A 72,089-nucleotide genomic window follows, 5' to 3' on the forward strand; every position below is an offset into this window, starting at 1 on the left:
AAAAGTGATCTGGAGACAATGGCTTACCATTGCAACATCTACTAACAACACGACACCAAGTGTGAGTTTAGAGTAACTAATACAGTTTGACCTATGTGACACAATGTCAGTTGTCAATAAAAAATTTCCATCAGCATTTTTTGTATTCCGGAAGCTACCGCACAATCTATACAACAGGGTTTACCATGTACCATATTAGTATTTGTTTATCTTGTAAGTAGGCTGTTTAGGTTTTTATATTGGTAACGCCTCATAGCGCTTTGTATGAAAATCACTGGCTGTGCTGTGTGCAGTCTGTGGCTGGTTGGCATTGTTGTAATATTCGCTATTGTAGTGTTGGGCAGTTGGATGTGAACAGCGCGTGGCATTGCGCAGAGTTGGAGGTGAGCCGCCAGCAGTGGTGGACGTGGGGAGAGAGATGGCGTAGTTTTGAGAGCGGATGATCCGGACGTGTGTCCATCAGAGACAGTAAATTTGTAAACTGGATGTCATGAACTGATGTATATATTATGACTTTTTAACACTATTAAGGTAAATACATTGTTTGTTCTCTATTAAAATCTTTCATTTGCTAAGTATGCCTATCAGTAGTTAGTGACTTCAGTAGTTAGAATCTTTTATTTAGCTGGCAGTATTGGCGCTCGCTGTATTGCAGTAGTTCGAGTAACGAAGACTTTTGTGAGGTAAGTGATTCATGAAAGGTATAGGTTATTGTTAGTCAGGGCCATTCTTTTGTAGGGATTATTGAAAGTCAGATTTCGTTGTGCTAAAAATAGTGTGTGTCAGCTTATTGATGATCTGAATAAGTAAAGAGAGAAATGTCCGTGCACGTTCAGTTTTTCTCAGCTGTTTGAAAATCAAATAATATAAGGGGTTTATCAGCACAATCATTAATTTTTCTAAGGGGATGTTTCAATCTCCATCCCTTTCATAAATACTCTTTTTTTGTCTTGTGACCAGGCGATTTTAACCCGCCCCCCCCTGCCCCCCCACGAATTCACCTGTCGCGCCAACCTCTTCATCTCAAAGTCCTGAATTATTTGCTAGATGTATTTCAATCTCTACATCCCTCTACAATTTTCACCCACTACAGCTGCCTCTAGTACCTTGGAAGTATTTGTCGGATGTAGTCCAAACTCTGTGTCCTCCTACAGTTTTACGCGCTACAGCTCCCTATAGTACAATGGAGATTATTCCCTGATGTCTTAACACACGTCCTATCATCCTGTCCCTTTTTGACAGTATTTTCGATACGTCCCTTTCTTCACCGATTCTGCGCCCTATTTGCCTGTGCTAGCCTGGGTTTTACGTCCTCCTTGCTTCCATCGCCATAAGTTATTTTTCTTCCAAGGAAGCAGGATTCCTTAACTTCGTCTACTTTGTGATCACTAATTTGATTTCTCACCGTTCTCATTGCTCCTAATTCTCGTTACTTTCTTATGCTTACTTGCAATCCATGTTCTGTACTCATTGACTGTTCATTCCATTAAGCATGTCTTGTAATTCCTCTTAACTTTCAATGGGGATACCAATGTCATCAGCGAATCTTATTATTGATATCGTTTCACCCTGAATTTTAATGGTGCTCTTCAATCTTTCATTTGTTTCGACTATTGCTTCTTCGATGTATAGATTGAACTGTAGGAGAAAAAGGCTGCAATCTTGTGCCCTTTTTAATCCGAGGATTCCGTTCTTCGTCTTCAAATCTTATTGTTCCCTGTTGGTACTTGTATCTAGTGTGTATTGCTCATCTTTTTCTATAGCTTACTCCTATTTTTTTCAGAATTTCTGATATCTTGCATCATTTTACATTGCCGATCGCTTTTTCCAGATCGACAAGCCCTAGGAAGCTGTCTTGATTGTTATTCGGCCTTGCATTCATTATCAGACATGGCCCAGCACTGCGTATCTGGTGCCTTTACCTTTCCAAAATACCAAACTAGGCATCATCTAAAAGTTCCTCTGTTTTCTTCTCTGTTTTTCTGTGTACTACACTTGTCAGCAACATGGATGCATGAGCTGTTAAAGGATTGTGCGACAACGTGTGCACTTATCTGCTCTTTCCATCTTCGAAACTTAATTATATTTTTCGGAAATTCTGGTGGTATGTTGCCATTTTCTCAGATTCTACACATCAAGTCGAATAATCGTTACCTTGCCACTTCCTCCAATTATTTTCGAAATTCTGATGGAGTGTTATTTATCCCTTCCACTTATTTAATCTCATGCCTTCCAGAGCTCTTTTAAATGCTGACTCTAATACTGGATCCCCTATCTCTTCGATATAGACCCGAGTTTTTTCTTCTATCACATCATCACACAATTCATCCGCCCCCGGTAGCTGAATGGTCAGCGTCACGGATTGTCAGTCCTCTGGACGCAGGTTCGATTCCCGGCTGGGTCGGGGAATTTTCTCCGCCCAGGGACTGGGTTTTGTGCTGTCCTCATCATCATCCTCATCCACTGCATGTCGCCGAAGTGGCGTCAAATTAAAAGACCGGCACCCGGCGAACGGTCTGCCCGACGGGGGGCCCTAACCATACGATGAAATGAAAAAAAAAAAATATCAGACAATTGCTCTCACTCATAGAAGCCTTCAATGTAGTCTTTACAGGTACGCACTCACCTCAGCATTTAACAGTGAAATTCCCATTCCACTCTTTATGTTGTCACCTTTACCTTTAATTTCATCAAAGGTTGTTTTCACTTTTGTATATGGTAGCTCGCTCCTCCAGACACTCATTCTCCCTCTGACTGTTTCACATTTTTTCTGCATTCATTTCGCATTGCTCCCCATTTATTTCATTCCTAAGAGATTTATATTGGCGCATTCCAGTCTTTAGCAGAACATTTTTTTACTTGCTCTGAAACGCGTCATTCTGTATCCAGCCTCTCGTATCTTTTCTTTCTTCTTTTTTTTCATGCAGCAAACGTAATTCCTTGATATGGTAGAGTAATTTGTTCCGTGGTATCTAATGTGTATGCAACGTAGGGTAGTATCATCCGCAAGAGTGCGTGACGATTGTTGAGGATTTCATTTTTTTCTTTTAACTGTAAAACGCATGGTAAGTTCACTTGTCTGGTAGTTAGTGGAGAGTCGAGTTGTGGGCCAGTGGTTTCCGCTACCCATAACAGGCGATGCGAGTAACCAGAGGCGTGACATGGGTGAACGCAGTTCTTTTGTCAGTCCCTTGGGAGAAGGCCCCTCGACCTATTGTCTGTGCCTGAGTGCGGCACGAGCCTTTGACCGGATTTGCAATGGTCGCAGAGTACGGCGCCTTCGGATTGTGTGACTTCAGTGAGCACGCTCAGATCTCGCCGTAGTGGCGCATCTGAGTGCAGATTTCTCTAAAAGGCACTTGAACGCCCATGTACCGCTGTGTGTCTAGGAAAGAAAACACCTCGTTGTAGCATGAGATACGCAGGACGCCTCCGTAGGCAAGTCTTTGGATAGTGCCACCGGGCCGCCGGCGCCGTGATCGTAAATTTAAGCAAATTTACAGGAAGTTTTCAGTTTTTATGGGACGGCTTTTGGTTGGTGGCGCTCGCAACTTTTGGAATCGGGGATTTACCGTAGGTTGGCATACGCAATTATTGGAGCGGAGATTTGTCATAGGCTGGCAATCACAGTTCTCCAAAACGTGGAGACGAACATTCTAGAATAAAATTCTTGGAAGATATATGACGGGGAGAATAAGGGAGGCAGCCTCACACTGACTTACATTGCAGTTTTGGTGAGCTCACTCCGTGAAGTAGTGGAGGGCCCAAGTTTCTTGGCATTCAGCTTTAGACATTTCGTTAGATCATTCGGAAGGGTCATATAGTTTAGAGCCTTCGGGAGATTGTCTGGTGCAGACCTTCTCATAAAAACTGAGTGACAAGAGCAGATGGGCTGCACCACGCCAGAGTCCATCATCGTGTGCGACGTCATCTCATCTACACCCATACTGCTGGTGTAAGTTTTGCAGCGAAGTGGCATATGGAATTCGTAGAGGGTGATAGACGCGTTTTTTTGTCACTTTAATTGATCATTCACATTTAAGGTGGCCCCTTGGCCATGACTTTGCTCTTTGGGGTTCTCATTCTTTTTACCCACTAACCTTCCAATGCAATGATTACCATCCATTTAATTTCATGATAAAAATTCATTTAGTACAGGGGGACACGATTTTTATCAATTCGGTATATTCTGTTAGAGCATTTCCACTCCCTTGTTTACAGTCAACCACGGTGGCTACTGTGCATTGATATGAGCATCTGCACTCATTATCTCCTAATGCGTTATTTGATCCAATGTTCGTTCTGAGCATTATTATTTCAATTCTCAAGTAATAAACGTATATGATTTGCAACCCTTGTTTCTTTACATTAGTTGACAGCTCCCATCACAACTTCGTAATTTACTAATGTTTATCAAGGCACACAAATACAGGCAGGGCCACCCCTCCTTCCGTTTCCTTCCGTTTAGTTCGCCCACGGTAGCTGGGTGGTCAGCGCGACAGAATGTCAATCCTTAGGGCCCGGGTTCGATTTCCGGCTGGGTCGACGATTTTCTCCGCTCAGGGACTGGGTGTTGTGTTGTCCTAATCATCATCATTTCATCCCCATCGACGAGCAAGTCGCCGAAGTGGCGTCAAATCGAAAGACTTGCACCCGGCGATCGGTCTAGCCGACGGGAGGCCCTAGTCACACGACATCACAATCACTCCTTCCGTTTCCTTCCGCTCAGCTCATTTCCGTACATCCCATATTGGGAGACTTGCACCTTGTGAGAGGATACTCAGTGCCCGTTAGTGGCAAATCTGATTGAATATAGCCTAACCCCATTGGCGTTTTGCATCAGTAATGGCGATCCTTGTACCTGACCTTACCAACAGGCAGTCCTTTAATTAATTGATAGGTAAATTTTATGTACTTTATGGCATTGTAGTTTTCCGCTGATGACTGCCTTGTGAGTCTAATTTAAATTTTGTGTGCTAAATCAGGAGATAATTAACAAGTTCATGGCATGCTGTGAACATTTTCCAGTTTTTGTGTTCTCTGCAGATCTGAGTAGCCACTTTCAAGCTGTTATTCGACATTGCTGGTTTGTCAGAGGAGCTACATATATTCTTTTTGGCAGTTTGTTTGATAGGAAGATAGATTCGTGGGTAATTCTGAGGGAAGATGTAGGTTATAAGAACGCGTCATACGAGAGGTCTCTCGGGTGAAACAGTTTATCCAGAATGGAAGTTAATCCGGGTGATGAAGGCATGACAGTAGTAGGAGATTTAGTTGCATTAGATACAGAACCACTTATTCCAACCATGGACGAGCCGACGCACAATGCAGTAGAGGACAGATCAGGTGACGGAATGGATCGTAAGAATATTGAGGACTTAGGCGCGATCCTACCACACCCAGTGGATGCAGTGGTCTTAGTTATGGAGTGTAATGAGGAGGACTGTGAGGTAACGCCCCCCCCCCCCCCCCCCCAGTACCCCACGAAAAAAATGCATGATTACACCACCTCGATCCTCTTACGATGGAGCTTTTAGGGCTGACCATTTATCATCAATCTCCAAGATGTTTCAAGCCTCAAGTGATTCAGTGAAATTACTGCTGACTGGTAACACCGTGTTCCAAAAGCAAATTGAAGACTGCACAGCAGAAACTCAAAAACAAATTGAAGACAGTAAGGTAGAGACTCAAAAACAAATTGAAGACAGTGGTTCGAAATTAGACACGAGACGGAAACTGACAGTTTTGCCATTCACGCCAAACAACAGGAATAAAAAGAAACCAAGCAGTAATCCGCAAACTTACGTGCACGGGTTAATGAAATAAATAAAATGGTAGAGCGAGTTCCTATCCTTAAGAACTTCGTTGATGAACCACATGGATGTAAAGACAAGATGCAAGTGAAGGTCAGGCAAAATAACTAGGAAAGAGAGTAGTGACACTGGAAGACAAGGTACGTCAAAGGCAAAAACAAAGTAAACGCCAGTTATGCGCAGCCACTAAGCAATTAAAAATGCAAATCATGACAGGGATGAAATCAAGACCATACGTAGTAAGGTTGGGGAAACGAGTTCTATTACTGTAGGTAATGCTCCAGAAACACAGGCATGTCTGGCCTTTAAGGAATGGCAAGAGATCTTTAACGGGCAGCAGAAGAACATGGTTGTGCAATTAGCGTCAAGTCAATGAAGCATTGGGAGGACCCAGTGTATTAGCACATGGTAAACAGGGATCGGTAGAACAGGGTCCTGCCCTGTTGGACGCAAGTAGGGCTGTAGTTGGATAATGGTTGGGCTTTGGTAGAAAAGAAATGTTAGTGGGCGTGGACCATTTTGATTACAAACGCCACTTAACGGTTCGTAAGTTTCAGACGTTCAAAGATAATGGTAATGCTCTCCACCCCAAAGCTTGGCTGGAAAATTTGATCATTATTTCCCACTGTTGTGACCCCTAAGGCACTGGCTCGAATTTATTTGTGGTCTGTCGATAGGAGAAACAACTGTGAGACTACGGCCAATTGCATATGGCGTTCTACATACAAAGAGCTTTACGAAGCCTTCCTGAGAAATTACTGATAAATGGGAGTCCAGGAGAGGGTAAACATTGATATTACTATGGGAAGAGATTACGAGGGATCTACAATGCAAAGTGCGGTGAAATTCCTAGTTTCTGGTCGTGCCGTACAGCTCTTCTGTTGTTAAAAGTCAGTACCACATTTCCAGCCTATTCTTGTGGACGGGACTGGTGGCGATACAGAGGCTGATCCGTGCAGAACATCTTCCTTCAAATTCCTGGGGGTCTGTCTGTCCTTCGTTTGTTCACTTCTGATGTGTTCTGCTGGTAGAGGCGCTGGCATCGCAGCGGTAGCCCGATTTCAGCAGCGGTGATCGCGGAGGGCGCGAGCGGCAACACGGCGGACGGAGTGACGGATACAAGGTAGTCGGGTGGAGCGACTTCGGTCCGACGGAAGAGGCAGCGGGAGTTAGTACGCGAACGCCAGAATGGACTGGAGGCTCACAGGTGTTTTTGTTTGGTTGAAGGGGATCATCGTCCACCGTGGTCGTTTTTCCTCTAGCTAGTGAGATTCTTAACCTTCTGGTGTTCGGTAGAGTCGTTGCAGTGCTGTGATGCTGGACACGAGTTTTGATCCTAGTTATAAAACAATGACTAATGGCTTGGCTGAATTGGCGTCGCCTTATTCACGTAATTTCAGGACCCACCTGCCGCTTTATTCTAGGTATTTCCTGACATACTCAAGGTAATGGATGTGTTTCCTTAAACTCCAACCTTGAACTGTGCAACTTGCTGTCTTCTCCGGAGCTGACCTAGTTGGACGGCTGTTTGGTTTAACCTTTGCGTCCGTCTGCCACCTCTTGACTTTTTCTGGGTCTGCGTTGCATCTCTTGTGTTTTGGTTTGATACGGCCGCGTGGGGCTTGCGGGCCTTGGTTTTTGCCCATGGCCTTCTGAGCCTCTGGTAGCTCGGTGCTTTCATATTGACCGAGGTTTCACAAAGGTACTGCGCTACTTCGCACCGGACTTATATTCCCCTCTCGCGTGCATTTATTAAAACTACTTCGGGACATGTGGTGGGGAACCGAGAGTTAACACACGTTTTGCCGGAGTGAGGGCGATAACTTGCAGAAGATGCTCGGACCAGCGCTAACCGAGGGACGACGGCTCTGCAAACCGCTCACCGGATCGAGTGTTACGCAAATCAGTTTATACGCATTTGCAAAACTCTCTCAAATGTTTTTTTTTAATTCTCCTGTTTAATTTACTGAAAGAAATCATAAGATTTTATTAACTGCAGTGGAATCATTAAGGCTTATTTTAAAGTAATTATACATCACTGGAAGCTAAACACGTTTTTAGGGACCCTCTTAAACTGTTTTTTTTTTCTCTTAAATGGTTAACACTTCTGTTAACAGTTGGGCAACTGTAAACCTTTCCCAAGCGCTTGAGTAGGAGTGTAGTTTAAACTAAGCTTTTTTTCATTTACATTCTTTAAACCCTGTTATCATATATCTTAAAACACCGGAAACGTATTCATCTTAAAAAAATTTGCGTGTTGTTTACATAGCGTGTGAACTAAACACGGTGAAAGATGTTTTCCCTTAACCTTGCCTAGCCGTTCCATGTTCACTTGGTCTTGTTTCTAAAGCTGTTATTACGTTTTGTTTTCTCCATGTCAACTTCTTATATATAGATAGCGTGGTTTTTATTGCTGGGGGTGGGAGAGGGGGGCGGAGTTTAAGCACCTTTCACATTGATAGTTTATTCAGTGACACAATAGTTAAGGAAAAAATTGTTAGTTATACATTCGTGATTTTCAGGCCTCAGTTCACTATGGAGACGCTCGTTGTTCGCAGTCAGCTTGTTAAAGAAAGGGCAGATCGGCTACGTAGCTAAGATTCGCTCTCAATTTGGCGACGGAACCATTTCCGATCTTATTTCGCGAGTGAGAGCGGGTTTGGATAAGCCCCTCGTTACCGTGGAAACTGTTGGTGAGGCAGATGACGCGCCGCCAAATTGTGCTGCTGTGTTGGCCAGTTTAGGACAGATATTTTCTAGATGGCGCTCCTCCCACTCGTAAACAACTTGCTCGCCTTCAGGCACTACTTTTGCATTGGGAAAAGTTAGTGATTTTGGCCATCTTAAGCCTGGTGCCGATCAGGTGCAAATTATTAAGCAACTGCAGGCTCATGTTGCTAAATTGCCAGGTGTTATAAATCAGCTTGCTCTTGGAGGATATAACGAGTTTCAGTGGGGACCAGGATTCTGACAAACCATAAGGAGTTTTTAGTGTATTTATATTTTGTTCTCGAGATGCCGACGACACATGTACGTGAACATATACGCAAAGCGTAATGCCAATCTGAAGATGACAGCACTATTCGGTCGAAACTAGTAATTGGAATAAAGATCTTAAAACCAAACGATCTCGGCTTTCACAAGAAATGTGTATATAAGCAGAGATCGACTCAACAACATGTGCAAATTATATAGCCAAATATATGCTGATTTCTGCGCGAGAAATAGGTGTTGAAGAAGTTACGTCAACGGGTGATCAAACTGTCCCCCCGTTCGAACGAGCTGCAATGTAAGCATTAATGGCGGGTGCAATCAAGCAATGAGCCCTTGAGTAAATATATTGAGCTTTAGAATTGAAAGTTCCCAAGGGTCAGGAAGTCAAATTGTCGATAACGGGACGAGGACTGACAATAGATCTCGCCTCACCTTTTCTAGTAAACGCTCCGCCTTTGATCAGTTAAGTGCTTTGGTTTCATGCACTGAGGAGCTTAGTTGCGCTGATAATCAACGGGTTCAATCATCTTTTGGTAATCTGGGAGCTAGTGGCTCTTCCGTGCAACCTACATTCTATAGTGTCTCGCGACAACGATCTGAAGTCTGTTTTCGTTGCCGGCTGGTAGGACATTTTGTTCGTGAGTGTCCGGTTCAGCGAAAAAGCCGGATAAACAGTTGACGGTGTTGGAAATCGGGAAAGGAGTTTATACCAGCCTTTCCTAGGCGTTATCGTCGAGTTGGGGGGCGTAGTCGGTGAGCCCTTACCTTTCGTGTGTGAAAAGTTGAATCATGAGCCAGTCTGCGCCCTTACTGATTTTGGGAGCTCGGTATCACTGCTGGACTATCATTGGCACCTGGAATATCGATGATTATGTAAGATTGCTCCCTTACAAACTTCTTCTCGGAAGTGTCGGTCTGTTAGCGGCCGTCAGCTGCCTTTATTCGGCGAGTTTGTGGTTAGAGTATTGCGAAGTTTTCCTGGCCGGTTATATTGTTAGTGGCTAAGAATTTGTCCGTTAATTCGATCCTACGCTGTGATTTTACATCCCACGCGGGATTAATGTTCGATAATCAACAACGCACTATTTATTTTAAATTTTGTCCTAGGAAACGTATCGACTTGTGCCAGTGTAACATTGCGTTGTCGGTGTGTTCTATTTTGCTTACTACTGAGTGTTATGAAGCCACGCCAAAGGGATCAATTGTAGCGGGTGTTCGATAAGTTTCCCGAAATCCTCACCAATAATCTTGACATGAATAACAAAACCCAATACAAAATCATGTTGACTGACGAGGTTCCAGTTCGTCAAGCGCCGTACAGGTTATCCTTCTATCCGCCGAAGATGAAGAGCATGCGTGGCCTGGTACACGGCATGTTGCGTGAAGGAGTCATAGGACCTACTTCCTACGTCACCAATGTTCTTGATTCCTAAGGGGAGTTTCGACGGTTAGTTGATTACAGGTTGGTGAAGAAAACGTTAACCTGGAGTCTGTGCCTTTACCTGATATTAAATATTGCTTCACCGTTTTGGATTTGAACCAAGCCTATTACCAGATTGCGCTGCCAGAGGATTCCAAGCACATTACAGCAATCTGCGCTGATTGGAATCTATTCGACTTTGGGTCTGTCGACAGAAGCGGCTGCTTTCTTTAGGTTACTGAATAGTTTGCTCGGCGACTTAAATTTTAAGTGTGCATACAATTATGTGGACGATGTTATCTATAGCCGCACCTTTGGGGCACACTTGCAAAATTTGGAAGCAGTGATAGAAAGGTCATCTTGGCGCGGCGGCAGATTTTCTTTCTAGGCCATTTAGTCTTGCCGAAGGTGTTAGGACAGATCAGGAGCGTACGAAGGATCTGCGAAAACTTCCCCCTCCTGTTAGTGAAAAGGGAGTCGCCAGATTCATTGAGTTGGCCAACTATTTCCACAAATGTGCGCCTGACTCTGCACATTTGGCCGCCTCTCTTGAATTACGCAGGAAGGGAGTTAATTTCCGTTGGCAGGCATCCGTCGAAGCTACTAAGCAAGCTGTTAGTAACATACCCGTCCTGGCTATTCCAAACTTAGTTTCCCTTTGTGGTCCAAACTGCCACCTGTACTTGCGGGGTAGTGGCAGTCCTCCAAGAGCAGAAAGGAGAACGTATACTGGTGGCCTATGCGTCTAGAAGGTTGTCCCCAGGACACCTTAAGTATTGTCTACGAGTGGGAAACGCTAGCGGTGCTTCTCGCTTTATAAAAGTTTGTTTTACCTTGAGCACCGCGAATTTGTACTTGAAACTGATTATCAGGCCCTCAGTCTGGCGTTGGCGGCCACGTACGACAGGTCGTATAGCTTGCTGGGCCGTTCGAATTTCGACTTTCCAATTCAAGGCGAAGTATATCCGTGGCAATGACAATCAGGTGGCCGAAGCCTTGTCTGATGTTTGAGGTTGGGGCTCAGCAGTCGGAAAAGTATTGCAGTCTGGAGGATTGTGTAGGGAGTAACTATCAGAACTCCTGTAACTTTCCGGGGATCTCAGGCAAAGACAGCACAGTGATCCCAGGATTAAAGCCATTAAGAGTAACTTGTTGTATGGGGAACAGGTAGTCGTTCATCTCATGCATAAAGGCCTGGTTTGTTGTGGGGTGGTTGAAATGGCTCTGAGCACTATGGGACTTAACTTCTGAGGTCATCAGTCCCCCAGAACTTAGAACTACTTAAACCTAACTAACCTAAGGACATCACACACATCCATGCCCGAGACAGGATTCGAACCTGCGACCGTAGCGGTCGCGCGGTTCCAGACTGTAGCGCCTAGAACCACTCGGCCACTCCGGCCGGCGTTGTGGGATGGGATCAGATGGTTTCCAGTGAAACGTCCCCTTTGAACAATTCTTGCAAGACTGTCCTTAAACTGACATACAATATTTTTAGCGCAACGCAATCTGACTTTCAAAATTCCCTACAAAAGAATGGCCCTGACTAACATTAAACTATACCTTTCACAAATCACTTACCTCACAAAAATCTTCGCTGCTCAAGCTACTGCAATACAGCGAGCGCCACTACTGCCAGCTAAATAAAAGATTCAAACTATGGAAGGCACTAACTACTGATAGGGATAGTTAGCAAATGAAAGATATTAATAGAGAACGAACAATGTATTTACCTTGATATCATCACAAGTCATAATATATATCAGTTCATGACAAATTACAAAACTCCGCCATCTCTCTCCCCACATCCACCACTGCTGGCGGCTCACCTCCAACTGCGCAACGCTACGCGCTGTTCACATCCAGCTGCCGCTGCCCAACACTACAATGGCGAGTATTACAACAATGTAAAGCAGCCACAGACTGCACACAGCACAGCCAGTGATTTCATTTTCACATAGAGCGCTACATAACTTTGCCAATAAGAAAATATAAACAGCCTACTTACACCAGATCTGTTTGCCCAGTCAACTTGTCCAGCCTGTGTTCCATTACTTTCATAACATTGTACGTGGAAGGCATCTAGGCGTCCACAAAACCATCGCTAATATTAAGCGTCATGTGTCTTGGCCTTCCTTACACAAGGATGTCGGGCAGATGGTAAGGGAGTGTGTCATCTGTGAAAGAGACAAACTAAATCCTAGGTCCAGTGAAGGTCTTCCGTACTCCACTAGTGATAAGTGGTTGATCTATTACACTGGCCCTTTGCCACGCACTCCTGATTACTGACATGTACTCATGATGGTGGAAGCCTTCTAGCGCTTCTATTGGTTATTCCCTAGTCGCGAGGTTACGGCTCCTATTCCTATTCAACGTCTTGGGTCCGCCGAGGTATTTTGTCAGCGATAATTACCGGTTTTTAAATCTATAGGTTTTAAATTTTTTTGAGCAGACTATCCGTCGCGTCACAACTACCCCCCATCATCGTCAACCATCTTTTTTGGGAAGTGTTAACCGAAATTTGAAAGGGGCTCTTATTGCCTTCCATAGTAATTCGCACAGTAAGCGGGATCCCTCCGTGGGGTGGCCTTAATTTTACCTTTAATGCACCCTGCTCCCCTTGTGTTGAGCTAACAAGTTAAATCACCAATGAACAGCTTGTGTCAGTTAAAGATTTGCTCCCAGAGTGTATTGACGCTAAGGTTCTGCAGGAGGAGGAAGGCGCCTCGAAATATATAGCGCAGCCATCTGAGATTGGCCGATCGTTATAACCAAGGGCTTAGAGAATTTAGGGGTAAGGTAGGTGATCGGGTTTTGTGCGCAATCCCAATGGTAATCAGAAAGGGGGAAGGCCTTTCTAGTAAGTTATTAATCCAGTTTTTGGGTCCCTTTGAGGTCGTCCAAGTATTGGGTCCAGTCAACTGCGCAATCTTGAGCCGGGCAAGCTGTCCAAGGTTCACATCTCCAAGGTTGAGAACTAGCCTCCTCCCTGAACACTCAACATGTCAAAAAGGGGAGGGGGTTTGTATGGGTTTGGCGGGGGAGGTTGAGCCATGCGCTCAGCTTCCTTCAAATTCCTGGGGGTCTGTGTGTCCTCTGTCTGTTCACTTCTGAGACGTTCTTGTAATGGCAGATGCGCTGGCCTTGCAGCGGCAGCGCGAGTTCAGCAGTGGTGGCCGCGGGAGGGCGCGAGCGGCAACACGGCGGACGGAGTGATGGATGCAAGGTAGTTGGTTGGAGCGGCGCCGGCCGGACGGAAGTGGCAGCAGAAGCTAGCACGCTATCCCCAGAGCGGACAGGAGACTACTCCATCAGTATTTAGGTTGAGAGGCCCACAAGTGTTTGCGTTTGGTTGAAGGTGATCATCGTGTACCAACCTTCTGATATTCGTTTGATTGGCTGTAATGCTCTGATGCTGGACACGAATTTTGATCCTAGTTACAAAACTAATGGCTTAGCTGAATTCCGAAAAGATAGCGTCGCCTTGGTGGCAGCTGTTTCATATTTACTCATTTAAACTCAAGGCCCACATGGTATTCTATTCTAGATATTTCCTAACATCCTTGAGGTAATGAGCGAGTATTCTTAAACTCCACCCTTGAACTGTGCTAGTTGCTGCCTTCTTCGGAGTTAACCAAACTGGTCAGCTGTTTGGTTTAACCTTTGCTTCTGTGTGCCACCTTCTGAGTTATTCTGGGTCTCCATAGCGTCTCATGTGTGTTGGTTTGATACGGCCGCGTGGGGGTTGCGAGCCTTGGGATCACAGATGAGTGAGTAAGTCCATGGTGTTTGTGGCTCCCATCTGCCAATCATGGAGAGTAGATACGCAGTACATTTGACGATTATGGAGATCCACTGCATGATCCTAATGTAATGCGAATTTGTCAGAAACCAGTAATGCGCACAGGCTGTAAGTTCTGTGCAGATGAAGTAATCTATCAACCTGTATGGAGATCAACGGAAACTGTGTGCACAGCATGCGACTACTAACGATGGAACACGCTGTGACGGCATAAGGCAACACGCAGTGGCGTGTCAGGTCAACCACCTGTGCGACTGGCTGCCAGGAACGAGTGTAGGACTGTTCTCCCAACAGGCCAGACCGATTTGCACCTGGAAGTGGCGCACCCTTCCAGTGACTACTAGCCTGCTCAGAACGCGCCCACCAGCTGTCGTCACAGTTGATCGTATGCAGGTGATAGTGATGCTGCATCCAATCAACTATTCATTCAGCCAAACATTCGTCAGGTCAGTCGAGCACAGCATGCACATTAATTTGTGCATGATAAGGTACTTGAGCCGCTGGCCACTACAGGGATATCTTACTTCTACAGATTTCTTAACAGAACTAGTGGCACAAGCCATGACTGAAACAGTGAGAAGCCACAATTATTCCTGTGCCAAGACATCTTAAATCGAGCAAAAACCATTTCTAATCCATTCATGGATGCAACGCCCCGCTGGGTATCTCCAATCTCACATGCCTGTGTATTGTTCACTTGAAAAACACTAAGTTGCGCCCCATTGGTATCGCAGAACGCTATACATGGCAATTACTTGGCTATCTGGTCCACAGTTGGTAGCTCTAGCAGTCCAGTCCAGATGCACTGTGCAGGCCCTGTTACCCATCAAATTCCAGTGTGGTACGTGACGTTAATGATGCCCTACAATTCATATTAGGTCATCTGCATAGATCCGCAGGTGTGTTGTAAATAATTGCCTATTCTATAATGTATTGTCATTGGTAATCTGATTAAATTCTATGTTCTGTTTTCTTTTGTGACAGTTAATCAGTTTGTGGGCGCTCATTAAGTGCCATAAGATACGCATTTTATATTTAGTCTATAAACATATGTAATTCTGTGTTCATGGAGTTCATTCTTAGCAACAGTAGCTTTTTAACCAACCAGTGGACACTCACTACGTGCCACCAGTTCTGTCTAGTGCTTTAAGTAACCTTAATTGTTTCTGTTATGTCTAGGGTACCACCAATGTTTCTGATATATCTCAATACTTCTGGTCACCGCTTTCTGTGACTGACGTCCCACAGTTTAGAGTATTTTCTTATCTTGTGGTGATCTGTCGGCATCCTACATCTAACTGAATATTGTAAATTGCTGTTTATGACAACTTGGCTCACTGACGTCAAAGATTCAAATTATGATATTTCGGTATCCTAGTCTCATGCCGATGTATGATGTCTACCGGATGTGCTCATAAATTTTGTACTTCAGTTTTGTACTGTCATTGCTGTTTAATTAGTGTGTGATTAACTTCAAGCAGTGATAACGTTCGTCTTAATGACGAATTGTCATGTGTGGTGTAATTGACGGAGAATGAGTGCTAACTTCAGATAGCCATCATTAAGATGTGAGTTGGAGTAAATTCGTGACGTATTGTCCCTTCACTAGTTGTGGTTGTGTCCGACACATGAGACTGTTGTGAAACTAGGTCTAGGGGCAAGGCATTTGCGTGGATGCGTTAGTACCTGGCTCAATTTTGTATATAAAATTGACTGCAACTTTTTTCGAATAAGTGAGGGTTTGACCAGTGCCTAAGGTAAGGATACAATAAAGGAAATCAAGCGACAAAGCATAGTTCCTCATGCCCCATTCCACCTACCCTCTTACAAGGTATGTTAGGGACATGTCCGCATAAAAGATTTACTTCAGCTTGCCGTGTTTGGACAGGCTTTGTAAGACAACCTCGACGCAGTTTTTTCAAGTGGGTTGGCAGGTGATGAAACGCGCCAGGCTGAAGCTAGGTTCATGTTTCATTTTTTGCCCAGAAAGCCTAATTCCTTGATATAAGAGAACAATTGCTTCTTTGATACCTATTTATATGCAACATAGAGCAGTATTATCCATATGAGTGTGTGATGATTGTTGAGGATTTCATTTTTTCTTTTAGTATTAAAATACCTGAGTGGAGTTGTGACAGGGCGGTTTCCGTTGCCGATAGCACGCGAAGCGATTTGCTAGACGCACGACAGACGTGAAGACAGGTCTATTCTAAGTCCATTGGGAAAAGACCCTCGGCTTATTTTCTGCGGATGAGGGCAGCACGACCCTTTAACCGGATTAGTAATGCTCGTGGAAGATGGTGCCTGTGGCTTGAGACCTTAGTGAACACCTTTCGACCTCGCTGCGGTGTCGAATATGGATTCACAGTTTGTCTGAAGGGCACTTGAACACCCATGTAATGCTTTGCACCTTGGACAGATAACATCTCACGGTACTGTCAGTGTGGGAAACACAGGATGCCACCATAAGAAAGTCTTTGTATCGTGCCGCTTGGCCGCCGTCACCATCATCGTAAATGTTACTAAAGGAAATTTACACGAAGTTTTAGGTTGCGCAGAACAGATTTTGATTGGTTTTGTACGTTTTGCAGCGAAGTGGCGTACCAAAATCGTACAAGACGATAGGTGCGTTTTTTCATTAAAGTGATGATCCAACTATAAGGCGGCCTCTTTGTCATGATTTTGCGCTTTGGCGTTTCTATTCTTTTTTACTTTCTGAACTTCTGATGCAATAGTCACTATTTAATTTTGCCATTAAAATTCTTTTAGTGGGGTGGACACGATCATCAGTTCAGTATATTGTTAGAACATGTGTGCTCCGTTACTTCCCAGTGACCCATCACTACTGCGCATTGGTATGAGTATCTGCACTCATTTTCTCCTAGTGAGTTACTCTATTCATTTGTTCGCTCTGAGCATTATTATTTGAATTATCGATTTGGAACCTTTGTTTCATTACATTAGTTGACAGTCCCCACCACTACTTAGTAATTTATTACTATTTATCAAAGCACACAACTACGGTTCTGTCAGGGCCATCCTTTCTTGTCTAGAGTTCATTTCCATACATCTAAACCGTAGTAGAGAACTTTGCGGCGTGGTGGGTTATATGTCGGTCTTCGTACTGTGCTCTACAGAAGTTCCACCTACCTCAGGCCGGCGTCTGATCACCAGCTCGTTTCTCTGCATGCGTAGATACTGTCCAGACGATGTAAAAAGCAGCGCTGAAGAAAAACACCATCAATACTTACGTCTGAAAAGTCTGTGTAAACTCTGGTAGCAACCTATTCTGTAACATTTTATAACAAATTTCGGGTGGAGAGCGATTGCTTCATCTCTTTAGAAAAATGGCAAAATTCTGCAAACAGTTCTTCTATTTCTTTAGGTTCAAAATTAAACATTTGCCATCAGCCCGTATTTAATTAACGAATAATATCCCTGTCCTGAGGTCACAGTTCATACAACCCAGTACACACACAAGGCAGCCAGGAATGTACTTAAGTCTGACCCAAATTATTACGCGATTTACAGTCATTACTCTGCTACAATATACAAGTTTCACATTCGGTCCTTTTTCAGTGGATTTCTAATAGAGAAATTGCTCGCCAAATATTCCATAGACGAATGTGAAATGTGCCACGCGGAATTTTACAAAGACCGAAAGTTCACACGCGTTTATCTTCCCAACAGATCACTTCACAAAGCTCACATTTTTACAATCTGTCCGTAAATGCAACTGTTTTCACGGCAATACAATCTGGATGCTAGAAACCAATAACTTCTTCATTTTACTCATAATGTAGACGGACACGTCCAACATGACTTGCACGTCCGTTAGCTACCCAGCGACTGACTCTGCCGTTCCTTCCAGGGCCTATAACTACTTGATAGAGCGCCGGAAATGCTTAACTTTCATTGGTTGTTCAAAATGACAAGCCAATCAAAACAATTCTTCTAGTTCTATCTCGCGCCAAAACTGTCCTACGCCAATCAACATTCACAGATGCATTTACGTCACTTCATCACGCAGATATTAATAAAATGTTTAACAAAACCAAAAGAAAAATAATCTTGAAATAACTTTAGAAAAGTATTCCTCCGTAAACGACTATTCTGGCTGCCTTCTTACAAAAGCAAGACATACGTCATCAGCAATGTGGGTAAAACACAACTTTCCCACGACACAGTTACGTAATAGTGTATATAATATAATATAATATGTATGTGGGCATACATACTCTCACTCATTCTCATTCATTCCACAACAACAAAACAAACAGCTACTAAATTTTTCTTGAATTTTTATCTTACGAAAAATGAAAAGTAGTTAACGTTTTTTGATTGTGAAAATCTAAATAAATTGACCTAATGTTCTGTGAGCTTCATTAATGCTTCCACATGATATTAAAAGACAAACTGTTACGAAGCCTAACTGACTTTAATCTTACAAGGGTCGGTTTGGGGTGTTTTAGGTAATTTTCTCTAACTTTGAAAGTATGCCAGCTAGAAGGCTGAGATTTTTACACAATCTTCTTTTTAATAACAAAGGGCAGTATATTGACTTTTAAATAAATTGAATCATATTTAATATAGTTTATTTAGATTCTTAGGGGCCTGAACTGACATAGGTACCACTTCCCACGGCTAGGGTATCGACAGGTGCGAATGAGTCACAATGCGATACAAGTGGCTGTTTCTATCACCGCCAACGGCTCCAAAGCTACGAATCGTACTGCAAAGTAGTGCAATAAATGCTATTGCGTATTGACTCGTGACGCTACAACTTGTATCTTGAGAGGGGATACTCAGTGCATGCCAGTGGCAAATTTGAGTATAGCCTAACCACTGAAGCGTCTTGCATCTTCTTTCGTCTATAAATTAAACTATGTTTTTTGTGAGCCATGGTTTCTTTGAAATTACCTTCCAAGTAACTGTGTATGTCTTTTCAACATCTGTAATTGCTCTTCGTAGATGCCCACTTCTATTCAACTGAACTGCCAACTGCGATATCGCATATCGCAGAAGCCACATTCTTAGCAACAGGCAAACACGTCTCATAATTCCTCATTCTTTTAGTATCGCACTTCCTTTCACACTCATTATTCCGCAGGATTCTCTTAAACTTCAGTCCACTCTTCATTATTAAATTGTGATCTGTCTCTACATCTGCTCCTGGTTACAAATTACAATGCAATATCTGATTTCAGAATCTCCGTCTGATCATGGTGTAATCAAATTGGAATCCTCCCAGATCTCGAGGCCTTTTCCAGGTATAGCTCCTCCTCGTGTGGTTTTTGAACAGTTTATTTGCTATTACTAGATGACATTTATTGCGAAACTCAATTATCTTTCTCCTTTCTCATTCCTACTACCAAGCCGATGTTATCCCGTAACCCATTCTACTATTCTTTCCTCTGTATCCGCATTCCCATCCACCATGATTCTTAGATCTTCATCTCATTTTAATTTCTAAATTACAGGGTCATCGTCCTCAGATAGACATTGGTTTTCTGTCGAATTTGATAACACTATCACTGAACTGTCAACAGTAACGTCATAAGCGAGTGACTGCGTGTGAGATCGCTCTCTAAGTTTTCATATATTTTTAGGTTTCAGATACATATTTTAACGGTTTTTGTGATAATATTTACTATATAAGTGACGTATTAGTAGTTTCTTCATTCACCTCTGCCTTTCTTGTGTTGTGACCTGATATTTGTGAGTGTTTCGTATCGAGCAACTTAACCTCTTGCCTGTGTTTACATTCCGCGCTCACCAGTTGCAGCTGTAGCGGCGCATCGAAAGCGAAGTACTAATTAATTGTTTGTGTACAGTGGTTTATTTAGGAACTTTAGTAGTCTTCAACCGGTGTTCTTGGTGTTTTCTGGTGAAATAATTTCAGAAGAACCTTTTGGGAACTGTTTTCAGCTTCGTTACTGTGTCATTAGACGTTTGATTCTCTTTCTGTATTAGTCTTTTGTTATATTCACATTTGTTGTTTATTAATACTGTTAATAATAGTAGTTACTTCCCTTGTAGAGTAAGTTTGTGATTATTGTAGTCAGGTTTTTAACATCTTCTTATTGTAGTAGCGGAACTTAGAAAAAGTAAAATTTTACCATGGGTGAGAAGTGTGGGTTTTGCCGTAGGTTCGTGAGTAGTGGATTGCGGTGTGAGTCTTGTTCAAAGTATTTTCACTGGGGGGGAATGCAGTGGGGAAGCCAGTGGGCATTCTGGTGAGATCCTCTCCTGGAACTGCAAGTTATGTAGCAAGAGTAAGTTGAGCAGGAGCGTAAGATCTGTGCCCTTCAGGTGCAGTTGAAACACGCACAGGAGCAGCTAGATAGGATGAGGAGGGAGAAGGGGGTTGGGGAATGGGAGCTGGCTGTTGGCAAGAGATCTGCTAGGAGAAGAAGATTTTCAGATTGTTTTACTATTGGTGTTTACAATAGATATGACCAACTGTCAGAGTCTAGTGGAGAGGAATCTCTAGTAGTTGTAGATGTAGGAAGTATGCAGCAGACCTCAGTAGTTACTGTGCCTAGAACAGTTGCAAAGTCGAAGAGGAAGAAGAAGGTTCTGCTGTTAGGTAGTTCTCATGGCAGAGGTGTAGGCCAGCAGTTGCAGGAAGTGCTGGGGAGTGAGTACCAGGTCACCAGCATTGTGAAGCCTTATGCAGGGTTGGCTCAGGTGACTGTTAACATAGGGCGGTTATGTGGGGATTTTACTAAAGAGGATCAGGTAGTGATTGTGGGTGGGGCTGGTAATAGTATTGAAAGGGATGGGGAGTATAACATAGATGGTGACCTGGAAAAGATAGCCACTCAGACTGGCAACACGAATGTGCATTTCGTGGAACTGTTTCAGCGTCACGATCGGTCTCATCTTAATACAGCCGTCAGGCGTAATAACATGAGACTTGGGGGTGCGCTGATGACAGAAAGCATGGGTCACATTTCAGTGGTGTAGGTGGAGTCTATCAGCAGGACGGGTTTCACTAGACATGGCCTGCACCTCAACAGGTATGGGAAGGGGAGGTTGGCAAAGCTTATAGGTGACAGCATAGGTGGGGTTGGTGGGATCTCTCATGGGAAAATTCCTGCAGTAGTGGGTGTTAGAGCTGCACCTTTTTTAGATTGAAGTCAGCTGGTAGGTATTCCTGCTTAAGGGAAGTCTCTCTAACAAGTGAATCACTTCTGACAAAGCTTAGGTATCCGAGTAATGAGGGTATTAGTATATTTCATCAAAATATACAAAGTATTAGAGATAAAGTTAGTGAACTGCTTATAGATGTTGACTCTGAAATTATTGGTATATCTGAACAGTTCTTAAATAAGGAGATGATTCAGATGCTTCCTTTACCAGGATACAGGTTGGCTGGCAGCTTTTCGAGGAGCTCTTTGCGGTGTGGGGGAGTAGCCATGTATGTGAAAAACGGCATTCCATTTGAGTCAATTGATGTTTCAAAGTACTGCATGTTCAAAGTACTGCACTGAAAAGGTGTTTGAATGTTGTGCAGGTGTGGTTAAATTTAATGGAGCTAAACTTCTAACTGTTGTTATTTATAGATCCCCAGACTCCGATTTCACAACATTTTTGGTAAAGCTAGAGGAGGTTCTTGGTTCACTTTATAGGAAATACAAAAAGTTAGTTATATGTGGTGACTTCAATATTAATTGTATAAGTGATTGTGCAAGGAAAAGGATACTGGTAGACCTCTTTAATTCATATAATCTTATGCAAACCGTATTCTTTCCAACGAGAGTGCAAGGGAACAGTAGAACAACCATAGACAACATTTTTGTTCATTCCTCATTACTAGAAGGGCATTCTGTTAGCAAAAAGGTGAATGGCCTTTCAGATCATGATGCACAAATTTTAACTTTAAAAGATTTTTGTGCTGCAACACGTGTTAAATATAGTCATCAGCTGTTCAGGAAAGCTGATCCAGTTGCTGTAGAGACCTTTGTAAACCTTAAAAAGGAACAAGAGTGGCAAGATGTTTATAGCGCTGATACAGTAGACGATAAATATAATGCTTTTCTCAAGGCTTTTCTCATGCTCTTTGAAAGTTGCTTTCCGTTAGAACGTTTAAAACAGGGTACTAGCACAAACAGGCAGCCTGGGTGGCTGACTAGAGGGATAAGAATATCTTGTAGAACAAAGTGGCAAAACGTTAGAAACAGTCAAAATCTAAATGAAGCAGCCCATTGCAAACAGTATTGTAAGGTGCTTAAAAATGTTATTAGGAAGGCAAAAAGCATGTGGTATGCAGATAGAATAGCTAAGTCTCAGGATAAAATTAAAACCATATGGTCAGTCGTAAAGGTAGTGGTTGGTCTGCAGAGACAGGTCGAGGATATAAAATCAGTGTGTAGTGGGAATTTCCGTGTTACTGATAAGTCGCATATATGTACAGTATTTAATAATCACTTTCTGAATATAGCAGGTGAACTAAATAGAAACCTAGTCCCAACAGGGAATCATACAGCGCTCGTAGAAAAAAGTGTTCCGAGACTGTTACCTGAAATGCTCCTCCATGATACTGACAAGTGGGAGATTGAGTTAATAATTAAATCACTAAAGACCGAGAACTCTCATGGATATGACGGGGTATCTAGCAGAATACTGAAGTATTGTTCTATGTATGTTAGCCCAGTCCTCAGCCATATCTGTAACTTTTCCTTTAGGAGTGGTCGGTTTCCTGACCGATTAAAGTACTCGGTAGTGAAGCCACTTTATAAAAAGGGAGACATTGATAATGTTGATAATTTTAGACCTATTTCTATGCCATCGGTGTTTGCTAAAGTTATCGAGAAGGTTGTGTATACAAGGTTACTGGAGCATTTAAATTCACATAATTTGCTGTCAAATGTTCAGTTTGGTTTTAGAAATGGTTTAACAACTGAAAATGCTATATTCTCTTTTCTCTGTGAAGTTTTGGACGGATTAAATAAAAGGTTGCGAACGCTAGGTGTTTTCTTTGATTTAACGAAGGCTTTTGACTGTGTTGACCACAAAATATTACTGCAGAAGTTGGAGCATTATGGAGTAAGGGGAGTAGCTTACAATTGGTTCGCCTCTTACTTTAAGAACAGAAAGCAGAGGGTAATTCTCCGCAATATTGAGAGTGGTAGTGATGTTCAGTCCCAATGGGGCACTGTTGAAAGGGGCATTCCCCAAGGGTCGGTGCTGGGGCCACTGCTGTTTCTTATTTATATAAATGATATGCCTTCTAGTATTACAGGTGATTCAAAAATATTTCTGTTTGCTGATGACACCAGCTTGATAGTGAAGGATCTTGTGTGTAATATTGAAACAGTAACAAATAATGTAGTTCATTAAACTGTAACCTCCCCGCAGGAATTAAAGAGCCAATGATTATAAAAAATGTGCCAAATGTCGTCTTCCCACAAAACTGAATAATAAAAATGAGCCAAGCGTAACCTCCTTCCAAAATTAAAGAATAATAATGGCCCATATGTAAACTCCACACAAAAGTTAAGGAATGAAGATTGCTCATTAAACCCGCAATAATGTTAATTAAATAATGAACCATGAACTGAATGTAACATCTCAACACAAATAATTAAACCTGATAAATCTTATAAGGGCAGCAGCGCTGACCTTCGGCCCTGTGAAATAATTAAACCAAAATTCTCACCTCAGTAAAACTGCATCTATATCTGCTCTTATATTTCGGCACAGCTCCGTGCAATGCTGGCCTATACTTAATTTTGATTCTTGGAGGAAATGCATAGGAAATATTCTTTAAATTGAAATGAATCTTTTTCTTTAAAAAGGTTACTTTATAGAAAAATTATTATTGGGACATTTTTTGAACAAATTAATTACAATTAACATACGTTATTAGCTGAGCGCAATGCTGCTTCATTACCTTCTACAATAATACACATCGTCCACCACAATCCTGACCAGATTCGGAAGAACAGCACGCCGTCGACGCATGCCGACGCCCGCTCAGTACAACCGTCCACTCGCTACTCCTACTGCCGACCGACTACTACTGTGCAACTGACTACTCCCTCTGCCGACTCGCTACACACAACTGAACACTCGCGCGGTCAAGCGCAGACTAGAAACGATAAATAACTCTCTGGTCAGAGATTCTGTCATGCCTCGCCATCGCTGGTAATGAATACATACGTGTTTCATAACCCTCCACTGGGGGGGGGGGGGGGGGGGGTGGGGCAAAAATTTGGCAGCGATGGTGAGTCATTTGGACTTGCCATGAGCAACAAATTTTTTCTTAACTAACTAACTTTACAATCACCTAATATACAGATATATAGGTGTAGAACATGAAGTAAATATAGAGCACATGCACCGAGTACAGAACATATCAGATAATGACAAAATATATATACAATGAGTACAAAACATATTCACAAATGGCAAAAGTGTACACGCAGAGTAGCACAGAACATATCAGCAAATCACCAAAAAATGTATATGCAATGAGTAGAAATCATGTTAACAAATGACAAAAGTGCACATGCACTGTAGTTCAGAACATATTTGCAAATCACAAAATGTATAGGCCATAAATACAAATCATGATAACAAAATGATTTTTTACTATGTTACAAGAATTAGGATAGGAAAGGGAAGGATTGCGTCATGGTTGTAGCACTTTAGGTTGCACGCAGCTGCACTGAAAGTCCATATCTTTCTACAGAAGCACAACACCAACTGAGGCAATCTAAAGTTCTTTTCCCAGAAGTATTAATCAGCGTAGCCAAGACACTGAAATGCCATAGTAATATTCCATGTTATCCTTTTGGTAGTACATTAGGTACACCAAACAGTGGGACCATAATAGCATCTTCATCGCTCATGGTGGTGTCAACACCACGTTCTTGTCTGTTACAGCAACGTAGAATTAGTGCAAAAACCAAATATAGTGTTCCATGATCATGAGGATATACAGGACAAACGGATATTGCAGTAATTCCAGATAATTAGGTTAGAAGGTGAAGGACATTAAGTCACATACTAGTCTTCATTGAGAATTACACTAGTAATAGGTGGCACTCATTGCCCAGTTATTGAACATTTCTGTACCATGTATGTAGTATTACAGAATAATGTTCATGAGTAACTTTACAGAGAACATTGGCACTCATCGTCTAATTGCAAACCATCAGAAGTCATTTACAGAGAACATTGGCACTCATTGCCTAATTACAAACCATCAGAAGTCATGTACAGAGAACATTGGCACTCATTGACTGATTACAAACCATCAGAAGTCATCATAGTATGACAGAATAATGTTTACATAATAATATTCATGAATTGTTTTTACAGAGAACATAGGCATTCATTGCCTAATTGCAAACCATCAGAAATCATTGTAGTATTACAGAATAATGCACATAATTAATCTAATTATTAATCTAATTAAAGTAATCATTGCCATTCATTGGCCAGTTACAAAGCATTATATATATAGTTACAAAGCATTATATATATATATATATATATTTTTTTTTTTTTTTTTTTTTTTTTTTTTTGCTAGTAATGCATTGCGTTGGGCAATTATTGGGGAATGAAAATATTTGCTTTTGAGTTATTGCTGCAAATGAAGATGTGTAACGTCATTTGTCATGAGTCAGCTGTATCAAGATTATGAAACAAGTAGAGTATATGTAATCACATTCATAAATGACATGGGTTTGATGAACAACTGCTTATAGTACATTAATTTCATAAAGAATTTCTCCTGCAAAATATACAAAAAATGGATTATTAAACTGAAAGAAGAAACGCATTTTATGCTGAAAAGTAGTGAACTTCGAATTAACAGGTAGTGAAATGTGTATAAAAAAATGTGTTCCCTAGCTGTCCTTTCCAAAACCTTCAGTCATCATACTATGCAATATAACACATACTGTCAAAACGAACTGCAACAAATACTTAAATAACTACAGAGCATAAATACATAAACTTCAACATCATCCTCATCTGTAAAGAAAAAAAACTTCATTATCCATCACTTCATTATCATAACTCCATTATTATCATCACCTGTAAAGAAAAACTTCATTATCCATAGTAGCATATTCTTCATCATTATTCATCATCATTCATTATCATCTGCAAAAAAAGTCACTTCATTATTCATTACACAATTATTCCTTATTTCTAGCATATTTCATCACTAAAACTAAGATGTGAAGTTCTGTCTGACAGCCTGCATCAATCGCTTCGTATTCTGAAAGAAAAAATTAAGTTAAGACTGCTATTCTACGGTGTGTATAGTATATTTTTGTTAATGCTTGTTAATCCTGATCTATTTACTCTTCCTCATGAGGTATTGCATCTTCTTTCGTTTATTCCGTAGGTGAAATTCCCATTTCTGTTTATTTCCTTCACACGTTATTTCTTTCTGAAAATGATGAACAAAGATTAATGTCTTGCGTTTAAATCATATACTCATTAAATAAAAACTGGTTTATAGTAACATAATTTGAGCATACAGCATAGCATGACAGAAAACGTAATATGTCAAAAAAACATAGTGTTCAGATGCAAAAATGTACACAGAATATCATAATGCAGCAGCAAAAAATGTAAAATAGTCACGATGTTGAGATATCATAGGGCAAAAATGTCAAAGTCAACTGGTTTGTGTTATATCTTAACTATTTCATAGTGCATACAAACAAAACATGAAAACAATCGTACATACATAAAAAATGGAAAATATGCACGGTCTGATGTGTAACAACAAGTAGACCGACCTGATAACCTTACCTTGCCGGGCAGTTGCCAAGAAAAATGCGACAATCATCAGTAAGTAGTCATGTGAGTATAATTGCATAAGTGGTCACAAAAATTAGGAAATGGCATTACAGTGTGATAAATCATAAAGTATGTTCATTCAATAAAAGGTTTGATATTCGATATGTGGTGGTTTCCTTTGGATTTTCTGGTTCTCAAAGTTTCGACGTGTACAACATTGGGGTGAGGAATGCTGCGAATCCGATATGGACCTGCGTATAGAAGTTCAAATTTACTGCACCTACCTTTTATTTTGTTGGATAAATAGTGTGTACGTACTAATATCTTCCGTCCAACGTGAAAGTCACGGCGTGTACAAACCTGTTTTTGTTGTCTTCTCCGGCGCTCTGCGGCACGTTTGATGTTGTTCAGCGCGATGTCGACTATTTCATGGTGTCGTAGTCGACGAGATGTAGGAAAGTTTACTAATTCTTTAATTTTGTTAGGTGGTTCAACATTTTTCAGTATAACAGACGGAGATAGCATAGTGGATTCATTTGGTATGGAATTAATTACATCCTGGAATGAGAGTATGTGTGTGTCCCAATCAATATGTCTTTTATGGCAGTATATTCTACACAGTTTACCAATTTCTTTCATTAATCGTTCACAAGGGTTCGAAGAAGCATGGTACCTGGATATATAGATCGGAGAAATGTTTTTAGCTCGTAACATACGTGCCCATATAGCAGATCGAAACTGTGATCCATTGTCGGAAATTACTTTCAACACATGCCCTACATGAAATAGAAAATGTTTTACAAATGATTTCGAAACAGTTTTAGCAGTAGCTTTGCGTAACGGACTGAAGGTAACAAATTTTGAAGTGAGTTCAACAGCGACAAAGATGTAGCAAAAACATCTATTAGCTCTGGGAATCGGACCAAAAATGACTACAGCGGCCTTATGTCTCAGTTTAACAGGTACAATGGGATATAATGGAGGAATATATGAAGTCGTGTCTGACTTAGCTTCCTGGCAGATTTTACATGACGCTAAAACTCGTCGTATACGTTTCTCCATGTTGGCAAAATAACAGTTCTGTCTCAGTATAAGAAAACATTTTCTAGCTCCGTAATGTGCGTAACTTAAATGAGTATACCAGATTAATTTGTTAACAAGCTCGTCAGGAATGCATAATAACCAACTGTTGCTGTCAGGATGAGAGCGGCGAAACAGAATGTCTTTGCGTACAGTGTTATGGTTTCTAATCGTAACATTATTCCTATCTTTCCAAAGGTGTTTAATCTCTTTCCACACATTGTCTTTACTTTGCTCTTGTGCTATGTCCTGTAATGACGACGAAATAAAATTTTCAAATGCAACTTGTTGAATGTACATGACGCTGAAATTTGCTTTGCAGAAGTTGGTTGCGATGTCTTGCTGATTGTTGCTGAGAGAACGGGATAGTGCGTCTGCTACAACATTTTGTGTGCCGGGAATGTGAACAATTGTAAAATTAAATTCCTGCAAATAAAGTTTCCATCTGCTTAATCTGTCGTGAGTAAATTTAGCCGAAAGTAAAAATTGTATTGCTCTATGGTCTGTGTAAACGGTGGTGTGTCTTCCATAAAGAAAATGCCTAAATCTCGTAAAAGCCCAAACAACACATAATGTTTCAAGTTCAGTAACAGAATAATTTCGTTCAGCAGGTGATAGAATCCGACTTGCAAATGCGATGTTTTTAATTACTGTAGAGCCATGTTCTTCAATTTCCTGAAAAATATGCATGCCTAAAGCGGTGTTAGAACTGTCGGTGGCAATGGAAAAATTTCTAGTAAGATCTGGGTGCGAAAAAGTGGTGCATTGAACAAAGCATGTTTCAGATTCATAAATTCAGAATGTGCTTGCTTATCCCAGGACCAAATAGTGTTTTTACCTGTCAATTGACATAATCTGGGGGTGTCTAAAGCAGAGGAATGAATAAATTTACGAAAAAAGTTAATTAAACCCAAAAAACTGCGTAGTTGTTTCTTCGTCGTAGGAACAGTAATGTCACGTAGAGCTTGAAGTTTTTCCGGGTCAGGCGCAATGCCTTCTGCTGAAATTACATGTCCAAGAAATTTTATAGAAGTTTTGCCAAAATGCGATTTACTGAGATTAACTGTGACTCCTTGTGCACGAAAAGTTTGCAACAGTCGTTCAAGAATCAGACTGTGTTCAGACCAGTTAGCTTCAGCAATAAGAATGTCGTCAACGTACGTTGTGATTCTGTCTTTAAGTTCTGTCGGAAGTATTGTGTTCAAACCGCGAATAAAAGCTGCAGAAGAAATAGTTAAACCGAATGGTAATTTACAAAATTGATAACAGTCACCAAAACAGAGAAATGCTGTGTACTTTCTGCAGTTCGGATGGAGCTGAATTTGTCAAAATCCCGATTTCAGATCTAATGTAGAATAAATAGCAGTACCGTGAAATTTCTGTAGTAGTTCCTCTGGTGTCTGTGGTCGATCTGTTTCATTAATAACAATGTCATTGATGTGACGTGAATCAAGCACGAGGCGAAGTGAGCCATCCTTTTTCTTAACAATATGGAGCGGGATTATGTACGGACTAACTGCCGGTTCAATAATTCCTTGCTCGAGCATATCTTGTAATTCTTTCTTAACTTGCTCTCTATGAATATACGGAATAGGATAATGTTTGGCTTTAAATGTGTCGTGCTGTTTAACTTGAAATTCATATATAAAACTGGACGTAGTACCAGGAATGATGTCGAAAACTGGAGCTTGCTGTAAAAGAATTTTGTGTAGTTGCGTGCGTTCGTCGTCTGTATTTGCACTGCTCTGTTTAACTTTATCAGAAATCATCTGCATAATGTCATAGTCAGCTTCGTCTGTAGTATGATAGTTGTGTACGTACGTATCTGTGAACAAAGTGGAATTACAGTCTATGTTACGTGATACGGAAACAACCTCTGTACGATTAATTGTTTGTTCTTCCGCAGATAAAGAGTGCTGAAATTCTAAAGCCAGTTGTACATTTTCATCCTTCAACATTAAATATGAATTTTGAAAGTCAATAATTGCGTCGTGTTGTACCAGAAAATTCGTACCTAAAATAACGTCTGTTGTCAATAAGGGAACAATCCAAAAATTTGAGTGAAAAGTATGACCTGCAATACAAAATGATAAATGCGTCTGTAATTTAACATCTACTCCTTTACTAGATACTGCTCCTTTTACTTTCGTTTTGCCTAATGGTAACGTAGGATATGTATTCTCTTTGTTACACTGGTTGAAAGTTTCTTCATTTATAACTGATATAGGTGATCCAGAATAGATTACTGCTGAAAATTTCGATGATCCAATTTTAATTTCGATGACAGGGTGTGAAATGGTTTTTTGAACAATTGGTCTTTCCTGCAAAAGAGTTTCTCGGATGTCGTCAAAAGTAATAACATATACGTGAACAACATTCTGCGTGTCTAAAGTAGTGCTTGTGTTACTGGAAGATGCGACCTGTACAGTATCTAGTCAAATTCTATCTGTTGTATTATTATTATCAGGAGGATTCTGTGGCATTTCGACTATTTGAACTGTTCTGTTATTTCTTCCAGACGCATTACGCTCTGGATGATACCTACTGTCTGGTTCATTCATGAGAATATGTTGTTGCTGATCATTTTGCTGCTGGTAAGACCGACTGTTATTAAACGTATGTTGATAATTGTGCTCATTGTTTTTACGTCTGTCGTGATAGTCATTCCTATACGGTGCATTGCGATAGGAATTGAAGTACTGTGTTTTCTGCACGTAATTATTTCCTTGCTGGCGTGCGTTACTACTTATTGTAGCTGGGACTATACGTGCACGCGGCGAAACATTAAAGCTTGGCTGACCTTGCACACTGCATTGTTGGTTAGGTATGCTAACCGGCTTCCTTTCATGCTGTTGCGGAGAAAAACCTCTATTGCTACCAAAATGTGTTTGCTGTTGCTGATAATTTTGACGATACTGATAGTTAAAATTTTGTCTGTTATTAGAGTTCTGGTGGTTGTCGTTCCTAAAGCGTCTATTACCTTTGCTATTGAAATTGCGTGGCTGATCGTAATTACTGTAAGTTTGTTGGCCTTGGTTACTATATGAAAAATTTTTGTTTATAAAGGAATAATCCGATTGCTGCACTTCCAAAAGCTGTAACAGATCTCTGAATGCCGAAATGTTTTCCTTCTGCTGGCCCGTTAAAAGTGACACTTTTAATGACCGTGGTAATTTAGAAATACGTAATTGAATAAGTGCAGATTCACTGTAAGGTTCACTTAGGTACTGGTTTTGTGGGACCATGTGCTCAAAAAATTGTGTGACAGTGGAAAAATTTGAGTTTTCATAATTTGGTAAACTAATTAATTGATCCTTAATTCCGCGCTGTGTCGTCTTCGACCAGTACGCTGACAGAAAAGCATTCTGAAATTATTCTACCGAATAACATTGCCTTGCGATCGGTCTCATACCAGTTGCCGGTTCGCCTTCCAAAAAACTGCAAATAAATTCAAGTTTGTGTGTTACGGGCCAAGTCGGTGGAAAAGCAAAGCTAAATTGTTGTATCCAATCCAGGGGAAGAATCTGTGGTCTGTCATTTTTAAATACTTTAAATTTTCTCACTGATAGAAAATGTTTGTAATCAAAATTATCGTCTCTGTACGTCTGAACAGGTTCAGGATTGTATGAGAATCTATTTGTCTGTGACTGTTCGGTATCAACTCACGTACTCTCTGTAGATTACCTACATTATACTGGCTGTGTGAGTGTGAGAAATGTTCGGAATTCGCCGTATGCTGTGACGTGTTATTAACTGAAATATTTTTTATCTCTGTTACCTCTTGCTGTAAACTTGACAATTTTCTACGTAATGTGTTATTAAACGAATCGATCTCATTGATTGTCTGCTGTAGATTTTGGAATTCAGGTGTTTGATTAAACGAAATCCGTGAGGTATCGTCTGATTTGCTGTCATTATTACTTTCAATAACGTCAATACGACTGGCCAATTCATCATATTTTTCAGTCAGTATTTTTACCTGATCATCGGTTTTAGTCTCGCAAGCATTAATTTGTTTTTGTATTTTACGTGTGGTTTCGCTCAATTTTTTAACGTCTGGTTTAATGACATCGGAATCCTGTGTTAGTTCTAATTGTTCGAGTCTGTCTGTCACTGTCTGAAAGTCTGCTGTGTGTGTGTGTCTGTTTTCGATTTAAGATCGCAAATTTCATCACGTAATTCTGTGTTCAACTGTTTGATGGTATTAATTTCGTCTGACACTGTAGCAATATTGTTGTCTACATATGTTTTTGCCTTCGCAAACAATTTACGTTTATCATCCTGTCTCTGTGCAGTGATTGTTTCCATGACTTGTCGTTTTACCTTATTCTGTTCCTGTATAAATTTACGGAAACGCGTATCACTGTTTTGTAGGTGATGATTAAAACGCTCGTCAATTTGACTGTTCTGTTATTCAAATCTTTGCATCCATTGTGCTCGAAAGTTCTGCTGTCATTAATTTAAACTCATCGCGTAATTGTGTTGCCTTCTCAGAGCATTATTTACCGATTGCACTTATTTCGTCTCTAAGTGATTCTGTTGCAGCTGTTTGCATATCCCTTAATTCTTGAGCAACAGATCTAATTTCCTAACTACTTTTCCTAGCACAAGTCTCAATTTCCTCACGTAATTGTTCCTTAGTATCATGACACTGCGCGGCAACGGCTCTAATCTGTTCACTAAGCTGTCTGGAATTGTTATCTCATTTTTCATTTAACTGTCTGGAATTGTTGTCTAATTTTTCATTTAACTATCTGGAATTGTTGTCTAATTTTTCACTAAGGTTGTCTTTTTCATTCTGTTGTTTGGAATTGTTATCTAGTTTTTCAATACGTTCATTAATATGTAGCAACAATGCCATAATTTGATCCGAGCCAAAATTAGCAACTCTATTCTCTATGCTGTGTGTTGGTGTATTTGCATTTGTCACGTTTTCTGTAACCACTTGGTTATTCTGTGATTCTTGGAAATGTTTGCCAATCGGATGAGCACTGTTAGTCACTACACCGGAATTAAATAAATCTGTCGTACTCTGATTACTCTGTTCATTTTCAATAGAAAAATTTGTTTGTAAATATTGCAAACCGGTTGTGTTTGGGCAGAGCTCATTGCAACAGAACGCCCCGCGTCATCAATTGTCGTCAAATTAACAGAGGACACAATTGGATTCGTCTGTTCATCACTAGGATCAAAATCAACATTAGTGGTCGGTACACACTGATTGTCTGCAAATGGAGGATTGTTATCATTATACTGCATGTCGCAAGTACTATCGGTCAAGTTGTTTAACTCGGTTATTTCACTCACTATACCTCGCGATGTACTATTAACAGTTTTTCGCGGCATTTTCACACTAATCACAATTATTCACAAATGAAACAAAGACAATGCAAAATCCAACAAACACTATTACAACAAAGAGCAACAATTTGCCGATGATCTGTGGAAGAAAGTGACAAAGTTAGTAAAAGCGTTGCGCCAAATGCTAATTATATTAAAGTAAATAAGAGCAGATATCTGACTACTTATCAGAAGATTCACAAAGAAATACGATCCCGGTCCGGATGTCGCCAAGTGGAACCTCCCCACAAAAATTTTAATAAATGTTAATTTGAAATGGAGCCTAGTGTAACCTCCCAACAAAAATAATGTTTAATAATAATGCAAAATGGAGCCAAGCTTAAACTCCCCACAAAAATTAAGGAATGAAAATTCCTCATTAAACCCACAATAATGTTAATTAAATAATGAACCATGAACTGAATGTAACATCTCAACACAAATAATTAAACCTGATAAATCTTATAAGGGCAGCAGCGCTGACCTTCGGCCCTGTGAAATAACTAAACCAAAATTCTCACCTCAGTAAAACTGCATCTATATCTGCTCTTATATTTCGGCACAGCTCCGTGCAATGCTGGTCTACATTTAATTTTGATTCTTGGAGGAAATGCATAGGAAATATTCTTTAAATTGAAATGAATCTTTTTCTTTAAAAATGTTACTTTATAGAAAAATTATTATTGGGACATTTTTTGAACAAATTAATTACAATTAACATACGTTATTAGCTGAGCGCAATGCTGCTTCATTACCTTCTACAATAATACACATCGTCCACCACAATCCTGACCAGATTCGGAAGAACAGCACGCCGTCGACGCATGCCGACGCCCGCTCAGTACAACCGTCCACTCGCTACTCCTACTGCCGACCGACTACTACTGTGCAGCTGACTACTCCCTCTGCCGACTCGCTACACACAACTGAACACTCGCGCGGTCAAGCGCAGACTAGAAACGATAAATAACTTTCTGGTCAGAGATTCTGTCATGCCTCGCCATCGCTGGTAATGAATACATACGTGTTTCAAAATAAGTTCGTGGCTTGTGGAAAATAATTGATGCTAAATCACAGTAAGACTTAGTTTTTACAGTTTCTAACTCACAATTCAATAAGAACCGATATTTTGATCAGACAGAATAGGCATATTATAAGCGAGACGGAACTGTTCAAGTTCCTAGGCCTTCGGATAGATAGTAAGCTGTTGGGGAAAGCCCATGTCCAGGATCTTGTTGAGAAGCTAAATGCTGCTTTATTTACCATTAGAACAGTATCTGAAATAAGTGACACTTCAACACGTAAAGTAGTCTACTTCGCATATTTTCATACGCTTATGTCGTATGGTATTATTTTTTGGGGTAATTCTTCTGATTCAAAAAGGGTATTTTGGGCTCAAAAACGGGCTGTTCGAGCTATATGTGGTGTAAGTTCGAGAACCTCTTGTCGACCCCTATTCAAAAATCTGGTAATTCTGACATTGCCCTCACAGTATATATTTTCTTTAATGTCGTTTGTTGTTAGCAATATTAGCCTGTTCCCAAGAGTTAGCAGCTTTCACTCAGTTAATACTAGGCAGAAATCAAATCTGCATGTAGAATGCCCTTCCTTGACTCTTGTGCAGATAGGAGTGCAGTATTCTGCTGCATCTATTTTCAATAAGCTACCAGAAGAACTCAAAAATCTTAGCAGTAGCCCAAACTCTTTTAAGTCTAAACTGAAGAGTTTCCTCATGGCTCACTCCTTCTATTCTGTCAAGGAGCTCCTGGAAGAGCTAAAAAATTAAGCAAATTCCAGTGTTACATTGTTGATTTTCTTCATTTAAACTTACGACTTGTCACCTGAATATGTTTTTTTATATTTCATTTTATCTGTTTCTAATATCGTGTTATAATTTCATGTATTGACTCGTTCCATGACCATGGAGACTTCTCCTTAATTTGGTCCCACGGAACAATCAATAAATAAATAAATAAATAAATAAATAAAGTAACACACACTCTACCATACCTTCCTATTCATAACGACATTCGTCTGACTAGAAATCCTTATCTTCTTCCCATTTCATTTCAGCGACCCCTACTAAATTTAGACTGTGCCTTTGGGTCTCCCTTTTCAGATTTTCTAGCTTCCCTGTCACATTCCAAGCTCCGTCTCGTAGAATAGTACCCTTTTTTGGTTATTCCAGCTATTTCTCATGTCATTTTCCCTGTGGAAGTCCCCTCCCAGAGATCCGAATGGGAGACCGGAAATTTCGCCAATAGACAGATCATCATGGTAGTTTTTCAGTTACAGGCCATATTTCCTGTGGCTACACGTTTTGTGTATTTAATGCAGGGGTTCCCATTGTCTTATGCATCCTCACGCCGTTGATCATGGCTGATTCTCTCCACTTTCAGGGATAGGTTTGCACCCGAAGGGCGAGAGAGTATCCTTAACCTCTGTACGCTCCTCCGCCCTCATTGACAAGGCCGTTGGCAGAGCATCACAGGCGGAAGTCTTCGGCTTCCCTTTCAGACGAATTTTATTTAGAATTTAAGCAGTTGGTAGGTTCGAACCCAGGACGTTTTGATTGCTAATAAAAGACGCTATCCCCTTTTTTTCTCTTCCGTTTTTAGAGTTCCGTACCTAAATCCTTATAGGATCACTTTGTTGCCCATTTGTTTGTCTGTCTGTCTCTCCAGCTGTTAAGACCCGTCCATCTCAGGGACTGGAGACGTAGAAAGCGAAAATTAGTCACATACTAGTCTATCGTCCGTTGGTGGCGTAAAGAGGTTAATCTTCTAAGAAATACGACAAAAAGACACGGCCTGTTAATTGACAGTCGTGTGTGTGCAAGTTGACTCTATTTCAAGATATTTCCAAATTATGGTTATCACATTCACAGTTTGTCATAGTTACTTTTGTGACAGTAACGTATCTTCTATGAGAAACATGCATTTTTGATCCAACAGAAGTACAATTTCTCCTCCAGTGATGATGGATGAAATAACCAAAATTGGTCAAGAATAAATTTACGTATAGAACTGACTTCAAAAAAATCATTTTCTTTCAATATCATACACCTTTAGCAAGTTACCCACATAAATTTTTAGCCTAAACACGCATTAAAACCTATAGGGTGCTTCCCGCTGACCTAGAAACATGAAATTTAGCAAGAAGTAGTTTCACAGAACAAGTAAAGAAAAAATCCGTAAAATTCTTAATTTGTGATTATATCACACGAAAAACATTGTCCTTTTTTATCCGACTTCCAATTTAAAACTAAAATATCTTCGGAAGTCTTGCAATTTGCCGATACTGATAGCTTGCCAGTATCAACGTCGATAACAGCCAAAAACCATCGTGATACTCGATTAGCGGAATGGATGAGCTGTCTGTGTACATAACTAAGATTGCACAAACCCTCAAAGCGTGAGTCATACTCGTACCTAGCCATTTTTTGTCACCTACCCTCCCCTATATCTGATTCATTCGCTTACCTTTAACTGCGTTCTCGGCCTGGCATCTTGCCTTTTTTCTTGTTTGTTGAAACGTCACATCCTTCCAGGAAAACTGAATAAATTAACTAATGTAACCATTTCATTTTATGTGGCAACATCTTTTTTTACTTAAATTTCATCTTAATTGTGAATTAAATCAGAAGGAAAATTTTTCATTTTGTGAAACTGAAAAATATAGTAAAGTCTGTTCGATGGTTATATAGTTCTTCATCCTTAAATCGTAAAGTGGTTTCTCTTTCTTTTGCAATCCTTTATGCCTCTTTATTTTAAAAATTACATACATGCTTTCTTGTACTTGCAAGGAATTCTGATGTCTAAATTCAATCGCTGGTCATCTATAGAAATCGAGGTTCTTGTTTCTTTTTGAAGAAAATTAGATGAATAAATAAATTTCTCCTCCTCCATTGTAGCATTTTCTTTTTTACTTTGCTACCTGTATCATAATACGAGAGCGTAAGGTGCATGTAAAAAGTATTAATCTTACATAGTGAAAGCAGAAAATTCAGCATACTACACACAGGTCTTACTATCTCACATGCAGGTATACCACGTTCTTGTGTACTTGGCAAAGTTGTTTTGATAATTTCTTTTCCACAGTACATGGTGTAACGTTGTCAGTTTAGTTGTCAGTTTAAAATAAATTACTTTAAACCTGGTACTTCTGATACCACGTAGTGTACGAACTGACCCTACAGCTAGATTACCAAATAATTTTTCCGTTCGGGGTATCGCTTTTGGTATAGCATCACAACTTCTTATATCTTAAAATACTGCTGTGCCGTTCCGAGTAGTGATGCAAACTTTTGTTAAGCCCATTCTCAGATTCCGCACGCTTGGTGGATGTGTGAAGCACCATGCGAGAGTATCCTCTGAAGTACAAGTATACTTATCAAAATTCGGTAAATCCGCTAGACAGAGTATAATGCGCAGTGGAATCGTTTCATTGACGACTTTTTACTATTCCGCACTAATACCTGACGTAAGCGGTTTGTTGTGAACGTTCTTTCATACTTCAGACCATTGATCCAGGGGTATATACACTGCTCAACAAAAGTTTGGAACACTATCGTAAAATCCAGTCTACGATACTAGAGGTCTCACCGACCTAGGCACCTCATCCATTATATATTTAGAGCGCATATGCTGGACTGTGTTTACTACCTGCATGCTTTGTGGCCGTTTCCCAGGCCTGTAAACGTACCGCTGTCGCAGCGGTCCTCCGTGATCAGTCCAGTATCACCAACAGCTTCATTCAGTTTGTGTTCAGACTGCGGTAACATTCCACGTAGAGGCATACAACACTTCCATAGTCAGGATAGTGACTTTACTTCCAGCAGGTCATGCCCAGCGAGATGGTGTCGATCGGTTACATGCCACTCAATATGGTGTGTCTAAAGTGTGGAGAAAGAGCAGAGAGACGGGAAATGTGGTGGACCTCACAGTTATCATAAGACAATACCAACTATCGGCTCGCAGGCGTCCGACATCAACTGCAACAAGTATTGGGAATTATTCTTCCCAGGCAACAGGGATTCGTATCTCGGTTCAAATGGTGTGTAGAAGATTGCATCAAAGTGGTCTTTATTCCAGAAGACCAGTGAGAAGTTTTTCACTGAATCAACGTAACCGATGCAATCGAAGGACATGGGCTCTTTTACATCAGCGCTGGACCATTGCAGAATAGCGTGTCATGTTTGCTTATGAGACCAGGATCGGTTCGCGACCGGACACTAGACGTGTTAGTGCACTGCGAAGCGTTAGACAACACCAGTAACGCCTCATTCCTTACCTTATTAGTCCACCTAATTTTCAATATTCGTCTGTAGCACCACATCTCAAATGCTACCATTCTCTTCTGTTCCGGTTCTCCCACACTCCATGTTTCACTACCATACAATGCGCTGCTCCAAACGTACATTCTCAGAAATTTCTTCCTCAATTTAAGGTCAATTTTTGACACTAGTAGATTTCTCTTGGCCAGGAACGCCCTTTTTGCCAGTGCTAGTCTGCTTTTGACGTCGTCCTTGCTCCGCCCGTCATTGGTTATTTTACTGCCTAAGTAGCAGAATTCCTCAACTTCATCTATTTCGTGGCCATCAGTCATAAGTTTCTCGCTGTTCTCTTTTCTAGGCGCTATAGTCTGGAACCGTGCGGCTGCTACGGTCACAGGTTCGAATCCTGCCTCGGGCATGGATGTGTGTGATGTCCTTAGGTTAGTTAGGTTAAGTAGTTCAAAGTTCTAGGGGACTGATGACCTCAGACGTTAAGTCCCATAGTGCTCAAAGCCATTTGAACCATTCTCTTTTCTGCTACTCCTATTACTTTAGACTTTCTTCGATTCACTCTCAATCCATATTCTGTACTCATTAGACTGTTCATTCCACTCAGATCATCATGTAATTCTTCTTCAGTTTCACTCAGGGTAGCAATATCATCAGCGAATCTTATCATTGGTGTCCTTTCACCTTGAATTTTAATTCCATTCCTGAACCTTTCTTCTATTTCCATCATTAGTTCTTCGATGTACAGATTGAACAGTAGAGGCGAAAGACTACATCTCTGTCGTACAAACCTTTTAATCCCAGCACTTCGTTCTTGGTCGTCCACTCTTATTATTCTCTCCTTGCTCTTGTGCATATTGTGTATTATCTGCTTCTTCCTATAGCTTACGCCTATTTTTCTCAGAATTTCGAACATCTTGCACTGTTTTATGCTGTCGAACGCTTTTTTCCATGTCAGTCATCTAGTACATCCTCAATTTTCTTACCCATTCTTCTGTATATTATTCTTGTAAGCAACTTGGATAAATGAGCTGTTAAGTTGATTGTTCGATGATTCTCACACTTGTCGGCTCTTGCAGTATTCGGAATTGTGTGGACGATGTTTTTCCGAGTGTCAGATGGTATGTACATTCTACACACCAACGTCAATAGTCGTTTTGTCGTCAATTCCCCCAATGATTTTAGAAATTTTGCTAGAATGCTATTATCCCTTCTGCCTTACTAGTTCTTAGGTCCTCCAAAGCTCTCTTAAATTCTGATTCTAATACTTGAGCGCCTATCTCTCTAAATCGACTCATGTTTCTTATATCGCATCAGAAAAATGTCCCCCCCTCCCCCCATAAAGGCCTTCAATGTACTCTTTCCATCTATCCACCCTGCATTTAACAGTGGAATTCCCGTTCCACTCTTAAAGTTACAACCCTTACTTTTAATGTCACCGAAGGTTGTTTTGACTTTCCTAAATGCTGAGTCAGCTCTTCCGACCATCATTTCTTTTCTGATTTCCTCACTTCATGCAGCCATCTCGTCTTAGCTTCCCTGTACTTCCTATTTATTTCATCCCTTAACGACTTGTATTTCTGTATTCCTGAATTTCCCTGAACATTTTTTTACTTCCTTCTTTCATCGATCAACTGAAGTATTCCTTCTGTTACCCATGGTTTCTTCACAGCTCCTTCTTTGTGCCTATGTTTTTCTTTACATCTTCCGTGATTGCCCTTTGTAGACATCTGAAGCCCACTCCGTTGCATACTGATTCTTCCTGACTAATCTCTTAAACTTCATCCTACTCATCACTACTATATTGTGATGTTATAATTCTGACAGGTCATTAATGATCTTTGTGGCTGTGAATTACGTTTTCTCAGATCCGGTGTCTATAATTGTTGCTCCTGATCTTGTATTTGGTTTGGATTTTGGATTGAGATGAGGCTTCGCCTCTTTTCCTATAGCTCTCTTGGTATTACCAGGTCCTACAATCCCCGGCTTCTGTACATTTTTCCTCCCTTACGACTGTCTGCAGACAAATGATGAACGGCGTCGGAGAACGCTTCTGATCCACGTTGTTATACGCTCAATCTTTCTCCTGGATCACTAATGAAAGTTGTTGTGGACTCTTTATTTATATCGTTTCGCCCCTCTTCGTTATGCTTTGTAGAAATTTCTCTTAGACTTTTCACTAGATAATTGAGTCTGTCTTTTCAGTATCAAGACTCAGTATGGACAATTTGTTATTGTTCTGTCGGTTCTGATGGTGATACCGCAGGTGCTTTCGTTGGATTTATCATCGATTTAGTTTCAAAACTTACATTTAGTTGAGTCCAAGACGGAATTTTTGTCTGGGACAGTATTATTTAACGTGGGTCGTTTCATTACATAGAAGTTTCCCATGTATGTAATGTATGCTTGATAATCCCCAATACTTATTACAGAGGGGATCGGTTTTTTCATTTCCATTTTTATAGATATTATTCCATTTGGGACGGGGAACTGATAATCTGCCCAGCTCTCAGTCGAAATTACGTAAACTTTTCCATATGGATGTATTTTTGAGTTTCATAACCTTGTTCGGAACATCCATGGGGATGTTAAAGACTCGCAGATTTGTCAGTTTGCCTTCGACTGGACTAACGCTAAACTTAGCGATAGAGCCTGTTGCTAATGTTAACTCAGTGACCAGTACACTCACGGGTCGCTGTACGGTGAGCATATTTTGAAACAGCAGAGCGAGTCGTTCATCCACATCCACAAGATCACTGCAGTTCACAATTAATTGCCAGGCAGAGGGATCATCGAACCACCTTCAAGCTATTTCTCTACGTTCCACTCTCGGACAGCGCGCACTATTTCTGTGCGAGCTCTGAGTTCTCTTATTTTATTATGATGATCGTTCCTCCCTATATACATGGGCGCCAATAAAATATTTTCACACTTTGACGAGAAAGTTACTGACTGAAATTTCATGAGAAGATCCTGCCGCAACGAAATACGCCTTTGTTTTAATGATTGTCACCCCATTTCACGTATCATATCCGTGGCGCTCTTCCCCTATTTCGCGATAGTAGAAAACGAGCTCTTTTCTTTGAAGTTTTTCGGTTCCTCCGTCGGTGCTGGCGGGGATCTCTCACCGCACACCAATCCAGAAGAGGACGTACAGACGTAGTGTAGGGAGTCTCTTTTGTAGACCTGTTGTATTTTCTCAGAGTTCTGCCAATTAATAAGTCTTTGGTTTGCTTTACCCACAATATTATCTATGCCACTGTTCCAACTTAAAGTTGTTCGTGATTGTAATCCCTAAGTATTTAGCTGAATTTACAGCCTGTAGATTTGTCGTTTGTCGTGAAATAGAAATTTAGCAGATTCCTTTCTGAACTCAGGTGGATGACGTCACACTTTTCATTATTTAGTCTATTGCCACTCTTCGCACCATACAGATATCTTATCTACATCGTTTTGCAACTTGTTTTGATCATCTGATGACTGAATAAGGCTTCTGCAAACAATCTAAGAGTGCTACTCAGATTCTCTCCTAAATCGTTTATGTGCGTCAATAACAGCAGAGGGCCTGTAACACTATCTTGGGGAAGGCCAGATATTACTTCATTTTTACTCGATGACTGTCCGTCAATTACTACGAACTGTGATCTTTGACAGGAAATCACGAATCTAGTAGCACAACTGAGAAGATAATCCGTAGGCAACCTACTTGGTTAGAAGTCGCTTGTGTGGTACGGTGTAGATAGCATTCTGGAAATAGGAAATCAATTTGACATTCCCTTCATGAGAAAAAAGAGCTAGTTGTTTCACAAGAACGATATTTTCTGAATCCATGTTCGCTGTTTGTCAATAAATCGTTTTCTTCGAGATAGGGCATAATGTTTCAAAATCCTACAGCAAACCAACGTTAACGATAGGGGCCTGTAACTCAGCAGATTAATCCAATTTCCTTTCTCGGGAACTGGTGAGACTTGAGCAACTTTCCAGTCTTTAGCTCCGGATCTTTCAATGAGTGATCGGTTAAAAATGATTGCTAAATATGGAGCTATTGTATCAGCATACACTGAAAGGAAACTAACTGGTATACAATCAGAACCGAAGACCTTGTTTTCGTTAAGTTATTTAAGCTGCTTAGCAAAGCAGGTATCTACTGCTAAGCTACGCATGTTGGTAGTAGATCTTGGTTCGAATTCTGGAATATTTACTTTGTCTTTGATGAAGGAATTTCGAATAGCCGTGTTTAGTAACACTGCTTTAGTGGCGCTACCATCAGCAGCATTATCATTGTTTTCGCTCAGTAAGCGTACTGATTAGTGTACTTTACATACGACCAGAAGGTCTTTGGATTTCCTGTCAGATTTCGAGACAGTTTCGTTGTGAAAAGTATGAAAAGCACCACGCGATGAAGATCGCGCTACGCTTACAGCTTCTGTAAAACTTTGTCAGTCTTGAGGATTTCACGTTGTTTTAAATTTGGGATGCTTTTTTCGTTGCTTCTGCAACAGTGTTCTGACCTGTTTTGTGTACCATGAGGGATCAGTACCATCTCTTACTAATTTATTTGGCATATGTGTCTCAACAGCTGTCTATACCATTTCTTTGAATTTAAACCACATCTGGTCTACACTTACATATTCAGATTGGAAGGAGTGGAGATTGTCTCTAAGTAAGACCTCAAGTTAGTTTTATCTACTTTTTTTAAAGCAATGTATTTTGAGTTTATTTTTGATCGGTTTGGATGTTACGGTATTGAGACTCGCTATAACGACCTTGTGGTCACTAATCCCTGTATTCGTCGTGATGCTTTCTGTACCTATAATGATTCGAGCTTCAGTGCTTTCTATTAGCGTTTGGAGCTCTAGTTCTTTTCCAACTCAGCTACGACATTTTACCACTACATTTCCGATTTTTCTACGACTACTTTCCTGTGTTTGTCCTGAATCCATTTAGACTGACACTCTTTCTGTAGTTTCCCAAGACCTTCAATTTAAAAAACCGTCCAATCTGTTTCACACAGAGCCCGCTAACCCTGTACCGCTTCCTGTGTGTAGAGGACCCCTGATCTATTAAGTGGAGCCCGGAAACCCACCATGCTATGGCGCAATTCTAGTATGAAGATGGTAAGTTGCACACTGTCTCCTTCTGTTGTTAGTTTCATGTATTTACTCACCTCTGGATTTCGAGAGTTGTTGGCCACTTGTTGTCCTTGGCGAATTCCAGTTTCACTGTATACTTGTTTACACTTTTATTTTTTTCACACTCTTGGTGAACTGTATAGACCATCACTTTCCGTGTAACGCACCTGTGTGATAGACGCTACGCGAGACTGCACTAACAGCGCATGACGTAGACACCGGCTGCAGCCAACACCGACTCAAAGGAAGGCCTCGGGGCTTGTTCGTGACGTCACGTCAGCTAGGCACGGCCATCGCCAGGTCTGTTGCAGGCATACTCATAATGGTGGTGTCTCCCTCTCTGACACAGGAAAATGTGAAACTATTGACGGTAGTTGACCAACACACATTGTTCTGAGAGATTTCTGTTTTAAGGATTGAGATACAAAAACAGCTTCATGGGCCAGCAGCAACAGAATTCGTGCATCTTTACCTTATTTGAAAATCTGAGGAAGTTACGTTTGTACTGGGTTGCTTTTACAAGGAACTGTGAACATATTGCTGCTCTTCTTTAGTTATCCTGGTTGACTATGGGGTGAGGAGCACTGAATGTTAATGAAATATCTTGCGATTGTACACGTTGGGGGAGGGAATGGGGGACAGAAGAACAGGCAAAAGAGAGATACTTGTTTTATCAAATAATTTTTTTAATCTTATATTCTCCTTTCAGTTGCAAGAGGGGTATATTTATCTTTTCTAATGTGCATGTTTAAAAAAGTTTAAGCTCAGCAGTATTTTCGATGTATGAAGCTATTTTGTTTCCTGTTTAGAATTCCTTTCGTTGAAAACGACTGTAATCTAATGACTTGCAACAGTTGGACATTTACACATGTAAATTAGTTCACAATTCCAGTGACGATTTCAAACGAAAATAAATAAATAAATAAAAGAAACGAGTTCATTGTAAGGGGGTTGGGGTAAGTTTCGATAACAAAATGGATCAAGTAAATACACTCCTGGAAATGGAAAAAAGAACACATTGACACCGGTGTGTCAGACCCACCATACTTGCTCCGGACACTGCGAGAGGGCTGTACAAGCAATGATCACACGCACGGCACAGCGGACACACCAGGAACCGCGGTGTTGGCCGTCGAATGGCGCTAGCTGCGCAGCATTTGTGCACCGCCGCCGTCAGTGTCAGCCAGTTTGCCGTGGCATACGGAGCTCCATCGCAGTCTTTAACACTGGTAGCATGCCGCGACAGCGTGGACGTGAACCGTATGTGCAGTTGACGGACTTTGAGCGAGGGCGTATAGTGGGCATGCGGGAGGCCGGGTGGACGTACCGCCGAATTGCTCAACACGTGGGGCGTGAGGTCTCCACAGTACATCGATGTTGTCGCCAGTGGTCGGCGGAAGGTGCACGTGCCCGTCGACCTGGGACCGGACCGCAGCGACGCACGGATGCACGCCAAGACCGTAGGATCCTACGCAGTGCCGTAGGGGACCGCACCGCCACTTCCCAGCAAATTAGGGACACTGTTGCTCCTGGGGTATCGGCGAGGACCATTCGCAACCGTCTCCATGAAGCTGGGCTACGGTCCCGCACACCGTTAGGCCGTCTTCCGCTCACGCCCCAACATCGTGCAGCCCGCCTCCAGTGGTGTCGCGACAGGCGTGAATGGAGGGACGAATGGAGACGTGTCGTCTTCAGCGATGAGAGTCGCTTCTGCCTTGGTGCCAATGATGGTCGTATGCGCGTTTGGCGCCGTGCAGGTGAGCGCCACAATCAGGACTGCATACGACCGAGGCACACAGGGCCAACACCCGGCATCATGGTGTGGGGAGCGATCTCCTACACTGGCCGTACACCACTGGTGATCGTCGAGGGGACACTGAATAGTGCACGGTACATCCAAACCGTCATCGAACCCATCGTTCTACCATTCCTAGACCGGCAAGGGAAATTGCTGTTCCAACAGGACAATGCACGTCCGCATGTATCCCGTGCCACCCAACGTGCTCTAGAAGGTGTAAGTCAACTACCCTGGCCAGCAAGATCTCCGGATCTGTCCCCCATTGAGCATGTTTGGGACTGGATGAAGCGTCGTCTCACGCGGTCTGCACGTCCAGCACGAACGCTGGTCCAACTGAGGCGCCAGGTGGAAATGGCATGGCAAGCCGTTCCACAGGACTACATCCAGCATCTCTACGATCGTCTCCATGGGAGAATAGCAGCCTGCATTGCTGCGAAAGGTGGATACACACTGTACTAGTGCCGACATTGTGCATGCTCTGTTGCCTGTGTCTATGTGCCTGTGGTTCTGTCAGTGTGATCATGTGATGTATCTGACACCAGGAATGTGTCAATAAAGTTTCCCCTTCCTGGGACAATGAATTCACGGTGTTCTTATTTCAATTTCCAGGAGTGTATAAGTACTTGAATGTAAAATTTCCGAAGCTTGCAATGGGGCAAAGCAGCTTCTCATATTGATCTACGTTTGATTCGACAGGATTCGGTAATACAGAACTATGATCTTCATTTGTAGCTTTACGATAGTAAGAAAATCTTTCATCTAAATAAAACTGGTGAATCCAAAACAATACCAAACATTTTGTCCAAAAATAAGAAATTTGTAGTGATACACACGCCCAGGCGTTTCTTCCTGCAACAGACCTGGCGTTCGCCGTGCCTAGCTGACGTGACGTCACGAACAAGCGCCGAGGCCTTCCTTTGAGTCGATGTTGCTGCGTGACCGTCCGCTACGATCGCCAGAGGGAAACTGCGACCAAGCGTCTGGCCTACGGGGGAAATATTATCGGTACCATTATCGTGTACGTTGTTTTTGGTCTCTTCATGCGCATTACATTCAAGTATGTTTGCTGATAGCAGCAAGTATTTGTGCTAAAGGCCGATCATATATAAATCTCTCTGCATTTTGAAATAGTCGGGACTGCTACGGTCGCAGGTTCGAATCCTGCCTCGGGCATGGGTGTGTGTGATGTCCTTAGGTTAGTTAGGTTTAAGTAGTTCTAAGTTCTAGGGGACTTATTGTTGTATCCTAGCCAGTAATGCCACCCGAGCCCGCTGCCAAAAGGTTGGCAGCATCAAAGTCCGGACGCCGTCCGCATAAGCAGCGCCAGCGAGACAGGAAATCGCCACAAGTCTGCGCGCGCCACCGCTGGCTTCTGGCTTCTTAAGCGCTGGAGTCGCGAGCGCTAGGACAGTTCTGTATTCGCCGCTCAGTTGTATACTCGCCACCGAATCGTGTACTTGCTAGTCAGTTGGGTGTTCATCGCAGCAGAGTTGTTGTTTGTCGTCAGCCGACGCTGACCTAGCCGCTCCGACTCGAACTAGACAGATTTCTGTAGACACCGAGTTCACTATTGTGTTTCTGTATCTTCATCAATAAAGATAAGTACCGACTTTTATTTAATCAGAGTGTTTGGGGGTTTCATCTTTCTGTTTACTGTTCCAGCGGACCGGTCGGCCCGCTATTAAAAGTGTGGCGGTGACTTCGTAAGCCATTTCTACAGCCAAGTGTTTGACGCTACGAACACCGCCACAAAACTTATGACCTAAGATGTTGAGTCCCATAGTGCTCAGAGCCATTTGAACCATTTTTTTGAAATAGTTCTCTAATAATGGCCGTCCTTACTTATACATGTACCTGTTTCGTTGAAAAATTGCCTCTCCCGTCACTCGTCTGTGCCAGTATAATAGTCGTTCCCTGCGATGCTTAACTTGTTGCTTAATTTAATGTACTCTGCCTCCCTCCTCTTAAATAAATCCTAACAAGCTATGTTCCTGACTTCCTGGAGGATAAGTTCATTTATTTCTATATTTCTATTTGTTTCTAGTTTGCATGTGACAGAGCCATGTATTTTATATTGTATACTTTATGCAACGTGATCCTACACAGCTCAAAGTCGTCGGGAGAGGAACAAACTGTCACAGAGGATAATGCAACCTTGTATTTCACTCTACTATTTCATGTTAAATGCAGAATAGATGTAAATAGAAGTAGAAATAAAAATGAGAGCGATAAAAGCGCAAGGAAAACATACCAAAAATGTTCAAATGTGTGTGAATTCATAAGGGACCAAACTCCTTAGATCATCGGTCCCTAGACTTACACACTACTTAAACTAACTTATGCTAAAGACAACACACATACCCATACTCGGGGGAGGACTCGAACCTCCGGCGGGAGGGGCCGCGCAGTCCGTGACATGAAAAAACATACCAGCATTACTGTTAATCGATAGTTTGTACCTGACTGATGTTATGAAAGACGTGAAGATTTTTCTTACCATAGAACACTGGTCAAGAATAAGCAAAACAAAGATATAAACGATTAAGAGTTAACACAAGAACCCCATCAAAATTGGGAATACAGATAGGGAAAAAAAAATAGCGGTGATCATTAAGACACATGATTCTCGACGCTTTACAAGTCGAGTTAGGCAGGTGTATAACGCTTTCCTCAACAAAAGATACCAAATGAATTCCAGATTTGGTCTAGGCTTGAGGACTAAGATTCTGAAATTAGAAGTCCAGTTCAGAACGCTGAATGGAAGTAACACGTGAATAATAAGAGGAAATGGAGAGAGAGAGACACTGGAAGCTTCTCAGATATGATCAGAGATAAATATTAAATACAGCCACCGACTGGCGAGCGGACGTTGTCCTTATGTAATCATTTTATTTGTGTGTACGCTGTACATAAAACTGCATGAGACCGTTGGCACTGACAGAAGTGCCGCTCACGTTTATTATTGCTTGGATTTCAATTTCTTCTGTGCCAATTCTGCGTTAAGTGGTATTTATACATGGGCTCTAAAATGCGTACCTTAAAAAAAGTGTGAGCACTTGTTCAATGGAGATGTTTCATATAGCAAAGGTGAACAAGTGCTCATAGCTCCTCAGATATGCATTTTAGAGCCCATGTTTGTTAGACATTTTTTCGTTGTTTTGATCCATACAAATTCCTATTCTACAATCTTAACAACGGTAGTACCAGTACATAGTGGCGGTGTGGTTCTAGGTCTTCAGTCTGGAACCGAGCGACCGCTGCGGTCGCAGGTTCGAATCCTGCCTCGGGCATGGATGTGTGTGATTTCCTTAGGTTAGTTAGGTTTAAGTAGTTCTAAATTCTAGGGGACTGACGACCTCAGATGGATGTTGCTTATAACTTTCGACTGGTTCGTTTCTGGTACACCGACCCTTACCTCAAATTGATACATTTATCCTTCTCCATCATCCTAGAATGTTTGTAACATCATCACAGAACACTTTGTATATATATACATTTCAAGACACCAACACCCATTACTCTGACGCTCTGTAGCGTCGTTGGATCGCGTTTGCGGATATGGATTCCTATTTCAGATTTTATTTACTACGTCCCCTATATAACTTCTAGAAGTGTGTGACACGAGTTGTGAAACATCCTGTATAGGGAAACAAATTGAAAAGCCTGCACGTCCAAAAATATCTCAGTGGAGTTGTAAGACAAGTTAAATGAGATCACGGTGCGAAAATAATACTCGTAGATTTCAACAGAATTTAAATCATTACACTATTTTTACACCAGATGATCAAAGCAGAGAGGAAATTAAAGAGAAAGCTTTATTGTAAACAAGAACATTAAAAACAGTATTAAAGATGACAGGACCTCATAACAGCAGGTCTTGTTTAAAAATCAACAAAAGATATTTCATGGAAATCATTCTCATCTAGACCAAACTGAGAGGGTAAAAGACCTATGTGTGCAGGAAGAGCTGCCAACGATCGACGCTGGCAACTGATCCTCAACATAAACTAATGTAGCATATTGTGCATACACTGAAAGATCCATTATTGTATGATAACGTGATTTCAGAACAATCATGAGAGCACTTACTTCCATAAATTATCTAGACGTATGTGTATGGAGCGATTTAAAATGGAAGGACCATATAAAAATAATCGCCAGAGAGGCAAAGGCCAGATGAGATGCATTGAAAAAAATCCTCAAAGAACGTAGTCCGTCAAGAAAGGAGGTAGATTCCACAAATCTTGTTCAAGCAATACTCGATTATTGTTCGTCAGTCTGGGATCTCTAGTAGATAGCATTTATAGAGGAAATAGAGAAGATCCAAAAAAGAGCAGCACGTTTAGTTACAGGTTCATTTCGTAAGCATGGCAGATTCTGCTAGAGAGGCGTTCTGTATCATGGTGTCGTATACTTTTACAGTTCTGAGAGTACACATTCCTGGGAGAGTCAACAGATATATTGCTTTCTCCTACACATATCTCGCGAATAGACCACAAAGATAAAATTAGAGAGATCGGAGCCCACGTGGAAGCTTATCGACGAACGTTCTTCCCGTGAACCTTTCGCGACTGGAACACGAAAGAGGGGAAATGACAGTGATGCACAAAGTACCCTCTGCCGCACACCACGAGGTTCCTTGCGGAGTGCTAGATGTAGATGTAGATGAAGGGCCACTTCTGCACAGGGTTTAGTTGCAGCAGTGGGATGTGGAGAGGGTGCAGGACGATGGGAGCTTAGGTAAACAACATCAAAAGTAAAAATATTTTATTAAAACTCCTGTGCCTACGATCGCGGCGTCGTGGGGCGGCGGCCACGCCCCCTCTCAGGTGAGGATGGCAGTTGGTGAGTGGAGGTGGGTATCTGATGGCCACAGGGCCGTGACGACTGTGCCAGGAATCGAGGTCCAGTGCCGAGGAGTTGAAACCCACGAGAAAGACAGGCCGTGGTGTGTACGTCACAGCAGTGGTACTGCATATCTTACGAATGCCAGCAGCCGTCCCTGGAAGTGAGCGAGTAACTATTTCAGCCGACTTTAATCATTATTGACTGCACGTTTAAATGCATGCAAGCTTTCGATAGTAGATGACGAAGTTAACACCTTTATTGGGTACATTTCCAACAACATATTAGTTTCCCTGGTCTCTGAACAGAGCCAAGCATTCGCAAACTGCGGCGGACAAGCCGACTAGAGTTCAAAGTTCGTTGCGGAGCCAGTATTTCACGTGGGCTCCGCCAGGAATACTTGCAGGGGATGACAGCCTCCATTTCTGTAACTCGCCCCTGCGAGTAGTGGCACATGGAGCCGAGGCACCCATACCATTGCAGAAGCGTCAGCAGCTGCACTGCATTGGTGTCGACCTGCTGCTCTCCAGGCCAGGAGTCTGAGTGAGCCTGGAGATAGCCCAGTAGTGGAGGGGCACCAAGCCGAGAATGGAGGACTTTGTGCTAGAAAATGGAGGGACAGTGGAGGCAGAAACTTGTGGCGGCTGACTGCTGTCCTATGTCGCTCCAGTGCCTGGCGTATTCCTTTCGTCGTCGTAGACACTGTCAGACTGCTGATTCCCCCTCCTCCTCCCCCCCCCCCCCTGCTAAAGTTGATTATTTACAACGCTGGTAGCCCACTTATTGTGCCGACGTCCTTCTCTCAGTAACGTATAACAAATTCGTGGCCGAGCGATGTAGAAACTGCTTAGCCCGACCCGTAGGCACCTGCATTGGCACGACTGCGGTGCTTACACTAGTCCGCCTCACAATGAATAAACCGTCCTTTTCTTGCAACCAACACGACACCTTAGCGCCTGCTAACTGGCTATAGCAGTTTCAAATGCTTCGGCTGAGGAACTAGTTTCCACAGAAAATGAAAAAAAAGTAGTGGTGGTGCCACGAAAGGAACAAGCTTGGAACTGTATAAAGGTAATGAACTACTTGCAACTCATGAACGAAATTTTATAACGGGGCAGTGAGTGTGAACTACTGATGTTGCTGGGAATTCTATGATTCAGTTTCTGTTAAACCTATTCTAACAGTCCTAAGAAATTACGGCATTGTTTCATACTGTGTCAGCATACCGGAGATTGTAAATGGTGGTGCTATTGCTTCTATTAGTCTTTGGCAAGATATTGAGAAATTCACCAAAGAAGAATTTGACAAGTGATTGGCTTACATACGACCAAAACTAACTTCATCAGCAGTAGAGTAGTTCTATAGGTCCTGAAACTGGGAAACCGTCGTGGGAGTATTCATTAGTAGAACATATCTGAACCACCTCAGTTTTGCTAATGATATCAAACTCTTCGCTTCTAGTGCAGATCAGCTTGTACGCTAAATGAAAAAAAGCTTGCGGTCCTTGAAATGTGGTAGCAATTGCACCCACTAATTACCGTGGGTCCCTTTTTGCCAGTTACACAACGTAGTACTCATCTGCAGGTGTAGCTGACTTTCAGTCGACCACCTGCTCCCCTTTGGCAGCAGTGTCTTTCATTCGGGATGGTCCCCATGCATGTCAAACAATGCTGTGGGCAATACCAAAGTCTTAGGCTAATTCATCACACGTCATCCTTCTTCCAGTTTCCCGATGAATTTTCCTCGTGTGAAGTGTTCCAAATGTCTCCAAGACCACCACCACAGCGCATTATAACCATTCACTGATTGACAGACACTATTTTTTTTCCGTTCCTTCAAGTGCCTCTTGCTGCAGGGACAGTCCCATTTGGAGCTATAGTCAAACTGATCTCACGCCGTGGGACGTCCAACTTTCTGTGCATAACTAAGAGACCTCTGACAGTTAGGTCCCGCACTTTCAATCATTTCCAAGTAGTTAATATGTTACGCCACTTTCTGTAGCTTGTCCTTGTTTGCAGAGCAGTGTATATATAAATGACGTCCAATCACTGGGAGAACGCACGGCGCCTCTGAAGAACTAGCCAATCTGTCGAGTGACTTGTCACCAGCTGCAATGCGTCAAAGACTATCAATCCTCAGAGAAGTGCTTGCGTGTTGTCTCTGTAATCTTCGATCAGAGTCGCAGCATTAGAATATCTATTATTATAAGTCAATCTGCGTAATTTCTTGTTCTGTTGAATGAATTTCATCAGTTATCTGATGCTGAGACTTCGTCAGATATTAATAAAACTTAAATTTTGAGTGGAAGGTAGTGATAATCATTTGTGTATGGTTAAATACACTGAACAGTGACCGAGCGAGGTGGCGCAGTGGTTAGACACTGGACTCGCATTCGGGAGGACGACGGTTCAATCCCGCGTCCGGCCATCCTGATTTAGGTTTTCCGTGATTTCCCTAAATCCTTTCAGGCAAATGCCGGGATGGTTCCTTTGAAAGGGCACGGCCGACTTCCTTCCCCGTCCTTCCCTAATACGATGAGACCGATGACCTCGCTGTCTGGTCTCCTTCCCCAAACAACCCAACCAACCCAACCCAACTGAACAGCGAAAGAAACTGATATAGGTATGGGTATTCAAAGATATGTAAACAAGCAGAGTATGGCGCTGCGGTCGGCAACGCCTATATAGGACAAGTGTCCGGCGCAGTTGTTAGATCGGCAATTGCTGCTACAATGGCAGATTATCGAGATTTAACTGAACGATGGGACACAACACGTCTGACGTAGCGATGAAGTGGGGATTTTCCCGTACGACCATTTCACGCTTGTACTATGAATATCAGGAATCAGGTAAAACATAAAATCTCCGACACCGCTGCGGCCGAAAACAGATCCTGCAAGAACGGGACCAACGACGACTGAAGGTAATAGTTCAACGTGACAGAAGTGCAACCCTTCCGTAAATTGAGGCAGAATTCAATGCTGTCCCATCAAAAAATGTCAGGATGCGAAGCATTCAACGAAACATTATCGATATGGGCTTTCGGAGCCGAAGGCACACTCGTGTACCCTTGATCACAGCATGAGACAACGCTTTACGCCTCGCCTGGGCCCTTCAACACCGACATTGGACTGTTGATGACTGGAAACGTGTTGCTTAGTCGTACGAGTCTCGTTTCAAATTGTATGAAGTGAATTGACGTGTACGAGTGTGGAGACAACCCCATGAATCCATGTCAGCAGGAGACTGTTCAAGCTGGTGGAGGCTCTGCAATGGTGTGGGGCATGTGCAGTTGGAATGATATGGGACCCCTGATACACCTAGATTAGACTCTGACAGGTGACACGTACGCAAGCATCCTGTCTGATCACATGCATAAATTCATGTCCAGTGTGCATTCCAACGGACTTGGGCAATTTCAGCAAGACGATGCGACACCCCACATGTCCAAAATTGCTTCAGAGTGGCTCCAGTAACACTCTTCTCAGTTTAAACACTTCCGCTGACCATCAAACTCCCCAGATATGAACATTATTGAGCGTAGATGGGATGCCTTGCAACGTGCTGTTCATAAAAGATCTCCAACCCGTCGTACTCTTACTGGTTTGTGGACAGCCCTACTTCAGACATTAGTCGAGTCCATGCCACGTCGTGTTGCGGCACTTCTGCATGCTCACGGTGCCCTACAAGTTATTAAGCACGTGTACCAATTTCTTTGGCTCTTCAGTGAATAATCTGAGAGTAATGTACTAATTCATCGAGGTTGTCCGCCCTGGTAGCTGAATGGTCAGCGTGACAGACTGTCAATCCTAAGGGCCCGGGTTCGATTCCCGGCTGGGTCGGAAATTTTCTCCGCTCAGGGACTGGATGTTGTGTTGTCCTAATCATCATCATTTCATCCCCATCGACGCGCAGGTCGCCGAAGTGGCGTCAAATCGAAAGACTTGCACCCGGCGAACGGTCTACCCGACGGGAGGCCCTAGCCACACGACATTTCCATCGAGGTTTATTTTCATGAAGTCACAGGATATCAATACACAATATTGTGAACATAAAGTGGTGAGTTTTGAAGAGTCCGAATATATTTTTACGTAACTGAAGAGATTTATTTATTGTTTTTTGGAACTGCGTATACGATATCCTTGCCACTATGCGACGGATTATTGGGTTAATTAGTAGCAGTTCGAATTGAAGCAACTAATTGTCGTTGTCGTAGCTATTCTTTAACAGCTTTTCTCTCTCGTGTTAGCAACAAAGACCTAAAACAGAATTTTTGAAATTAATATTTGATTCAATAAGGGACGTGTACATGGTCACAGAGACTATGTACAACTGCGCTATTCGACTTCTTTGCCAATTAAGACAAATTTATGAGGTTCATTGAAACACATGGTCAGTCTAAAATACGAATACCGATTCGGCAAATACAGTAACGAAAAAAAGGTCACAAGACCAAGGAGGAGCTGTGCGACATAAATGAACGTAGGTAGGCGTGTTGCTACATCTGAAAGACGTCTACTCAGATTTCGCACCAATGGCGTAAGACTAGCGCCAGTGGCGCCGTGAGCGTTAGTTATCTCTCAAATCGGACGTGGCAAATTGATGTCAGTCAAAAATTCCTTTAAGGAGACAAGATGCCATTATCAGCACCTCACTGAGTTTGAATAGGATCGTGTAATAGGTCTCAGAAGCTGGATGTTCCTTCCACGATGTTGCAGAAAGACTTGACAGGAACGTATCCATTGTACATGATTGCTGGCAAAAGTGCTGACGACCGGGCTCCGGACTGCCACGTGGCATTACCGCTAGGGAAGACCATCGGGTTCGGCACATGACTCCGAGCATCGTACTTTTTTTGCAGAAGCAATATGAACAGCAGCTGGCACCATACTGACACAGCAAACTGTTACAAATCGTTCAAGGACAGCTCCGAACCAGGTGCCCTGTAGCGTACATTCCACTGATTCCAAATCACAGCCGTTTGCGACTTCAGTAACGTCAAGAGAGAGCACATTGGAGGGTAAGGTCAAGGTCTGTTGTCTTTCCTGATGAAAGCTGTTTCTGCCTCGGTACCAATGTCGGCCGTGTGTTGGTTAGGAGGAGGTCACTTGAAGGCTTGCAACCAACCTGTCTGCGTGCTACACACGACCTACACCTAGTGTTATGGTCTTAGGTGCAGGAGCACTCTAGTCATTATCCCACGCACCCTGACTGGATAATTGTACGTAAACCTGGTGATTCGACCTATTGTGCCATTCATGAACAGCATTCCAGGGTTGTTTTCCAATAGGCTAACGTTCATCCACATACCGTTCTTGTAATCAAACATGCTCTACAGAGTGTCGACATGTTGCCTTGACTTGCTCAATCACTAGATCTGTCTCTAATCGAGCACATAGGTGACGTCATCGGACGGTAACTCTAGCGTCATCCACAAATAGGATTAAGCGTCCCTATACTGATCAATGAAGTGCAACAGCCATGGAACGCCGTCCCACAAACTGACATTAGACAGCTTTATAACACAATTCTTGCTTGCACTCAACACACTGGTGGTTACACAAGTTATTTCACGTTCATAATGGCTAAAGTAGCGCTTATATTAACCTGTAATCTTGCTGTGTTAATCACTTCAATATACTACTTAGACAAATGTATTCTCGAAATTTTATTACTCTACATTATGTATTTTTTGGTGTTCCGATTTTTTCCGTCAGTGTATGTGATGGTAACAGTACAGATGCTTTAGCTATTAGAAAAACATTAAGAATACGATAATTCTTGTAGATTCTTCCAAGTCTGTAAATCCGCCATCTGATGTACTGAAGAAGTTTCTAAGTTCGTACGAAACTCTTGGAGCTCAGAGCAATAAGCAACGGCATACTTTTACCTCCACGACTCCCCTCTAGCTGGAAAGTGGTGCCGATTTCATTTTGTGGAGCAGACTGCGAATGGGACACCCGCCTTCATCTAGCCCAAGCAAATGTGGTTCATCCAACTATCTACCTCCCTCAGAGATATCTCATTTGGGTTCCTGTTATGGGTTGATAAATGTTTTATCAAATTATAAAGAATGTAGCAGCTAGTCGCGGAAACATAATTTATTTGTCTTGTTGCAAATCGATTTCGACTGATATCAGTCATCATCGGTGCATTTTTCTAACCTATACATGCCATAAGTAGAAGTACTGTCATTATATTCCACGGTCGCTGCACAGAAAGGGAACCTTATGGAGCCCAAAATTCCAAATATTTTACCGTTTGGGAATCTTTTATTGAGTGAAACCCAGAGAAAAATAATATTGTAAAGTGAAAAACAGAACAAAAAATTGTTTTAAGGATGCCTCGTGGTCGGCTGCAGGCTGAAAGACTTCATATGCCCTCCACTTCGGCTGGAGTATTAACTCCACCATCCAAATCCGTACTAATTTCTGCACTGCGCAGCACATTAAAAGATTTAAACAAATGGCTTCAAACGATTGGTGGCTAATCTCAACTGGCCTTTGCAATATTTAAGGCAAGTCAGTAATTTCAGACTAACTACTTCAAATTGAAATACATTTCCCACTGGCCAAGGAGAAAGCTTGCTGTGTAAGAAACCCATATCACTACTGAATTACAGCTTTCTAACGCCATTTCCTGCCGGTCATAGACGCACTAAACAAATAGCAGTACCTCCAAAAGTATAATTTATTTTTGAGAAAACTTTGAAGAACATGCTTACTGAGTAAACTTTCTGCACTGACAACTTCGTATTTACTGAAATAGTTGCTCTAAAATAGTTGCACAACTTGCTGTGACGTCACCGTTGAAACGTAAGCGCGGACGGCAGACAGAACACTTGCTTGTGTCTCTAAATACTGATGTCGGCTGACAGAAAGCCTTATTTGCTTCCCAACACATTTTAAAGCTGCCAGAAAGTTGCTACTGTTACGACATAGCCTTGTCATTCCTGTGAGCGATTAGTGCATATTTTTAAGGTTACGTAGGCGTGATCGATAGTAGACGAAATTCGGCTTATCCTTCAACAAAAGTCCACGGACCAGTGGTTAAGTATGTACACCGAGAGAACCCTAGACCGCTTCGTGGCTGACCATGAGAACGACTGCAAGTAAATATGCTCGTAATCGAAAACAATGGTGCATAAATACGAGAAATGTTCTACAAAAATAATTGTTAAACATAAAAGTAGAGCTTTCGCACAGCTGTTCACTGGTGAGAATAAGGGCAAACTGCGCCCCGAGTATGCCAAGTTAAATGCACCACTATAGTAATTAATTACTCCATCCTGCTTTCTGCACTTCTAACGAATCGTGACAGATTTTAAGACACATCCTAACTGTTCACTATTTTCCTTCGATAGCGATTAGCTGTTACATCTTGGTTCCCTAATTGATTATCTTTTTGTGACCCCTTCCATTAAAATTTCAAATTCCTTCTTATTTCTTTACATTCCACATTTTATCTTTCGCATACTTCAGTTGTTGGTTCTGTAAGCTACAAGTTCAGAAACGCTTTCCTCAACGTGTAACGGTAGCATGAAACTGCCTCTCTGGAAGGAGCAGTACATTTCCTCTGCGGTTAGTTGTCAAATTCCGGTACGTCGTCAAACGTTCAGCTCTTTCCACGGAATGGGAGAGGAACCAGGAAGGAAACGGAAAGATAATGTGGCGGCAGCCCGGCAGCCGGGCAGCCGCAATCGTCAAGAAGAGCCTGGTGGCGCGGAGCTTATAGCCGGGGAACAATTCTTGGTACTGGAGCACGTATCAATCAATGAACGTAAGCAACAGCTTGAGACATTTACTGCGAGCTGCCGGCTCGCGGAACTCGAGAGAAAGAGGTGTGTGTGTGTGTGTGTGTGTGTGTGTGTGTGTGTGTGTGACGGCCGAGGCCAGCGTGGAATTCAGAGGCCTGGGCGGGCAAACGTCAGGCTGAGAAAATGGCAGTCAGGACGGAAAAAACGGAAGATGAATTAATGTAATTTCAACGAAAATACGTTACAGACCGTGCAAACATGCTACAGAAAGACCAACTATAAGCGTTGAAACGTGATAATGAGAGCAGCTGATTGGAACCTAAACGAGACTCTCACATTATTATAACAGTTCATACTGTTTTTACTTGCAACAGATTACAAAATTAATAACAATGGAATCATTGGAGCAGTCTGAGCAGTTGACACCAGTAATCACCACAACTAAATACATTTCAAATCAGACGTGAGTCTAAAGAATTGCAGACTATTTCTTAGAAGCTGATATGCAAGTTTGCCACTACTAATAATCTCCACAATTACGGTAATACGCTGAAAAGCCAAAGAAACTGGCACACCTGCCTAATATCGTGTAGGGTAACGCGAGCACGCAGAAGTGCCGCAACAAGACGTGGCAGGGACTCGACTAATGTCTGAAGTAGTGCTGGTGGGCACTGACACTATGAATCCTGGAGGGCTGGCCACAAATCCGTAAGAGTAGGAGGGGTTGGAAATCTCTTCTGAATAGCACGTTGCAAGGTATCCCAGATATGCTCAATAATGTTCATGTCTGGGGAGTTTCGTGGCCAGGGGAAGTATTCAAACTCAGAAGAGTGTTCCTGGAGCCACTCTGTAGCAATTTTGGACGTGTGGGGTGTCGGATTGTCTTGCTGGAACTGCCGAAGTCCGTCGGAATGCACAATGGACATGAATGGATGCAACCGATCAGACAGGATGCTTACGTACGTGTCACCTGCCAGAGTCGTATCTAGATGTATCAGGGGTCCCATGTCACTCCAACTACACACGCCCCAAACCCTCCACACAGCCTCCACCAGCTTGAACAGTTCCCCGCTGACATGCAGGGTCCATAGATTCACGAAGTTGTCTCCATACCATACATGTCCACCCGCTGGATACAATCTGAAACGAAACTGGTCCGATAAGGCAACATGATTCCAGTCGTCAACAGTCCAATATCGGTGTTGACGGATCCAGGCGAGGCATAAAGCATTGTGTCGTTCTGTCATCAAGGGTACAAGAGTGGGCCTTCGGCTTCGGAAGCTCATAATCGATGTTTCGTTGAATGGTTCGCACTCTGCCTCTTGTTGATGGCCCAGCGTTGAAATCTGCTGCTATTTTCGGAAGTTTTGCACTTCTGTCACTTTGAAAGATTCTCTTTAGTCGTCGTTGATCCCGTTCTTGCAGGACTTTTTTCCAGCCCCAGCGATGTCGGTGATTTGATGTTTAGGGAATTTCTGATATTCACGGTACATTCGTGAAATGGTCGTACGATAATATACCCACTTCCTCGCTACCTCGGAGGTGCTGTGTCCCATCGCTCATGCGCAGACTATAACACTGCGTTCAAACTTCCTTAAATCTTGATAACATGCTATTGTAGCACCAGTAATCAATCTGACGCCTTATATAGGCGCTGCCGACTACAGCGCCATGTTCTGCCTGTTTACATATCTATGTATTTGAATACGCATGCCTATGCCAGTTTCTTTGGCGCTTCAGTGTATGAAGTCATTACGGCATATTGCCTATTGACTTCAGTTCTTCGGCTAACATTCGTTTGATGATTTTTCTAAGATGTTGCCAGCGCGATTGGCTGACACTGTCAAAGGATTCCCCTCTTGTGCTGTTGAAACGTCAGAAAAATCGTCAGACAACCGTCAGCCGAAGAAGCAGAGACAGAAGCCTATACACAATGTCAACAAGTCGCTACGAGAGGGACATCAATTACATACGGTGGTCAGAAACAGTATTTAAAGCTTGTAAGGGTATTGCAGGGTAGGTTGTAATGTGGAAAAAAAGGTTTCTGCCGGCAGGTACAATTAGATTCTGTTGTTCTCACGGCGTAGATGACAACGCAGAAGATTGCTCAGCCTTTGGCTGTGTTTCGTTCCTTACTACCGTCCCACGTCCAATTTTGTACTGCTCTCCTGTTCGAAGCACACATTTGGCGACACCGTTTCTTGCGGGTCGCTTGAATTTGCGTGCACAACGGTCTAACTGGCTAACTTCAATGCTAATTAGCACGGAAACGGTGCGACGTGTTGATTTTTTCTTTACAATTATACTATGTGACCAAAATTATCCGGACACCTAGCTGAAATCACTTACAAGTTCGTGGCGCCCTCCATCGGTAATGCTGGAATTCAACATGGTGTTGACCTATCCTGGCCTTGATGACAGATTCCACTCTCGCAGGCATACGTTCAATCAGGTGCTGGAAGGTTTCTTGGGGAATGGCAGCCCATTCTTCACGGAGTGCTGCAGTGAGGAGAGGTATCGATGTAGTTCGGTGAGGCCTGGCACGAAGTCTGTGTTCCAAAACATCCCAAAGGTGTTTTTTTTTAAGGATTCAGCTGAGGTCTCTGTGCAGCCAGTCCATTACAGGGATGTTATTGTCGTGTAACCACTCCACCACAGGCTGTGCATTATGAACAGATGCTCTATCGTATTGAAAGATGCAATCACCATCCCCGAGTTTCTCTTCTACAGTGGGAATCAAGAAGGTGCTTAAAACATCAATGTAGGCTTGTGCTGTGATAGTTTCACGTGAAAAAACAAGGGGTGCAAGCCCCCTCCATGAAAAACACGACCACACCATAACACCACCGAATCCGAATTTTACTGTTGGCATTATACTCGCTGGCAGATGACGTTCACCGGCATTCGCCATACCCACACCCTGTCATCGGATCGCCACATTGTGTACCGTGATTCGTCACTCCACAAAACGTTTTTCCATTGTTTATTCGTCCACTGTTGACGCTCCTTACACCAAGCGAGCCGCCGTTTGGCGTGATGTGTGGCTTATGAGCAGCCGCTCGACCATGAAATTCAAGTTTTCTCACCCCCCGACTAACTGTCATGGTACTTGGAGTGGATCCTGATGTAGTTTGGATTCCTGAGTGACGATCTGGATAGATGTCTGCCTATTACACATTATGACCCTTTTCAAGTGTCGACGGTCTCTGTCAGTCAACAGACGAGGTCGACCTGTACGCTTCTGTGCTGCGCGCGTCCCTTCACGTTTCCACTTCCCTATCACATTGGAAACAGTGGACCTAAGGATGTTTAGGAGTGTGGGAATCTCGCTTACAGGTATGACACAAGTGACACCCAATCACCTGCCTACGTTCGAAGTCTGTGAGTTCCGGGGAGCGCCCCATTCTGCTCTCTCATGATGTCTAATGACTGCTCAGGTCGCTGATATGGAGTACCTGGCAGCAGGTGGCAGCACAGTGCACCTAATATGAAAAACGTATGTTTTTGAGGTTGTCCGAATACGTTTGATCACACAGTGTATTTCTCAGCACAACCTACCCTGCAGCACCTCACAAGCTTATTAGACTGTTTCTGACGACCCTGTATAACGCATCGTGAACTCCCCAGATCCTCATATGATATTCCTGCTAGATGAGAAACGCCAATCTACTGTCTGATAAGTATTTATAATTTTAAGTTGTTGCAAACTGCAAGGCTTTATAGAAGCATTTGATAATGTATTTAATATTGTGTCTGTGCTGTGATAATGCCACGCAAAACACAAGGGGTGCAAGCTCCCTCCATTCTTGAGAGGTTGTGGAGGAACCTGTGCAGTGAAGCAGCCGTGCACAAGTTAGATACTTTTAAATTTGTGTAGACTTAGAATAATGTTATGAGCGTGAGTATGTACTCTAATTGTTCACAGAACTTATATAATTTGACTGTGTTTTCGGTGACGAAGACCCTACATCTACATCTACATCTACATGACTACTCTGCAATTCACATTTATGTGCTTGGCAGAGGGTTCGTCGAACCACAATCATACTACCTCTCTACCATTCTACTCCCGAATAGCGCGCGGGAAAAACGAACACCTAAACCTTTCTGTTCGAGGTGTGATTTCTCTTATTTTATTTTGATGATCGTTCCTACCTATGTAGGTTGGGCTCAACAAAATATTTTCGCATTCGGAAGAGAAAGTTGGTGACTGAAATTTCGTAAATAGATCTCGCCGCGACGAAAAACGTCTTTGCTGTAATGACTTCCATCCCAATTCGCGTATCATATCTGCCACACTCTCTCCCCTACTACGTGATAATACAAAACGAGCTGCCCTTTTTTGCACCCTTTCGATGTCCTCCGTCAATCCCACCTGGTGAGGATCCCACACCGCGCAGCAATATTCTAACAGAGGACGAACGAGTGCAGTGTAAGCTGTCTCTTTAGTGGACTTGTTGCATCTTCTGAGTGTCGTGCCAATGAAACGCAACCTTTGGCTCGCCTTCCCCACAATATTATCTATGTGGTCTTTCCAACTGAAGTTGTTCGTAATTTTAACACCCAGGTACTTAGTTGAATTGACAGCCTTGAGAATTGTACTATTTATCGAGTAATCGAATTCCAACGGATTTCTTTTGGAACTCATGTGGATCACCTCACACTTTTCGTTATTTAGCGTCAACTGCCACCTGCCACACCATACAGCAATCTTTTCTAAATCGCTTTGCAACTGATACTGGACCGAGCGAGGTGGCGCAGTGGTTAGACACTGGACTCGCATTCGGGAGGACGACGGTTCAATCCCGCGTCCGGCCATCCTGATTTAGGTTTTCCGTGATTTCCCTAAATCGCTCTAGGCAAATGCCGGGATGGTTCCTTTCAAAGGGCACGGCCGACTTCCTTCCCCGTCCTTCCCTAATCCGATGAGACCGATGACCTCGCTGTCTGGTCTCCTTCCCCAAACAACCAACCAACTGATACTGGTCTTCGGATGACCTTACTAGACGGTAAATTACAGCATCATCTGCGAACAACCTAAGAGAACTGCTCAGATTGTCACCCAGGTCATTTATACAGATCAGGAACAGCAGAGGTCCCAGGACGCTTCCCTGGGGAACACCTGATATCACTACAGTTTTACTCGATGATTTGCCGTCTATTACTACGAACTGCGACCTTCCTGACAGGAAATCACGAATCCAGTCGCACAACTGAGACGATACCCCATAGGCCCGCAGCTTGATTAGAAGTCGCTTGTGAGGAACGGTGTCAAAAGCTTTCCGGAAATCTAGAAATACGGAATCAACTTGAGATCCCCTGTCGATAGCGGCCATTACTTCGTGCGAATAAAGAGCTAGCTGCGTTGCACAAGAACCATGTTTTCTGAAGCCATGCTGATTACGTATCAATAGATCGTTCCCTTCGAGGTGATTCATAATGTTTGAATACAGTATATGCTCCAAAACCCTACTGCAAACCGACGTCAATGATATAGGTCTGTAGTTAGATGGATTACTCCTACTACCCTTCTTAAACACTGGGGCGACCTGCGCAATTTTCCAATCTGTAGGTACAGATCTATCGGTGAGAGAGCGGTTGTATATGAGTGCTAAGTAGGGAGCCATTGTATCAGCGTAATCTGAAAGGAACCTAATCGGTATACTATCTGGACCTGAAGACTTGCCCGTATCAAGCGATTTGAGTTGCTTCGCAACCCCTAAGCTATCTACTTCTAAGAAATTCATGCTAGCAGCTGTTCGTGTTTCAAATTCTGGAGTATTCCGTTCATCTTCCCTAATAACATGGTTTATGAGATTCGAGGCAGCTGTGATTGTGATTATTTGCTGCAGTTATTAGTCATATTCATGTGTGATACGCTTGTTGCATTTTTAACACTGATGCTCGGACTGTCAAATTTCAGTTATCTCGCAATTCACAGAGCGAACTACACAGCCGGACTTTCAATGTTCCTGTTGATTTGTCGTGCGTTACTATGCAATTAAATGAACTTCGCTCTAATATCTTATTCGTATTCAACGGTCTGCTCGGATTAAGCTAGTTGATGATTATTTAATTCTTTTATTTCTATATGAAAATCCATGCAAGGCCAACCTTCTCATATGTGCAAAGCTTTACTTAAGCATTCTTTGGTTTGAACTCTACCTGGTTTCGCCTAACCTATACAATTGATCGTAAGGGATGTACAAAGTCATTTTCTTATTTATTTATAATTTGTGTTACGCTGCTCTGCTTATTTTCAAAAGTTATGTGATTAATGTATAGACTCTAAAGCAACGGTATACGAGTACCCCTCAGACGTAATGACGAATCACGCCAACAAACAATTAGGTCGTGCACCGCTCACATAAACAGCGGCCTATAAATCCGTCAATGCTCTCGTAAGAACTTGAGTTGTCTGTCTGGAAAACTGGTCGATTCGCATTTAAGCTTAATATTTCGCATCATTAGTGTCTTCACTTTGCCTTTCGATCTTGAGCCTCCTACTTGATGGGTCAAACTGAACTCTTCTGGCGCTTCTATACACACTCTGTATCTTTATAATTTACTAATGTAACGTCCCTTAGAAAAATCATGAATGACTGTGCTAGTAAACCTCTTACGTTTTTCGATTTTCAAACAGCTGAGCAAAACTGAACGTGCTCAGGCATTTCTCTCTTTACTGATTCTGATCATCACTAAACTGACACACAATATTTTTTTAGCGCAACGCAATCTGACTTTCAATAATCCCTACAAAAGAATGGCCCTGACTAACATGAATCACTTACCTCACAAAAATCTTCGTTACTCGAACTGCTGCAATACAGCGAGCGCCAACACTGCCAGCTAAATAAAAGATTCTAACTACTGAAGGCACTAACTACTGATAGGCATAGTTAGCAAATGAAAGATTTTCATAGAGAACAAACAATGTATTTACCTTAATAGTGTTCAAAAGTCATTATATATGTTCACATACAACTGCCCAACATATATATATATATATATATATATATATATATATATATATATATATGTGTGTGTGTGTGTGTGTGTGTGTGTGTGTGTGTGTGTGTGTGTGTTTGTTTGTTTGTGTGTGTTCATATCCAACTGCCCAACACTACACAAGCGAATATTCCAACAATGAGTCCAACCAGCCACAGACTGCACACAGCACAGTCAGATTTAAGCGAATATTCCAACAATGAGTCCAACCAGCCACAGACTGCACACATCACAGTCAGATTTTCATACAGAGCGCTACGTGGCGTTACCAACATAAAAACCTAAACAGCCTACTTACACAAGCAGCGGTTTCCTTTTGTCATGAAAATACAAATTTATTGAGTCACAGACAAACTCTACCATTACCACCAAGTACGAGTCCGGAGGGATACAGTACAACGTGATGACTATTACTCACAAGTAAAATTCTTGTCTACTCTACTACTAACCCAATGCCTGTTCTTCTCTCCTCTCTTTTGAAGTACTGCATTGTTTAAGGTACTGAACTCTTACTTGGGTGGAATTGAGTTCATAAGCAAAACTCTTATCTACCTGCAGTGGCGTCAAGTTCTATCACTAACCACTGCCTATTCTTCTTCCACTCTGGTTTGAGGTGCTGCGGTGATTAAAGCACTGGTTTCTCATTTGGGAGGAAATGAGTTCTAATACCAGCACAGCCAAGGAAATTTCGCTTTCTCTAAATTGCTTGAGAAGGGTCTCGGTCCTTTCGAAACGTCACGGCTAATTTCTCGATCTTTGGCCAGTCGAAGTCTGCGCTTCGTCACTACTGACTTTGTCGTTCACGGGAGGTTGAACCCTTAATCTTCTAGAGCAAGCTACCGTATGGTGCGAGGCGAAAGGTACCCTGTACCACTGTTAGTACTTTCCTTTATGTTCCACTCGCAAATGGGGCGAAGAAGAAATGACTGCCTGTATGCCTCCGTACGAGCACAATTTTCTCATATCTTCGCAGCCTTCGTCCTGCAGTCAATTAGAAATGCCGGCTCTCTAAATTTTATCAATAGGGTTCCTGGAAAAAAATGTCGCCTTCCCTCCGAGGATTCCCATTGGAGTTCCTGGAGAATTTCCATAACCTTTCCGTAATGTTCGAACCTACAGGTAACCAATCTAGCAGTTCGCCACTGAGTTGCTTCGAAGTCATCCTTTAATCCGACCTGGTGGGTAGCAGTACTCAAGAATGGGTCACACCAGTGTTCAACACACAGTCTCCTTAACAAGAGAACCACATTTACGTAAATTCCACTAACAAACCGAAGTCGACAATTCGCCTTCCCTACTACACTACTGGCCATTAAAATTGCTATACCAAGAAGAAATGCAGATGATAAACGGGTACCCATTGGACAAATATATTATACTAGAAATGAAATGTGATTACGTTTTCACGCAATTTGGGCGCATAGATCCTGAGAAATAAGTACCCAGAACAACCAACTCTGGCCGTAATAACGGCCTTGATACGCCTGGGCATTGAGTCAAACAGAGCTTGGATGGCGTGTACAGGTACAGCTGCCCATGCAGCTTCAACACGATACCATAGTTCATCAAGAGTAGTGACTAGCGTATTGTGACGAGCCAGCTGCTCAGCCACCATTGACCAGACGTTTTCAATTGGTGAGAGATCTGGAGAATGTGCTGGCCAGGGCAGCAGTAGAACATTTTCTGTATCCAGAAAGGCCCGTACAGGACCTGCAACATGCGGTCGTGCATTATCCTGCTGAAATGTAGGGTTTCGCAAGGATCGAATGAAGGGTACAGCCACGGGTCGTAACACATCTCAAATGTAACGTCCACTGCTCAAAGTGCCGTCAGTGCGAACAAGAGGTGACCGATACGTGTAACTAATGGCACCCCATACCATCACGCCGGGTGATACGCCAGTATGGCGATGACGAATACACGCTTCCAATGTGCGTTCACCGCGATGTCGCCAAACACGGATGCGACTATCATGATGCTGTAAACAGAACCTGGATTCATCCGAAAAAATGACGTTTTGCCATTCGTGCACCCAGGTTCGTCTTTGAGTACACCATCGCAGGCGCTCCTGTCTGTGATGCAGCGTCAAGGCTAACCGCAGCCATGGTCTCCGAGCTGATAGTCCTTGCTGCTGCAAACGTCGTCGAACTGTTCGTGCAGATGGTTGTTGTCTTGCAAACGTCCCCATCTGTTGACTCAGGGATCGAGACGCGGCTGCACGATCGGTTACAGCCATGCGGATAAGATGCCTGTCATCTCGACTGCTAGTGATACGAGGCTGTTGGGATCCAGCATAGCGTTCCGTAATACCCTCCTGAACCCACCAATTCCATATTCTGCTAACAGTTATTGGATCTCGACCAAAGCGAGCAGCAATGTCGCGTTACAATAAGCCGCAATCGCGATAGGCTAGAATCCGACCTTTATCAAAGTCGGAAACGTGATGGTACGCATTTCTGCTCCTTACACGAGGCATCACAACAACGTTTCACCAGGCAACGCCGGTCAACTGCTGTTTGTGTATGAGAAATCGTTTGGAAACTTTCCTCATGTCACCACGTTGTAGGTGTCGCCACCGGCGCCAACATCGTGTGAATGCACTGAAAAGCTAATCATTTGCATATCACAGCATCTTCTTCCTGTCGGTTAAATTTCGCGTATGTAGCACGTCTTCTTCGTGGTGTAGCAATTTTAATGGCCAGTAGTGTACAATCCTTGCGTGTTAGTTCTATTTCATATCCCTTTGCAACGTTACCCTTAGATATTTAATAGACGTGAATGTGTCACGTTGCTGTATTCGAACATTACCGAATTGTTTTTGCTAATCATCTGCTTTAATTTACATTTTTCTTCATTTAGAGTTAACTGCCCTTAATCACAGCCGCTACAAATTTTGTCTGTCATTCTCCTACCGTCACTCAGCGATAATATCTTCCCGTACAGCACAGCGTAATCAGCAAACAGCAGCAGATTGCTGCCCACCCTTTTCGCCAGATCATTTACGTATAAAGAGAATAATAGGGTCCTGTCACGCTTCCCTGGGGCACTGCTAACTGTACCCTTGTCTCTGAAGAAACACTCGCCGTCGAGGACAACGTATTGGGTTCTATTACCTAAGAATTCTTCCAGCCACTCTCATGTCTGGGAACCTGTCTGTAAGCTCGTACCTTCGTTAACAGTCCGCAAATGGGCTCGGTGTCGAACGCATTTCGGAAATGTAGGAATATGGAATTTGCCTGTTGCCCTCCATCTATAATTCGCAGAATACCGTGTGAGAAGCTGAGTTTCGCACGAATGATGCTTTCTGAAACCGTGCTGTTTTGTGGACAGAAGCTTCCGCGTCTCATGTAAATTTGTTATAATTTAACTCAGAACATTTTCAACAATTCTGCAGCAAACCGTTGTAATTTTGCCGGACCGTTCTTTTACCCTTCCTGTATACAGGAGTCATCTGCGCTTTTACCAGTCGCTTGCGACTTTGCGCTGGGAGATATACTCAGAAACGCAAGTAAAGTAAGGGTCATTGCCGTAGAGTACTCTTTGCAGAATCGAATTACGATTCTATCTGGACTTGGCGACGTATTTGTTTTTTTGCTTCTTTCCCTTCCTTCTTTGTTTTGCATAGATACGTTGCGTGCGACATTTGTTGCAGTCATCAAAGTAATATTCATATTTCGTCACTCTTTCTAGGTATCTCTTCTGAAGTTCAAACACAAGGTTCAAATGGCTTTAAGCACTATGGGACTTAACATCTGAGTTCATCAGTCCCCTAGACTTAGAACTACTCAAACCAAACTAACCTAAGGACATCACACACATCCATGCCCGAGGCAGGATTCGAACCTGCGACCGTAGCAGCAGCGCGGTTCCGGACTGAAGCACCTAGAACCGTTCGGCCACAGAGTCCGTCTCAAACACACGTGTCATACAAATATGAGAACCGATTTAGTCACCAGAATTATTGTAAATTTACCATATCATTATCTTCTTACTACATTAAGATATCCTTTCCACCAAGAAAATTCCACGTGGTAACTTCGCTTGAAAAAAACGAAAAAGGATTAAGGTAAAGCTCTACGAAGCAAAACGATTAATAAATTTCGTAACAGAAAGCGAAATAATGCCGTATGTATCGTCCAGTTACATCAGTTTCCGTCTGGAGTCTCCAGTTTACTTAATTCCAGTTACTTCACATATTTCGGTACGCAGCTATCACCAGGTACAAATTAAAGACTATACTCAACACACAGGCTGCAGTTTTTTTGGTTGTTCACTAGCTGTTCTAATGCTAGTGCATTCTCAGATCGTTCCGGGTGATAAGCTGTGAGGCAAATCTTTCACTGTGTGTGCTGCATCAGTGCTTGTTGATGAGAGTCGCTTGGCTGTTTCCCAGAACCGTGTGGCAAATTTTTCAATGTGCATGCAGAGTAGAAAAACCCCTGTGGCACCTTACTGAAACGGCTTTAGTGGATTCACTGAGAGGAAATGGGATAAAGCACGCCTTTTCTGTGACGATATCACATTAAAGTCATAGTCTTAGATCGTAAGATTCAACTTACAATCCCTATCAGTTCCCAGACTGGTTTTCGGATGTTCAAATTAGGTTATATTGACTTCTTGAAGAAGAAACAAACAACATTCATCCTTAAAAATAACTAATATAGCCTCAGGCTGCCAAGATAGTTTTATAACTTTTTTGTTCCATGATCGATTTCGAGATCACCTTCCATCTTCAGATGTACGAGGGGCGTTCAATAAATGATGCAACACATTTTGTTTCTCAGCCAATCACGGATGAAAAAAGGGGAATTTGTTGTGCGACATCGTGAAACATTTGTTCTTCACCCGCTACGGTTTCATGAAGTTCCGATAGGTGGTGGCCTATATGTAGTCTTCAAAATGGCGTCTGTATCGAAGATGCGTTCCATGCACAGAGCTATCATTGAATTTCTTTTGGCGGAAAACCAGATCATAGTCGGTATTCATAGGCGTTTGCGGAACGTCTACGGAGACCTGGCAGTGAATAAAAGTACGGTGAGTCGACGGGCGAGGGTTTGTCACCATAGCAAAGAGGTCCTGCAAACCTGTACACTTCCCGCGTGTCAGCCGACTGCACACATCTGTGACTTCTGCGATGTTGGAACGAGCGGATACTCTCAAACGCGGTGATAATCTAATACGTGGCTGCTCAACAGGACCTCTTTGTTGGTAATGCTGACACACTCGTCCACGTGTTGGGGTACTCAGAGGTGTGTGCCCAGTGGGTTTCTCGCCAGTTAGCAGAAGACCATAACGAGCAACCATCGGTGCTAAAATGCTTGCGTGTTACGAGGCTGATGGTGATAATTTTTGCGAACACCGTCACAGGCGACGAAACACGGGTTCTTCACTTCAAACCAGAAACAAAACGGTAACCCATGGAGTGGCACCACACTCAAAGACGGACCCTCGGCAGGTAAAGTTATGGCGACGGTCTTCTTTGTCTCCGAAGGGGTTATTGCGTTTGATGTCCTCCTTCATCGTACAACGATCAATTCTGAAGTGTACTGAGCAACTGTCAGGAAATTGGAGAAACGACTTCAGCGAGTTCGTCGCCACAAAACTGCAAAACGAACTTCTCCTTCTACATGACAACGCAAGGCCTCACAAGTCTGTGCAGCCGGAAGGATCTCACAAAGCTTCATTGGAGTGTTCTTCCTCATCCACCCTACAGCCCGGATCTCGCACGTTCTGACTTCCATCTATTTAGCCCTGTGAAGGATGAACTACACGGGCAGTAGCACGTAGGTACGTTGGCTCAGACATCGACCAGTAGAGTGGTACCATACAGCCAGACTGGCCCTCCCAGGAAGGTGGCGTAAGACTGTCGCACTGAACGAAGATTGTGGTCAAAGATAGAATTTTGTAGCCAAAAGATGGGGAATAATATGGTGTACTGGAATCGTGAATGACATGAACCTCCTTTCAGAAAAAATAAATGTTTTGCATTACTTATCGAACGTCCCTGGCATAAAGAGCTTTCCTTAACGTCAGATATGTAGGGAATCGAGGCGCAGCACCAGACGAAACGTCGTGTATGGGGTACAGAGCTGTTGATCCACGGCTTATCAGCCATATAAACTGTAGCAGCAGCGCATTTTTCTACACAAAAAACTATGAAAGAAAAAATAGCTCTGTTACTGAAGTAGGGACGACAGTTTTCAAAAAGACGGAACTCGTGTAAACTGTTTACTAAGCATGTAAAAATTATAATTCAATACTGGCAATACACGAAAGATGGTGCAGCTACGAAGACGATAAGCAGAGTGTGTAGAACGAAACAAAACTGCCCCACTTATCGCACACTCACCAAGACTTTCGTAGGTTTTAATGTTGCTAATCTTTCCCTAACCTACTGCATAGTAATGCACGGTACTGCTGCAGGGTGGTAACTGGAATATGAGTGACGTGCAGCCGTGTTTCAGCATTTGCAGAGACATCTAAAGGTTGTAGCATCGAAGTCATACCATCCGGTGTAATACGAGGGTGAGTCAAATGAAAACCTTAAATATTGTTTTAAATATTATTTATTGTGCAGAAGTGGTACAAAGATGTATCACTTTTCAACATAATCTCCCCCACGCTCAATGCAAGTGCATAAATTCCTGTAGAAAAAAATTCTTTTGGCAGTCCGCGCAACCGCTCATGCACCGCGTGGCGTACCTCTTCATCAGAACGGAACTTCTTTCCTTCCATTGAGTCTTTGAGTGGTCCAAACATATGGAAATCACTTGGTGATAAGGAATGGCGCCATCCCTTGCTAGCTCTCTTAGTTTCCGGTTGGTGGAAGTGAACCCAGGTTCATCCCCAGTAGCGATTCTTGCAAGGAAGCCATCACCTTCTCATTCAAAGCGCCGAAGAAGTTCTTCACAAGCATCAACACGTCGTTCTCTTATTCCAGGAGTCAGCTGCCGTGGCACCCATCTTGCAGACACTTTATGAAACAGGAGCACGTCATGCACAATGTCGTGCGCTGTCCATGACTAATCTGTAAACATGCTGCAATGTCAT

The sequence above is a fragment of the Schistocerca piceifrons genome, chromosome 3 (genome assembly GCF_021461385.2).
Source record: "Schistocerca piceifrons isolate TAMUIC-IGC-003096 chromosome 3, iqSchPice1.1, whole genome shotgun sequence".
Lineage (NCBI taxonomy): Eukaryota > Metazoa > Arthropoda > Insecta > Orthoptera > Acrididae > Schistocerca > Schistocerca piceifrons.